The sequence below is a fragment of the Diorhabda carinulata genome, chromosome 7 (genome assembly GCF_026250575.1).
Source record: "Diorhabda carinulata isolate Delta chromosome 7, icDioCari1.1, whole genome shotgun sequence".
NCBI classification, from domain to species: Eukaryota; Metazoa; Arthropoda; class Insecta; order Coleoptera; family Chrysomelidae; genus Diorhabda; species Diorhabda carinulata.
Window position 1 is genome coordinate 4,281,578 of NC_079466.1, and position 70,528 is coordinate 4,352,105.

At 31.9% G+C, this 70,528-nt stretch overlaps 1 long non-coding RNA gene and 1 pseudogene across 1 annotated transcript; both read left to right on the forward strand.

Annotated features, from left to right (window-relative positions):
* Positions 1–18,981: 18,981 nt before the first annotated feature.
* LOC130896202 (uncharacterized) lies at positions 18,982–30,327 on the forward strand. The gene is made up of 2 exons (XR_009059544.1): positions 18,982–19,099; positions 30,236–30,327. It is a non-coding gene; the product is annotated as an uncharacterized LOC130896202 (long non-coding RNA).
* An 11,159-nt stretch (positions 30,328–41,486) lies between these two features.
* On the forward strand, positions 41,487–44,235 carry LOC130896541 (heat shock 70 kDa protein cognate 4-like; annotated as a pseudogene).
* The last annotated feature ends 26,293 nt before the right edge of the window (positions 44,236–70,528 follow it).

Genomic DNA, 70,528 nt, shown 5'->3' on the forward strand with positions numbered 1-70,528 from the left:
ATCACTACCTCACTTTCTGTTTCTAAACTTAAGAAAAATGGCTTAATGAAAAAATATTTCTGAAAATAAAGATGTGATGGTGGAAACAATTAGTAAGTATTCTGGGGAAGGTTATTCTCTGAAGGGCTGAAAAAAATTGGAAAATCGCTGACTGCCAACATCAATGTTGATGCCTTTTCTTCCTCTTCTAGCTATTATTAACATTTTGAATGGATTTTTATTGACTGAGGCCAATTCAGATGTAGATGAATCAATTATTTACTACGAAAGCGAAAATAGTTTTTTAGAATATTTTTTAGTTTTCATACAAATAAAAATCATCTACCATAAAATAGCGGTTTATTAAAATGGCTCGATTTGAGTGACTTTTTGGCTCCCAAGTCGAGATAACTTTCATCAGCTCGAAGTGTGTTTTGCTATGTATGAATTATCAGAATCAAATGTCTCAATCAAATACCAAATACTTACATTGAAACCTGTGCACTACTAAGAATTATTAATTTTACTGGAGTCGATTAATTTCTAAATAGAATTCTCACAGACCCTGTATCAGATTCGAAGTCCTGTTTATTTAGCATACAATTTTTACTAAATCTAAACTATTTTACTGCTAAACATAGTGAATTGCTTTGAAAAAACTTTGGATTTTATATGGGATAAAAAAGATAATATTAACTCTGTGGAAAAGAAAAAAAAGCAAAAGGAATATAAGCACATTTGTTAGTCTATGTTTGCACAAAAGAAAAGTGCAGACGCTTTGTTTGGAAAATCGCAAATAAAAGCTAGGAAAATGAACTGAAAACTGTATATCAGTTGGTTTATAGCTTTGTTTTCGTTCTCACTGCAGTTTGTACAAGTCGCCGGGGCGCCCAGAAAAGCGGCAAAGCCATCATATAATATTCCAGTTAGGAATATTTCGCCCCAATGGGAAGTGAGCTCATTTCATCAGACAGTTATATGTGTGAGTTAGGGCATTTCTTTTCGTTTTACTTCAGCGCTTATCTCGCCACTAAATTTCTGATTTTAATGGAAGCCTGGCTCGTTGAGATGGTATGAGAGTAGCTCGGTGTATGCGCCAAAAGCCCTACTTAACTTTTATATCCCCTTTTTAAATTAGGTCTATTGTTATTGGCCGTTTAAAGCAATCTTGCCAGCCTGAGGAATATTAAGTATTTCGGGATGGATTAGACTTTAAAATGATCTTAAACAACGACGCAGGGGGTGGGTGAAATTTAATTCCGAACTTTCGAGCATCTCCACAAATCTACTACAATTGCTTTTTATGACTTTGGCGGGATTTATTGATTTCAATTACTTTCTGGTTTTTATGCGTTTGAATTTTGGAGTGACTATGCAGCTGGAGAATGGATTATTATGTGCGATAAAACTTTTTTTATGTCCAATTTACTATGTTTCTACCGTTAAACTTTTATTAATTACGATTTTTTTGTTAATTAGTACTTACAACCCTTCCTACCGTAAAATTCACCTCAAAAGAAGAAAATGACAGTAGTAAAATAAAACAGTAACATTTTAAGCGTTTGGAGAATATTGTTACATTGTTATTCAATATACAGAGTGAGAAATAAAAACTTCCAATTAGGAATACTTCACAAATTAGGTAAAATGAATATTATGTATTAAATAATGGAAATCAATTCAAGATACACACATCGTTAGGATATAGCAACTAGTGGAAAGCAATTCCATAAGTTTACTCACTTACTTAATCCTTATATCTATCTACCCTTACGGGTGTAAGAGGTGAGATTGAGTTTCTTTTTTCATCGGAGCTTTTCTTCCATTTCTTTATATTTTTTTTGTGATAGTACCTCATGTAGTTTCTTCCGTCTGTTCTCAATCGCTTTGTTAATTTCGTCCATCCAGGTCTTCCTTGGTCTTTCTCTGTTTCTCTCTTACTGTTCTGGCTCCTAATATTCTTCTTGTAATCCTTACCTCACTCAACTTTTTCATATGTCCGAACCATCTTGTTGCTTTATTTCTATGTACTGTTTTGCAGGTTTTGTGTTTAATATTAGCCTGCATGTTTTTTGCTGTGTTTTAATCAGTCCTGTTTTCAATTGTTCAATTTTTTTCCTTTGTCTTTCCTTCGTTGTCTTGGTTTCGGAACCATATGTTAAAATAGGTATAAATATCCATTTTTATTTCGTTGGGTATTTCAATGTTTCTAGAAAATATATTTTAATCGTGTTCAATAGTTTTTCTACGTTTGATGTTCTTTCTGTTATTTAATTTTCTAATTTTCCATCTCCTGCTCTCATTGAGCCGAGGTTTGAAATGTTCTATTTGTTCTGTGTGTCTATTTCCTATTTTGATGTCGGGTATCTTTTTTTGTACTTATGATCATTGTCTTGGTTTTATCTGTTTATGTTCATACTTTACTTTGGGTTGTACAATTCAAGATTTTTGGCTAGTGTTTCTTCGTCGTCTGCAAATATGACCATGTCATCAACGTACCATATACCTGTTAGTGTAACTTTGTCTATTTTCCAGTGCCCATAGCTTTTTAGACTGATTTTTATCTCTTTTATATCCTCATCAAGGATTAGTATGTATAGCAGTGGACTATACGACCTTGTCTTACTCCATTGTTTGTTTTGAGTATTCTTGATTTTTTATGTTGCTATGACCTCATTTTTCTTGTTACTATACTGACTTCCAATTAATTTTTGGTTTATTCCTCTCTGTTCTAATATCTTCCATAAGTCTTCAATATTTATTGTATTGGAAACTTTTTCAAGATCGATGATATACAAGTGTAAATGCCTCTTGTTTCTCGTATTGCTTTCGCAGCTCTTTGCATCAGTATAAATATCACCTATAGTGTCTCTCTATTTCAGATTCTTCTAGAGTCATTTCTGATTTTTCTCCGAATCTCTTTTTCATGATTCTGACAAATATTTTCGCTACTTTAGTCAATAAAAATCTGTAATTACTACATTCTCGGCTGCCTTTCTTTTTAAATATTGATGATATAATTTCCATTTGCCAGGCTTTGAGAGCTTTCCCCTTACCAGAATGCTTGTATCATTTCACTCGCGTCACATTATTGAGTTTTATTGCCTCGCCTTTGTTGACTTTACGTATTGTCATTTGCATCTCTCTTAGTGTGATTTCTTTTTCCAAATTTATTTCATTTTGTCCGGTTTTATCTTCTCATTTCTCCTCACTTTCGTTTTGACCATTTAGGAAATCCTTGAAGTATTCTCTCCACCTTTCCATAACTTTCTACGTATTTTTCTTTTCCTTCTTAATCGTTTTTTGATTTTTTCTTTTTCTAGTTTGTATTAGTTGTATAGCTTGCGTTGTCTTTCTTGATCAAGCATTCTTTTTATGTTTCTGTTTAGAATTTTTGGTTATCCCTCATCATTTTTCCAAAGTTTCTAAGACGTCTTCTTCAAAATATTTCCATGTATTCTCGGCATCATTTTTGCCTTCTGGAATAAAACAAGGCAACATCTTAAGCTTAAGTACCTATTTTCCGATAAAGGTAGCAAATTTTGATTTATGTCAATTGCAAAAATCTTTTCCCAACAAATTTCACCGAATAAAACGATTCCATTTAGTAAGAAGGTAGAAACAATCGGCCCTTTCACAAATAATGAAAAAACATAAATATTCTATTGTTTTAAATCATTTACAAGAAAATAAAAAAAAATATTTATGTAAAAGTGTGATGACACACCAAATAACATTATTCAAAATATGTCTGTAGTTATTCGCCTTCTTTCAGGAAATGAAAATGTTTATGAAAAGATTTTAGAATCAAATTCTCCATAGTATGAAAATTTTTCATATCAGATCAGGTTAGAGCAGAGATTTAACCCCCGAATTACCTTCTCGTTACTATTACCTAGAGCCATTAAAAGGTTGCAGGGTCAACATTTTTGACCTAACTTTGATGCTGTATAACTTTTTAGGAATGGAACTTGAAGTAAATTAGCCCCAAACCTCATATTCTGGGCTCCCCTATACGCTTCAGCTCTGTTTTGGTTCTTATGAGAAAAACCCTGTATATATCTTGTAAAAGGATGGATGGACCTTTCTCGTGGTATCCTGCAATATGAATTTACAAGACATTGAATGCTTAATTCCTTTTATCTGTAGCTCCAAATTTACTTTGTTTTAACGATTGGTTCAATAAAAATATCTCTTGATATTGAAATCATGAGTTTAAGAACTTTGCCTTCATGCATTACAAAGTCATAGGCATTTTGAAAATTGAGAATTACCTAGACCAAAGGAATACTGAATCTATCAATAATATTATAGGAAACGGTATGATTTGAAGTGTAATGTTATGTCCTTCTCTAATTCTCTGTGGCTCGAATAGTGTCAACATAACTTTTTGTTTCAAGAAATTAGTTATGACCTATTTTAGCTTAATATAGCAATAAGATAAGTATTTTTCCATTAGTGTAGAGTCAAATTAAAAGTTTTCAATGCCAATAGCATTCTCGAAAGCTACGTAATATAATAGAAGACTAGCCGTTTTTTATATTTTACTTCTGCATATGAATCTGAACAAAAATTGATGCTTTTTTTCAAAGGTATGATATATAAAATAGATTATCAAATGAAAGCAATATAGCTTTTTTATTCTGAATATCGAATACAAAAAGAAAAGTAATTTTAAAAATTTATACTATAACAACGCAGTTTTCATCTAGATAACAAGTGTTTCTTATTACATCCGGAAAAAATTAATCAACCAGCAAACGTTTTCTTCGCGCTTCCCGTAGGGGGTCGGTAAAAGATATTATAAGAATTTTTGCAGATGGTCCCGTATGCGAGAAGGGGAGGACGGGAAACGGAAAGGAAGGGAACTGTAAGCTCTAATCCCCACGTGCTTGCGGCAGCTCATAACGGCAGATAAAACTCATATGAATGGCGAACAGTCGAGAACAAATATTACAAGTCGCATGAGTTGAGTTCCTTACGTGCAAGGAATAGGCGGGATGGGACAAGATGGAAAGCGCAATTTCAGATGGCCATTAACCTAACTTTACTTCGCATAGCTGAACACACTATTTTTCTTTCTTTCTTTTTCCTTCAAGCCATCTTACTCGTACAATTTTGATCTCTTTCCTGCACATCCAGGGAAGAACTTTGTATAATTCCATATATATATATATATATATATATATATATATATATATATTCATATTATGAGCGAGAGGTTACAAGTTACTTGATTTATTGTGATTCAGAAATATCAGAACGACAGAAAATGAGGTTATACTACTAGGTACTTCGACATGTTAATACCATCCTCTTCATTGAGTCGCTACATATGTTCTATTTATGTTATAGACAGGTTATGCGACGAAAACGACATCGGTTGCATAAAATTATGGTCGGCAATAATATGACATATAGAAGATCCGTGTAAAAAATAATAAATGGTCTTTAAAAAATAGTCCAAAAATTGTCTTACGATACCAAATAATACGATCGTGTTTTTAAGTTTAAAAATATCTGAAATATTGTTTAGAAATAAATCTGTGAGGTTAACCAGACAAGAGCAATAATGAGTAGTTGTAATTAGATTATCAATCGTAAATGAAACAGTTCAAAATTATTATTAATTTTAGCGTGAAACAAACACTACTCTAAACATACTACAGAAGGAGATTATATATAATTCGCTTTTTTCTGCATTCTGCATTTAAATATTTATTTCTTTTATATACTTTCTACTTCCGCTACTGGAAATATGTAGAATTTACACTAATTGGTTTGGCCCATACTTTTGAAATCAACAACAAAACAATTTTTATGTTATTTGGACGTTTGCCAACTCGTGAACTTCTGTTACAATGTATTAACTCGTGATCGTGATTGTCATGAAGATTAGACAGCTCGGAACGGAAATGGAAAACAAGTATTTAAAAGTGCCATCCATGTAAAATGTTTTCTAAACAATTTAAATTCGTTTCATTCATTCATTTGTTCTATTTATAAAATTGTGAATTTAGGTTAGGTCACCTAGCCTTACCTAACCTAACCTGAAGGATTTAAAAATTATCAGTTTTAATATTTGGATTTTCCCACTTTACAACGTGGATTAGGTACCGAATTCGAGGTAATATTCTGAATGAATCCGTCACGAGCTGTATTAGCTACCTATTCGATTAATTCTAAAAAACTCATTTATTTATATTAAATAATTGAAAAAAAAATAGATTCTAATGTGTTGAGAAAACCTATCAAAAAAGTCCAAGGCTTCTGAACACTATAGAATCAAAACAAATGGAATAGAAAGGATTGGAGGCTAAAGCTACAAACATTGAAAAGCAATAAAAATAGAAAAAAACATTCACTTAAATGAAAACGTTCTACAATATTGATCAGTAAAGTTCTAAATTCAACAAGTCATTTTTTTGTAGAGATACCTGTGATATCAATGAGGAAAATTGTCCAAATAACATCCAACAAAATTTTTAGCATATTCAGTAATGACTAAATCAAGTTAATACTTAAAATCATGGAAATTATGTATATATGAAAAAATTCATCTAAGTTATTAGTTAGCAAAAGAAGTAAGCAAGCAAGGTTCATAATATATTGCGATAAGCATATCAATAAAGAACTAGCTCATTTTAATGAAATTATTCAAGATTGGCCTTTTCCATATCAGTGCCTCAAACATCTACAGAAATCTGGAACAGGCTACGGAGATGTCTAAAAGGGGAAATTATGAATATTCTAGAATCTAAATTTAGTTATCCAGAAATTATTATTGAATCCTGACTCAAGAAACAAAATCTTTCATGGACGAAAGAAAAATATATTGTTAATCCATATTTGATAAAAGAATTATTATAGAAATAATCTATATATCTCCAATATTATATACTTGAACAACATGCAATGGAATACTACTTTCTTTCCAATGTCCAAATTTTCTAGTATAATAAGTTTCATTGGTAAATATGTCCTGTTGAGTACAGGTCCATTGCTCGATTTCATACTTTCTATAATGGAAGTAATCAGACTTATTTTGCAGTTTATTTCCATTTGATATACACATGTGGTAATATTTCTTCAGTATTTTTGCAGACAAAGCATAAATTACAACCCATAGTACCTAGAATATAATTTAATACCACTTTTATAAAATCGACTTAGCGAAATCGTTAGGAATGCATAGTATTTTCGAAAATACACATCTGTGAAATTTGTCCTTATTACAACACTGAATTTTTTCATCGATTTTTTCTTCCTGGAAATAACTGTATTTTAATGGAGAAAGATAAATTCGAATGAATAATGCATTATCTACCCGAATCGATTGATCAGAATTTTCAGTAAAAAGGAACTTGGGAATAAAATATAAAGAAGAATTCTAGAATAGTCTATATAATCTAATGTAGAAATAATTTCACTGACAAAGTGCGTTTTTCATTTCAAAACATTAATTAGGAACGAAATCAGTAATCTTTGAATGGAATAAACCAAAGGATGTTCCCAAGTGACAATAAAATTATTTACACAAATTTGATTACTATAATTAGTAGCGAATAACATTTTCTTGGTACTAATTTTCATCAACTTGAGAATCGAGATTTTTGTTTAATGTAAGTTCCTCAAATAACTTTGATTTCAATAAGCTGTCACTATTCCTTTGATCAACCCTCGACACCCTTAAAATTAACACATTTGCTCCTAGGTTTCTAATGCGTTTCCAAAGAAAGAAGGTTCAACCTCTACAAACCACTGATATGATTATTATTGAAATAGAATCGTTAACCACGCAGAGTACTCGAAGTTTCTGAAACAGCCGTTAATTTCTGGGTGCCTAATCTGGAGAAAATGGCTACAACAGCTGTGACTGGGTGCGTTACGCTAAGGTCACATAACTTTACCTTACTTGCCCGAGTAATATAATTGAATAATGAGTCTTCTCCTTCCAGGTAATTCATCAAAACAGAATCCCAAAATATCTTTCCTGCTGAGAGTTGCGTCTAGAAATTTTTGTGCTTGATTTTCCTACGCCTTATTGCGCATTTTGATTTCTACATGTCCTTTATTATTACTCATTTGGAAGGAAAATTTGTCTCTACTGTGTTAACATACTGCAAATATAATTACGAGTTTGCTTGTGGGCACTTGTTAACATTTGTGATATCCATCATGCCGATATTTTCGTGCCATGTTTTGATATTAATTTCGAAATGAATTAAACCAACAGCAGTGTGCCGAGCAACTCTCTTCGACATTTGGTGAAGAAGAACCATCTCGAACCACCGTGTTTCGCTAGTTTTCCAAATTGAATCGTGATCGCACTTCGCTATAGAATGAATTTCGATCGTCCAAAATCGGCTGTAGTGCCAGAAAACATCGATGCTGTACGATAAACAAGTCATGAGACATACCGTGAGATTTAGGCATAATTGGGCATAAGCTCAAGAGCATTCGGTTGTCAAGAAGATACGTACCCGTTGGATACCGAATAACCTGACAATGGTACAAAGAAATGCGGGAAAAATTTAATCGTGGTGCTACAAAGGATGCCTATAAGATCGTAACAGGTGAAGAATCACGGATCTATGCATATGAACCCAAATCCAAACAACCATCGAGTCTAGGGGTCTTTCAAGGCGATTCAACGGAGCACGAAGCACTTCGAAACAAATGATAATAACTAGACCTGTCGCCACCGTTCCATTAGAGCAAGGTAGAACGGTCAATTCTGAATGGTGCACTAGTATTTGTTTGGCAGAAGTGTGAAAAACAAAAAAAGAAAAACAATCGCAAAAGACGAATCATTCTCAACCATCACAATGGAAGCTCTCACAAATCCGCCGTACAGTACTTGTTTGGCACATAATGATTTCTTCTTATTGTCGCAGATCAAAATAAATTGCGAACTAAATACCTGAATAAGCGTTCAAATCTCATGTTTTAGAGGTACCTCAAGTGGCATGGAAAAAATGCTTCTACAATTGGTTCAAATGCATTCAAAAGTGTTTTGATCTTAATGGAGGATATTGTGAAAAACAATAAAGCCATTTCAAATCGAAGATATTTGTTTTTATTTGCCTATTCCAAAACTTTTAGGTAGCAACCAAAACATGGTATGTGGGACCACTATCGACAACTATTTGACGGGCGTCAGTCTTACTCAGTGCTAGACTTGCTAGACACGATACGTTTTGATACTTAGAGGTGACTCTGTCGAATTCGGGCTGTAGGTGAGTTTCAACAGATACAGATGTTTCACTTTTTTGGCTGTGTGTACATATAATAGGCATCAATGTAGTGCAATGATGAATTATTGTTGTGAATTATAAGTGCGTTTAAGGGTGAACTCTTGTACATAAATACTATACATTCAATTATAAGTGATATATTAATCTGCTTCGCTTTCTTTTGTGTAGTCTATAACAAGGTTTACCGATGAATTGCAGCTGTAACATTCAATTTTGTACATTTGGATCCTTCAACAAAACTTTCGCATTCCAAATTAGTGTGAATAGCCCGCTGAAGAGAATTAAAGCTCAAGCAACAAAACCTTTAAGTGAGAATAAGATGCTATTTTAAACACTCATACAATAGATATCAAAATCAATTGAAATTAAATGTGAAATGAAAATAAAATTCCTTGACCTTTTTCGAGTTCGACCGTACCATAAAAAATAAAAGTTTTACAGAAGAATTCAATTTCAATTTTTATCAAACTGATTTCCGTCACGTTCCAGTTCCTCCCTGGTCTAAAACGACTGAAACCCATCTAACAGGCAGACATCGTCGCTAGCGGCAGTGGAAAGCAGTATCTCTTATCGAATAGCGTTTCGCTTCACTTCCCAATCCCGGGGCATTATCCCAGCGAGGTCGGGAATTGCAACTCCAGCAAAAGGCTTAGGCTGCCGCGAATACACCTTTTCCATATACTTCATTTAACACAGATAATGGGCCAGTCCCCGGCGTCTGTACCCTTGGACCCAAAATCTAACAGCCTCTGAACTGAAATGCCTTCCTTCATTCTTTGTTTTCAGTGTCTGAATTTCTATAAATCAATTAATAGGTATCGCAATTTACAATTTTAATGGAAAAAGTTTTCATTTCTGTACTTCAATGAATAATGTTTTTTGGATCCCTAGGAATATTGAACTGTCAAATTAAATTATAATTTCATGATCATCCAGAGTGATACGATATGTAAATTGATACGAGGGTAGTATATATCTTAACAAACATAATCATTTTTTCAATTTCAATATATAGTAGAGCCAGTGGAAATCTTCCATCACGTGACTCAATCTACTATTTTTCAAATACATATCTTATACAGACTATCTTCTTCTATCAATAGAAATCAAATATAACAACTTAAGATCGATTGTCTTCTTCATAAAACCAACTACACTAGTTCTTCTAGGCGCTAATTTGTCTTTTCATTTACTTTTACATCGGTAAGTACGAATACATCATCAACTCAAACTTTTAACATTTTATAATGCCTAAAATGCTATAGGACGGGAACTTCACAATGCTTACGTTTTACAATGCTTACGTTTTACAATTCATAAATCTCTCTTAGAATTTTTGAAATTATGTCTTCAACTATACTTGTAACGGTATATTAAACAACAACTATTTTCAGAAAATGTCTCGAAAACTACTTAATTGACGAGCACAGGAGTTTGTTATGAATTTCTTTCTGTTCAGGAGGTATTATACTAAAGCTAATATCTATTTGAGGATATTTATATCACATTCACATCCTGGTGAACACAGCTTAGTTTCCGCATCGGATGAACTTTTAAGCAAGATTTTGTGCTGTAATTCTAGAATCTCAGTCACATATTCTGCTATCAACGTAACACGAGTGTGAATCTACCAATTCTCCTAATATAAATCAGTTTATAAAGTGCAATTTTAATTTAGCTAAGGGGATACCCAGTTAATAGGCTAAATATTATTTTCTTTTCGTGAACTACACTAATATGTACCTACTCAGATAAAATACTACGGATCCTGCGAAAAATCAGCTCTCCAGTAATAAACCAGTATAGCAAATACTAATTAAGGATTTTGTAACTTATTCACCCTGTATATCGATATTTTTATATAAAAAGTTGTGCTCAATATGTTGATGCCAGCCAAATAAAATACAAACAATTAAAAAAAATTTTAATTAACAAATCGTGAAAGGCAGATTTTTGGAATATTATTCATAACGATTATTTCTACTCAGTTCACAGAAATTTCAATTTGTTTCATATGAATGTTAATGCTGACGTATTAGTCACGTGGTGGAACACATTCGCCATGCTTACTTCACTTTAGATTTATACACCTAGTCCCGTGATTTCTTTCCAGCAAGTATATCTTTGAGGTTAAGTAAGAGAAAAAAGTTGGAGCATGTTTAAGCTTTGAAATCTGCCGTCTTGATTGTATTTCAATTTTAGAAGTATAGTCGTGTATCTAGATTTTATCTACAGTTACAAATCAATGCAAAAATCTGGATATATTAAACCGCATCAATGAGACCTGTGAAATGTTTATTTGAATGAATGCATAATGCTTAAACCAGCACATGGAAAATGCGTTGCTTTGATATACGAATAGCTTCTTATATGTATTAAATCTGAATATGACGGCCATAAAGTACCATTTAAAGAATTTTTTGATAATGTGATAACGGTGCTTGTTGCAGTTTTTGGCCAGTCAAGCTGGTACGGCTTAAATACTGTTTAAATTCAGCTGTCCACAATTAAACGGTCGTAAATGAGAGTGCAGAATCTCCGAACACAGTGTATAATTACTCTTTAATTTGCGTAAATGTATTTCATGACAACTATATAAACAATTATTGCCATTTTCAGGAAAAACTGCACAATGACCTAATTATATGATTGAGAAACAGAAATTAAATGTCCGAAATTTTGGAGAGAATCTCTCAAAGCATGCGGAAATGTATTTCTAGTTTACATAGTATTTGTAAAGACAAAGTATAATTTTATATTTCATACTATGTACATGACACTTTTTCTGATCCAGTTATGGATAACGGAAACTGAAATAACCTTGTTTCTTGTTCTATGAGTAGTTTGTGATAGCCGGCATATTCCAGTCTGACTCTCCAAATTTTCTTTAAAAATATTCCAATGATTTGCAGTCTCACAAAGAAAATAACTATTCGACTTGAACAGATAGTTGTGTTGAGTGAAAGTATCGTATTCATATCTTTGATGCCATGCAGGAATTTTTGTCACCCTTAATAAAGTTTAGCTTTGGAAACTATTCTCTGCAGAATTTTGGCATATTAGACCACATAACAATTGAAATGGTATTCAGCAATATGATATCTTACATATATATAAAAAGTGGCTAATTTGAAATGCAAAAGAAAAGTTGAAAATCTATTCAATGGTCAGGGAAAGACATAGGAAAAGGATTTACGCTAACAGTGTCAAAATTCGAGGAAAGAAACTTGTGAATCGAGATCAAATCGTTCCAATTGCAAGCTTAGCACTTTTCAATTAACTATAAGCAGTTTCTTGGGGAAATTTATGTCTAGATACTAATCTCCAATCCATAAACTCATTAACCACGTTCAAGCAATACGACCCTCATTCATTTAAGCCATCTGCATAGTGAAATTTAACCGGGAAAATAAAATCCTATGAATAATTTTTGAGCTTCCAGTTTCTAGACAATTGAAAACTTGGTATAAAGTATCTATCTATCTAGATAAAGCCCACTCCTGACATGATAGCTATGCTATAATTGCTTAAGAATAAAATTTATATCCTTTTGAACATAATCGCTGGTTTGATGTTGAAATACAATAAAATATCGAATCTTGTCCCATATCTTTGTAATAGTCATTTTGCTCCTCAAAAATTAGATTATTTCAAAATGACGAATAACAACTTTTAGAGAAGGCGCGTTTCCCGGAAGGGTTCATGATCGGATTAAGAGCGTTACCTACCCTCTTCCAATTTTCGTTTGAGTCCATCTAGTTGGCAATTGCAACGCTAAACGTTAATCGCAGACTGCGTGCGAATTAAGTCGACAATAATGAAGATCAAAATGACACAACAACGGTTCACGTCATTTAAACTTAATGGGTCTTAATGTCTAGCTAGGATTAGAAGCAGTACAATCTGGGATCATATTTTTGTGGGGTTGATATTTTGTGAACATCTATAAACTAGTTAACTGGACTAGGTGGATTTAAATTCTTCACCGGAATGTAAAGTGCGTAATAAATATAATCAACACATTGATATTTCAAAATTATTCCAAAAAATTTGTATTGAAAGGATATCGGTGAAAATTTAGTTATTTAAAACTGATAAAATCAATTATTTACGTGTAAAATTCAAATATGCATCTCCCGTCAAATTCCCGTTTCTAGAAAAATCCTCCAAATATTCTGCTCAAAGATCGGAAGAGAAAAATACATATCACGACCCCATTAGTTAAATTTAAATTATTTATTGTAGTTAGAGTAAATTTCTATTCTGACATTCACGTAGCTACCATTTTCAATTCATATTTTCATGAAGACCTGAATAAATGGAAATATCAATTTTTTACCTGTTTAGCTTTTCTGTGGATACTCACAGTCCTAGAAATTAAAACCGTTCTATCGCGAATAGTTTTCGAGATATGACATTTGTGGGGTTGAAAATTATATACTTGAAGATTTTCTAACATAGAATTTTAGATGTGCCTTTTTCTTTCCTTCACTTTTTTTCTTCTTTCTTATATGGATGACCATATTAGTAGGCCCGTTCATTGCCAGCAAGTTTTCCCCCGAAGACGAAGACCAGCATTATCGCCATCCTTTAGGTGGTCTTTCCAGTGATCTTCTCCCTTCTGGGATGTTTATTTTTGCGTTCTTAATAAGTCTACTGTCTTTTATTCTTTAAATGCTTGTTCCAGAATTTTTGTCTCATTGTCAGTCTCATCTACCTTTCTCACTTGTATTCCACTTTTCTGTTTAATGTATTCATATCGTATTCTGTTGTGTAGAGTATTTCCTTGTGTACTTTTTAGTATTTATATTTCGATTGTTCTCATTGTTTGTAGAGTCCTACTCGTATTTAGTCGTATCTCCGCATGTGGTACCTGCTGGATGGATCGGCTAGCTCAGTAAGAGCCATTGTGGGTCTCAAGCCCGGATAAAGGAGGAGGTTTCACAGGTCTAGCTTCCTGTCTGTAGTGAAACACTCCAAGGCTACATATGGTACATAGAAATTTTGATTCGATTCAGATGAATATGAAAATAATAAATTGTAACGCAGTTCGCAACAATGGAATGTGTCATCCATTCAGTTTGATACTTGCTCTCGTTTTTTCTTATTCGAAATAATCCATAAAATCATACAAAAAATCTGGCCATGATTTTAGTGATCGTAAAAACAAGTTTTGCTTTCTTGGGAGCACATTCTTCGATTGGAATCCATTGCTTCGAGTGTACTTGTATTTCTAGTATATGATGTTACACTTAAGATTCATCTACTCTCACAACTCATCAGCATTAAGCAATCACGGTATCTGCCTTGTTGAAACATCTATTTCAAGAAGGTAAGGATTTTATCAATAAATTTTGCAGCAGTTATTTTCAGTATTATCCGTGTTCATATGACCAATTTTAAACGAGTAGAATCGTTTGAAAATAATATTATAGAACGGAGCACGTTCAAGATCATTTCCACGTACTTCCCTCAAATTTCCTTATTGTTCCTCCACGTACAACATTTTGTTTGATGAAATCCGTTTTTTCATATATTATAATTTAACGACAGCTGCAGATTCTTTAAGCAAAGTTTAGAGACATCGTAACATATTCTGCTCATTTCATCAAAACGCTTAGACACCTCGAAAGAGTAGTGCTAACAACTTGGGAAATGGAGTATATAACCCTAGAAAAATAGTCTACTTCGAGAGAAGTCAACGTCTTTTGTAAGAAGAATCTTGTACAAAATACCTTCTGAGTATAGGTTCGGAGTGGCTGAAAAGACAAAACGATTTCTCAAATAACCTACCACAATATAATTACCAACGAGAAAATGTGGTCAACCTCTGAAAAGCTAATATACCATCACTCCCTCATCTCAGAAACTGCGTGCTAAAAACCAGCTCATAGAAACACGCGTGCATTTGGTACTAAATTTCCAAAATATACTGACGGAAATTATAAAAGTTTTAGCAAAATTTTACAAAATAAAGTTTTAGTGTGATATAAAAGTTGTTGCTCATCCTTAATACTTTTATCTTTCCAAATTGTTCTAATATAGTTATTTTATATAATTATTCACACCTCATTAATTCCCAATTATTAATTCAATCAGACTAAAGCCAATAATTAATTTATTTTTGAGAGAAACTATGAATAATCTTGAGATTATTCGCCCAACTCATTTTCCACTACGTGTCATCCCAATAATTGAATAGAGAAATTTTATATTGTAGATTGTGGGTTTTTATAAGATATACCATGCAAATTGGGTTGATGCTCAAGGCTCGTTTTTATTGGTGATTCGAATTCCACGCATAAAATCATTCGGTACTATATCACACCCCCAATATTCCAGTAAAATCCACGATAATAAATCATAATATAACCCTTTCAGATACAAAAATAACTGTCAAGTAACCCACCATTGAGAAAATACAGCAGAACGGTAAAAACTCCCCCATGACGTCAATACATTATCTCGATAATTTGATTATAAAACTCTCCCATCCCCTGATTAACTTTACATGCTCTCCAAACTTTAATACGCAGTTCGAATATGATAGTACAGAGCCGTTTCGTAAATTCTACTGAATATGAAGTTGATGACATGAAGAAAACTTTTGTTATTTTACTTTTCACTAGAAAAATATTGCTACATCATTTTTTTCGGTATACCTCACGACTATACATATGTGGCAATATCCTGGTACCTTGAAAAGCAAAATATTCGAAAAGTTTCCAAGAAAATTTGTCTTTTAATATTATATCATGTCATGTAATGGAATCGTTTAGTTTAAGTGACTTAACTTGTCCTATTGTTCTTATCTTGTCCTATTCTTAAAGTCAAAAAGACTAGCAAACACCAGAACTAGAGAGGAGCTGACTGAGCCCATTGAGGTAGAGGCAAGTGTATAGAAGTTTTATATAGTCATTGGATGCATATGATGGAGAGAATATTACGGTTTATGAAGAAATAAACGAAAACCGACCTACATATTGTACATGATAGCTTTTGTGAGCGGAAATTTTGATTTGATACATGAAACCCACTTGGACGAGTCAATAGAGGAATTAAAAGGGATCATATGAGACACTTGTCTATGGCTTTTATAGAGAAATGGATTTACGATCAGTGAGTGCAAAATTTAAGTTACAGTATGGGGATACACTGCAGGAAGGTGATATTGGTTATTAATTAATATTTGATTTCTGATAATGATAATCATTTCACATTTCTGACAGGCAAATTGGAAAATTTTAAAAAGAAAGACTTGTTCATTACAAAAATTTTTTAGCTAGTTAATCTTCTCTTCATAAAGTGTATAAGTATTTTATTGTAATTGTCTTTTACTCAATTTTTTCCAACCAATTAACTATTTTTTGCCAACTTTTTCTTCTTATCTATATAGTTTTTTACTTTTTTTGTTTACGTTCGATTTTTTTCGACCCTCCTGCTTCTACTACTATAACTAAAGTCACTTCCAAATATTCCTTTCTCTTTACAATTTGATTGATGTGCCGGATTACACATTTTCCTTGTTTGCATCTTCATTATCACTAGCGCTACAACCTAGTGCCTACACATTTCGGCCTATCGCAAAGACCATCCTGTTCGTTACAGCATCTTCAAAGACCTCGTGTCCCCTCTTAGCCTTGATGTCCCTACTGCCCGTTGATATGGTCTTAAAGCTCTTTTTTATAGGTACACTATTATCGATGCGTGCTACACGTTCTGCACATCTAAGCTTGTCAATATTGACTTTTATTATTATGACGTACAAAAAATCCTTTTTTTTTCTTATGATTCTAAAGGTCAGGTCTATGTCGCCTGCGTAGGTAGGCACCTACGATGATTTATTAAAGATGGCGTCAAATTCCTCATCTTGTACTACTTTATCCAGTGCTATGCTGACCAGGAGGCACGCCAGCGCGTCACCCTGCTTGACATAATACTTTACACTTTCATTTTTGTCGATTAAATTCAAAGTTTTTGGTTTGTTCGGTTCGTTCATGGCCTGGTAGAGTTTTGGTCTTAGAATACTCTCATATGGCGTCCTAAAATCGATGGAATTGTTAAGGTGTCGATGTTGTACTCGTAGTAATTCTCAAGCATCTGACGCAGTATGAAAATCTGATCTGTTGTCGATCGACTAGCTTATAATCGTTCTTATGCTAGATGAGGAGGAGGTACGCCAAAATTTTATAGGCAGTATTTAATAGTTTGATCACTCATTAATTTCTACTTTATAACTGATGACGTTTTTTATGCAAAGGACATACTACAACGAGATTCCACTGGTCCGACATTTGTTTACTATTTGCGTAGCTTGGAGGATGATTTCTTCAAGCATTTGTCCAACAGCTCTAATGGTTTCTGCCGTAATAATATCCTTTATAGGAACCTTTTTTGTACTCCAGCTTGATATCCTCCCAAATTTTTGATACATTGGGCGGTTCGACCATTTAGTATTTCTAACTCTTCTAAATCTTGGTTATCATAGCCTAGAAGTTCGGTGAAATGCTCCACCCATATGTTCCAAATATTGACTTTTGTTTTGTAATCGTTTTTATGGTATTAACCTTCTGGAAGGACTTTCTTGATCCTGACTGGTTTCTGAGCTGTACAATTTCATCCAGGATTCTCTCTTCAGACTCATTTTCCTTTCTTTTATGTATCTCCTTTTCTTCTCTTCAAATATTCCTTAGTTTTCTTCTGCCTCTCTTGTTTTTTGCTGCTGTCTTCTCTGAAATGTTTTGTTTTTCCTATATTACACTTTTTGGCATTCTTCGTCGAACCAATAATTTCTTGGTGATCTACGGTCATTGCTCAGTGTGCTTTAGGTCATTTTATGACATCACTGACGTGTTACCACATGGCGTTCAATGATGCATCACCATAGATGTACAAATTCTCTCTGACATAGTTCTTATATTCTCTAAGTGTTTCCTCTTCCTTTAATATACCTGTATGTCCTTATGCCTCACTTGCCTTGGCTGTCAATTACATGGTTTATTTGGTTTTCCTTTTCTCCGTCAGGAGATATCAATATAACTTCGTATCCATGTAATTTGGTTGCCATTATTTTCATATTTCCTCTTTCCCAATCTTAGCATTCACATCAGCAATGAATATCTTAATATCATTTGTTGGAGTCGCACAGTCTCTCATTAATTGTTTCAAAACCTATTTCTTACTAGCTGCTTAATCACCACAAAGTCAGTGCCAAATTGATGTTGGATGAGACAGCAACTATAATAAATGTTAGTACATTATACAGTATATATTTTCAGTGTACTGTCCTTGTGTTCCTCATATTATAAACATAAATGCAAGGAATTATTATCGGTAAACAAATTTTCTTCGAAATCTATTGCCACATATCAAAATTGTTGACTATATGTTGTGATATATCTATAGTGTTATAAATTTTACTATTCAATGTATAAAAGTTGAAATATTGGTTATTTATGTACTTGTTAAAAAGGTTTTTATAACTTTGGATTTTAGAAAGAACATAAGCTCTAAATCGGTCCTGTATCGAGCCATGAAAATTCAACTGTTTAATTTTCAGGGACCGATGATAAAACAATAGAAATAGGGTTTGGTCATCCTCCCAGACAACTAGATGGTCCGAAAGCATTTATGAGAGGAGGGTTGTATTTGTTCAGACGATAAAATGTGATGGACGAGTATGTCCGCACATAACCACATATCCGCACGCCCGTACAACATCTCTCTAGCCGGATCAAAGAGAGATAGAGGGAGAAAGAGATATCGACCGGAACCTCACTAGACATAATCATATATCGTCCAAGATTGGACTTTGAATTGCCGAACGGGGAGGACTCAACCCAATTTGAATTTTAATTTACAGGGTGAGTAAACTGTTCCAATTTATTGGAGTAATTTCAACAAAGGAGAGTGACATAGTTACACAATATCTTTTTTATAAAACTACAACGAAAATTGAGTCATATATAAAGGGTAACTTTTAGTCCTTCGAATTGTGATATATTCTTTAATGCTTGCTACGATCTGATTTATCGTCTATTTTTATGTACGACAGAGTAATAAAATCTACTTATTAATCCAAAACTTGATACCATCACTATAAATATTATTGCAGAAAAATCTAAATATTTCCTAAAATTTTCATACATGTTTTTTAGTTGATGCAAATTTTCGGCCTTTCTTTGATCTTTAATAAAATGGTTTGGATTGATGAAAAACCATGTGTATTAAATATTAAATAGTCGTATCATAAAATGTATAAGTATAGTATGAGTAAAGCTCCAAGAAGACCAAAATTTTAAATGAAAAATCATTTGAAAGAAAAACTTCAAGGAAAAGAAATTCTAGTGTGAAAAATAAGTTTGTCAACAGTTAATTAAAAATCATGGAATTTAATTGTTTTCAATTATTTACAAACATTATTAGTATTGGGAAATCTACGAATTACAGAGTTTTTAAACAAAAGAAATGTAACGGGCTGCAAACAGCACACATAAAGCTCCAGGAACACCAACATTTCGAACAAAAAGAAAGACTTCGAGGGAAAGTACAAGTGTTCTTCTTTAGAAGGTAATTTCCGACAGTAGAGAAAGCTCTTGTCACGGTTCGAAATAAAAAAGATTATCCTAAACTGAGCATATTATGGAATAATAGGTTGTCGCAGGAAAAGGAATTCCAGAAACTTCTATTTTAATAGAAAGAAGCGATATCGTATTATGAAGAAGAAAGTACTTAGGGGTTATAGAAGATATGACAAACTAAAGAAGAAATATATTTCACTTAAACGAAACATGGATCGGGAAGAGACCTACACCAAATACATTTTGGTAAGTCGAAACTGTTACATAGTCAAAGATAGGTTTTTCAAATAATTTATTCATATGGTTAAAGAAAATCACAGAATATTAAGTACCGTCTGAGTTCAGTGAGCACTGATTTCTTTGTGTTTCCTTCATAAAGAGTAATTCCAAATATATGAAACTGATGAAAAATAAATCTAAATCCAATTGATAATTTTATTACTCTCTTTTCCATAAAAATAGGCTATATTAGTAGTTTATTTAACCAGTGAGTTTTTAACTACAGAACCTTATTTTTTCTTTACATTTTTGTATAGGATAATATAGCTTTCCTATATGAATACATTACCAATGAATATTAATTAAATAATTATGACAATAACTTAATATTGTTCAGGATATTAGACTCTACGTTCAAGATTTTAGGTTTTTCTCTCTTTTTTATTTAATAATCTGAAGCCCCCAATTTAGGGATAGGACGCTTTTCTTTTTTTATCTTTTTTTACATTGTTGTTGCCTGTGAGTATGATACTCCTCTCTCTTCAACTTCATCTTAGTTATTATTTGTATTTTTCCAACTGGTTTTATCTGCCATAAATTTTTAACTAATCTACAATATTTTACATTCTATCCATAAAATCTGTGATTATCTCTATTCCCATCATGTTTTTATTTATGCTTTTTAGTCGTTTTTTTAACTCCTCAAACTTTTCTTATGTATTTCATTTGATGCTGACACTTTTTCTAGCTCTAGGAATTCTAGAGATTTCTTCTTTATGAGAAAATTTTAGAGGTATGAATGCATCCAATTATCTCTCCTATTCTTTTATTTATTTCTATACCTTGATTCCCTCTTCATCACTTGTATCTATTGTATTTCAATATTAAACTGTTTCCTATTACCACCTTAACTTCAGCTCTTTTTTTACTGATCTTCATACCATATAACTTCAGTGTTGTGTTCATGTCTCTATATTTTTTTTGTTTAATAATACGAATATGCAATCTGAAAAATTAAATTTTTGGTTTCCCACAGTTTCCATATTTTGATATCTTATGTATATCTGTCTCATTATTTCAGAGTTTCTCTTTCATTATCTGTTGATCGGTTCCATTATCACGGAGACTTTCCTACACAAGAGTCAACTGATGGAATATAAAATAATGAAGGAAGTTGGGGACGTTGACAGATATTTGGTTTACATTTTCCACCACCCAGAAATTGGTTGTTGCAAATTATTTTACGGTTCATTTTTAGTGTACCTACTCTTTGGATGAAACAAGTGAAAGGGAATGTACACTTGTCTCTATGGATTATACCTCCAAGAATAACTACAAAATCGTTCATAAGATATTTATACTCATTCGAGTCTTTGGAATATTTATTTGTATTATAAATTAGTGAAACTCCTTTTGCATTTTCATTATAATTTCTATTCCACAAGGACTAGATAAACCATATTCTAGCTGCTTACTTCTTTTTAGGACTTCCATTAGCTGATTTATCTAATTTTATAAAGTGTATAAGTGACCAGAGTTTTTATTCGGAGTAGTTCCAATGCCTTTTATGTAATACTGATTATTACATAAATATAAAATATTTTTGACTTGTTACAAATATACCATTTGATTTGTATTAAAATTCTCACACAATTATAATTATTGAATATGAATATGAATGACTTAATAAAATTATATTTGAATATCAAATAGACGGTAAGTATATCAAAATGATAATTGAGTCAGCAATCAATGCGGTTGGGATTTCTTTGAAGAAAACTCATAGATATATAATAAGTTAAATCAAAAAAGAAGACCGACCGTGTGACCCTAGACAAGAATTTGCCCAAGAAATACTATTCCTTCTCTTGTTTAAATTAACACACATTATTTCTGAGATTCAGGTATATAAAAAAGACACCAGGTAACTAATATAAACATTAATAAAGCCTCTTGGTCAATAACACTGAATTCATTCCACCAAAATTCTCCAAATTACGCTAAATATAATCTGGCAACTGAGAAAAATACGTTAATTAATTGTATATCTATTTACAATTCGTAAATTATTGAGTATTACCACTTATTTTAAAAAACATTAAAAAAGAAACATCATGGATTTTTTCTCCGAAACTAGAAAATATCATTCACACTTTTCCTGGTTGAGGTCTAAGGTCGAGGAGTGGAAAATACTATTTCTCTGGTTCTTCCGAAGCAATGTCATTACCAATACATTTGATAATAATAACGTTGATAATAACTTTTTCAATGGTCAATTCAATCTGATAGACTATGTTTCGCATACTTATAATAATTTTAACAGAAAATATGTTGGGTGGACTAGAACATAACTTGATATCAGGTTTAAGGAGAACTTAGTTCATTCAAAAGATGGGAGGATAGAAAAATCGTGTATTGCTGAGTACGCTGTCAGTGATATTCATTCAATAAGTAACGTAAAATTCTTCCTAAGAGTAGTATATCAACTTTTAAAAAGGGATAAAATTTAGTAGAAATAAAATTTCAGCTATTATATTTATTTATTTATTATATTAACAAAAAGCAATGCTGTAAACGATCAATTCCTTATGGTTTGTAAATACCTTTCCAATTTTTCGTAGATCCTTCTGTGCGTGATTTATAAAATAAACAAAGTTATCACAAATCTCAAAATGAATATGGATATAAACATCAAAATACGTAACTTCTATGTATCTAGATGTATGTCGAAATTTTTGGTGGAATATTTGAGACGGAAGAAATAGAAACATAAATCTGTGAAACCAGTTTACAGCACGGCCATTACTGAATGTCTTAATCACATTGTGGAAAAGATCATTTATCATTTTAGGGAGTCGTTCTACTAAAAAAAATAATCTAACTAGTATGGAGGTTCTTGGTCCATCCATTATAAATATCTGAAACATTTCTTGTATACCGGACACCCCAGGTGAGAAAAATTCGTTGAAGGACATACATATACAATGGATACCAACGTGTGAAATTAAATTGGAAAGTGGTTCTATGCTAATCTAAATAAATGAATATATAAAATTCTACTACTTGAAAAATTTGATGTTCTACTAAATTGTAGTAATGAAATTATTGTCATCATCCATTGATATAATACAAAAAGAATACAAAAACTGAACGTGTTTATTTGAATACATCAACATTAATAATTACTTAGGCAGTGGGTATTATAAAAAGAAAAATATGAATTACCTATCACCGCCGAGGTCTTTACCATACTTTACCACTCAAGGTATGCATGTATACTCAATTAGAGTTGCATCGAATTTAACTGAAAATTCTAAGTCTGACAAATATGCCATTCGGAAGAATTGCTTTCGTCATGTCCGCGAAGAACCAAATCAAATGCCCCACAAAATTTTTAATCCAACTAATCATTTATGGCAATAGGTGTTTACCTATTCTTCGACTCATTTTTATTATTCCTTTTTCTGTGTAAAAGGCAAGCACAAGAGGGTAAACCCTATTACACTCGAGTAGTTCGAGTGATGTAGGCTGTGTGGAGATGCCTGTGGATGTTGATCTTGAGCTTGTTTATGTTGTTGTGGTTGGGAATGATGTACCTTAGTAGCTCAATCCACATTAATGACTCTATATCCGTCCAAGATTCATCGTTAGCAAAAAAATTAACAAGTAAAGCAATACAATGCACTATTTTAGCTCCAGCCATAAATCCAAACATTTTTGGCACAAATATCTCTAGTAAAGATTTTATATAGATTTTCTCCCAATTTTTTTCTTTAATAATCCTTTCAAATTATAATTTTTCTTCGAATGAATATGGCAAAACCTCTTGGTATTAACTAAGTTCAAAACCACTTCCTACTTATACAAATTTTATTGAACTCAAATCGTTCTAAAGACCTTGCTAGGTCGGAAATAAAATCTATTGATTATTATTTACTAAATACGCCACTGTTTTAGACCACCGGGACTATAACGTAGGTCATCGTAGGTGATGGAAAGAGTGTGTAGAACACGATCGTGTATAGGTGGATTATTCAACTGGTTGACTTTACTGAGTTGTTTAATAAGGTACTGCAAGATGACTGCGAAGAACAGAAAATGTTGTGTCAGGTTAGATAATAATTATTTAATTTATGTCATTATTTGATAGCTCTGCATAACTGCATTGCTAGTGCATTAGCTGCCTCTGGTATGTAATCAATTTTTTCATGATAATTTTCTACCTCACAACATATTAAAAGCGAATCTAGTTGGCTTATTCGTATATGTCGTTTTAAGAAAATATTCAAATTCAAAAATCAGATAACATGAAGTTAATAATTGAATGATTACTGAAATATCTGAATAAATAGAAATTTGACGTATGCGTTCTTACTTTTATATCATCTTTAAATATGAAAACTTATTCTTGGAAATTCTTAAATATGGTTTATTTGAAAATAAACTCAAATATTGCGTTATAAATCAATCAATTTAAGTTGCTGCCAACTTTCTGAGAGTATTTCTAATCGGCAAAATATATTATACATTTCAATAAACATTCAGATTTCTGTTTGCATAGTCATGTAATTGGGAAAGTACGGATTTGTTAAAATTTATAACATTCTACGAAATTACCAAATCCTAAATTGAAATAGAAACAACTCAATAGATGGACAGCTTAAAATGGAACTTTTGCATTTGAATTCCTAGATATTCGTCGATTATTAAGTGACAACAAATTCGAAATTTTACTGACAATTTGATATTTCGTTGGTAAGTTTGTAAACTGATGATGTTGACTCCTTATTGTTTAATACCCGCGAAAAAAATAAGGACCAACAAAGCTTCTCTGATTATTCCTACTCAAACATTCATTTTTTGGATTCTCTGGATATGTTTTGTATGAGTTCAGTGGGGATTTTATCGAGCCCAAAAACGATAATTGTGACTATTAGCTATACCACATAAAATGTTCCCTCGGTTGAAAATACTAAAACAAAATTTTAATCACAATGCTACATAAACGTTTCCAAAAATTTCAAATTTCTGTTGGGATCATATCCTCAAAACTCGTGAACAAATTGAACTTTGTATGGGTGCAGTTTCTATGTTTTAATAAACTTAACTACAGACGTCTGACTAGCGTTTTTTTGCAAAGCAATTTCTGTTGTAATTTCATGAGGGTTACATTCTAAAGAAATCTAAGTAGCTAACTTAGCATCTTTGCAAATTCCTAGTCTTTCAGATTATGGAGCATTCTTTACGCTTACCGTTTCATTAAATTTTACTATTCTGCTTACTGTGCTTGTACCAATTAGAGGTCTTCCATAATGTGTGCTATTTCATGATTTCGAAAGTCTATTGCCGTAACCTACAAATATTAGAATTTCTATCCTTTCTCTTTAAATTATAGGAGCCATATTACAAAATTAATATGACGCTAATTCTAAAACTGACACTGAAAAATAATTGTTTCATCAAAACAATTGAAAAACTTTATGAAAACAGATGTTCTTATCAGTTATTAATGTCGACAAACACCAAATGCGTCGGGGAAAGATTGAATATTTCGTTACATTCTTTGGACCTTCACCGGTATAGGTCAAAAAGAGAGGAGGCGATTCGCTGTTTCCTGCCAAATCCTTTGTTGTGCTTGCAGTCAGTCAGCTTTATCAATCTTATGCAAGGTTTTTTTTTCGGAATGCACACTGCAGTAAACCATGATCTTATTTTTGGCAAATTAAATGCACTAACTGCTGATAAACGAGAGGACAATTATAAATTAAAATAATTTATTAACTGGTTTCTGCTAACACTAAGTGTAACACGCCTTTGAATTATAGATGACGTTTTAAAAATTAATAATGGAGAGAAGATAATTGCTCAGTATAATATTTGCAACTCATACCAGACTGTGCCATTCACACATATGCTTAAAAAGATGGAAAATAAATACAAAAATATTACATATGAAGGAAGTTGTATTATTGTATTTAAATTTAAGTAAACAGTGCCAAATGAAACACAGTGGAAAGAAAGAAGGATATTGTTGTGAAACTATTGATCAGTTCTGAGTTAAACTCAAGATGTCAAGTTGATCTCATATCAAACAGAGAGAGAGAATATAAGTTCATAATGATATATCAAGTTGGTTAAACTACAAACTTTGAAAACTAAGAAGGTGCTCCAGTAATATTCCAATCATATAATGGTAGAGAATTTAGTAATCAAATCATATCCGAAAAATGCGCTATGTCGAAAGATGTTAAGATAGTTCGTGTTAAGCCTTATTACAGTCAAACACAAGGTTCACTTGAAAGGGCCACCAGAATATACAGAATATTCTAACTGCGTGAATAACGATAGCAATACAAAAAAATGGTCAGAAGGCTTATCTTTTATCCAATTTGCTAAGAATACTACATACAACGAAGGAATACTCCAAAGTTTTTTTAAAGCTACGTTTGGGATTAAAGGGAAAAAAACTGAATAAAAACTTGAAGGAACTGCTCATACTTTTGAAACAGAAGAACAGCTTGAGTAAACTGGTAATACTGCTGAAAAAAATTGAGTGAGTCATACCGAAAACCATATTCCGAAGAAAAATATTCCAGAAGACTTGTAATCTACTACGTCTTCAAATCAAGTTCAATAATACGAATACCCTCAAGCAGCTTCACCCAAACTCGTAATTTGTAGAGAAAAGTTACTTTCCGTAAATGAGATTTATTTTCAAAAAATATCGCTCACAAAGGTAGCTGCAGCTAAGAAGCGGTTGGAAAGGCTATACAAGTTGTCATTGCATAAGGAAGTATTCATGCAATAGTAAAATCAAGTGCTCTTGTGCCATTCAAAGTGTAAAAATAGTTAATTTAGGTTGTTGCAATAAATAATCACATAATTTAGTAAGCTGTGATTACTATTATTCGATTTTCTTATTTAGAGCGTACTGTCTAATTGAGTTTTTAACTTCTATTCTTTTCCTTTCTCATTTTGATGTAGGTACTGTTCCAAATTTTTAGTCATTCCTCTTGAAAAGAGAGAAATTTATCGGGACTGAGTTACGGAGAAGAAAATATTAATCTCGGACATGTTTAACATTCACCATGTAGACTTAATCCTATCATTTCCTTACAAATTAACTTGGATGGATGTTAAAACCTCTAGAAATGTAAGTTGTGTTTTCTGTGTATTTTTTTAATATTATCACACAATACCGAAATATCTTCTTTCTGATATTAACTATGAAATAATATTTGCTAAAGAATTATTAAAAACGATTCGTAAACATAGACCTTTTCAGAGAAATACAATATATTCAGCAAATATCTCATATTTCTCATATGGCTTTTATACTAATCAATATTTGGAGTCGATTTTGTGTGATTCTACTCCTTCCTACAAACAATCAGTCTGAAGAAAATACCGATATTGGGTCTTAATTTATAATCTTCTAAAAATTTTTATAATCATGTTTATTTACACATTTCGGTGTTAAAAAACTACGTAAACAGTAATCAGTTTTACGACGAATGCTTATTAATAGCTACTGTCATTTTACGATCTATAAACTTTCGAGGATTTGTCGCTTTCTTCTTTACGACTTCCAAGCTGTTTATACTGCTATCTTATTACTACATTTTCTTATTCTATCTGACTTTTATGATCTATTCCTTAAGAGTACTGATAGTTTTATAGTTTGTATTCTTTTTATTGACTTTTAAACAATTGGACAGTTAACTCGTTTGTGTTTGATATTGAGATTGGTATAATAAAATATATGGTTTAAGTGTTGTGACACTTCTGAAAATGATCTGTTGAAATCTTTTAACTCCAAAGAAATGAACTGTTTTATTAACTACAAAATGGGTCAATAAGAATCTTTTTTATATTTTTGTCTTTTATTTTGTGTCGTTGTTGTTTGTTTGTGATTAAATCCGCAGTCGCCAACACGATTTCAATTTGAATTTATACAAAATAATTTTTCACACTAGCACACAATTTTGATGCTTGATATTAAACCTTTTAGATTTAATATTTAAATATTTCATATATTCAATCACTTCTTGAGGTGTAGAAAAAAGTTGAGTTGGAATTTGTTTTTGATCTTTGGGAATAAGAAGAAATCATTGGGTACCAAAGATGACCATAAAACCGAAGTATTGACTGTTCAAAGACGTTTTTGTTTGAATTGATGGGTGAGAGTTCGCATCGTCGTCGTATAGAATGATTCGTCTTCTGCGATTGGTTTCCCTGATTTACTCGAACACCTGTGGCAAACAAATTCTGGTGTACCATTTAGAACTGACGGTTCTGACATGTCCAGTTATTACTAAAAAACACCATTTGCTTCGAAGTGCTTCGGGTGCGAACATTTTTTATTGGATTTGGCTCGACCTGAAAGAACCATACAGTCGTTTGTTGTTTAGTTTCGAGCTCATATGCAAAGATCCAAGATTTGTCGTACCAATCGATACGAACTTTTTTTGAGCAAATGTGCAAATTTTTATAAGTTTACGCACAGCATCGATATTTTCTGACACAACAGCTGATTTTGAACGACCTTTACGAAATTCATTCAAATTTAAAGTGAGTTGATCGGCTCACTGATGTTGGTTAAGTCCACGTCGAAAGTTATGGCATGAAAATGTTCACGATTTAGTTCCATTTTATGACCAAGATGAATGTTTCAAGTATCAATAATTCAAATAGCATTCGTATAATAACATGTTCTAAGTACGTTCACCATTAAAAATGACTAACTTTATTATGGCAAAATAGCCATATTTTAAAACTTAAGTAGCAACCATTCAAACAATACATTCACAGTAATAAAAATTATGCCTAATATATTAAAGTATGTATTGTTAGAGGAAAATTCCCCTCAAGTAGTTTAATTCTTGCTGATTATGACTAATACTAATGCACATGCATTCTGATCCATTTAATCATTCTGTCCTCCTCTATTCTTCGCAATTACCTGATGAACTAGCTAATTTTAATATCTTTTCAATCTTTTTCTAGATATTCCTCAGATATTAGTCTAAGCCAGATCAAATTCCACCCTCCAATTGACCTTATCTGATGGTTCTCTTCATACAAAGTTTGTTCCAAAAGTATCAAGCCAACCTCCATATTTCAATATTCCGCATTAATATTCATTAGCCGGTAAATAACATCCTACGATGTAGTCCCCATTAGATTGAATAATACCCAGTGAAGCATTCCTGAAAGTCTGTTTTTGTCGTTCATTTTTACTTTTAGTATTTCATAACACTTTTAGCTCGGAAGCCATCGCTTTGTTTTTGATTATAACAATAACCAACAACCATCTTGTTTGTTTTTCCAAGATTAAGTCGAAGCTTGATATAAATTCATTGATTTTATAGAAGGTGTCTCATAAATAACCCTCGTTTCCAATGTACACTTTGTTCATTAAATGATCATAAAAAATCTCAATATTCGGAGGATATCCCATCGTATTCCATGGTTTTAAGCATGCTCTTTGAGACCTTGGTAAAACCATTCTCTAGACTTAGACGCAAAAAATTATCGCACCTCATTTTCAACATCTTTCTATTCAAATTTTTTCCGACGCAAGTTTTTTATCATGGATCTTCATAAATAGTAATCTGATGGTACTAGGTACGGACTTAATACTGGATATCTTTGTCTTGTTGTAAGAGAATCCACGTTCGGTTAACTAAACCTGGTTATTTCTTCAATAAAACCTTATACAATTGAATAAGCTTTTCACTATATATACATGCATCTGGAGTGACTTCGAAGTATACCAAACGGACAACAAAACAATCCGTGAAAATCAACCTCTCTTTGTGACGGGTTCTGGTAATTGTCCTTTATCTAATTAGTGATTTTCCATTTTCGCTACTGACAATGTTAATTGTAGAATATCAAAATATATGTATGAAGTTTGAGTGAAGTTTTTTATTTACTTATATTCGATAAAAAGGCAAGATTTACGCATACCTAGTTTTGAAAAAATATTGTGATGTTTGAACAAGTTGTTTGAATCACAATATGAAAAAATAAAATGAAATGTTTATACCGCATAAATTTCTCGTAAAAAATTTAAGAGATACTTCTATCTACAGCAATATTACTTCTCTTTTTCTACATTTTATTTACTGATGTTTAAAAAAAGTTCTATTTTCGTTTCCATATAAAAGTTAATGCATAACTTGAAAATTCTTTCAGAATGGTTTTCCATCGAGCAATTTGTTAGGAAAGCTAGTCGCAACGGGCCAATACGTCAGTGTCCGAAAAACCCATTAAAGAAACAAGAACAATATCTGGAAGAAAGAAAAGATGCATCGCTGGGGATTCCACACTGAATGGAAACATTGGAAATAAGAAGTATGCTCCACAGGCAAAGGCGGATTCGACAATGGGGCGGAAGAGTAATAATATTCTAGAGAAGATATAGTTAATGTACGGTAAGAATTTTTCATTAATATATTATTATTCTGAATTTATTCATCTATATATGTTCACAAAAGTATACAGATTATAGTAACTGAAAAAATAGGAACACCATTCCTCACGTTATAGTGTACTACTACTGTTTCACGTAATTGAATCAATAATTCGAGCTTTGGAAAATTATGAAAAATTATATTTGAATCATTTAAAGACGTATTGGAAAATGCCCAAGTACGATAAATAGAATCCTAAATATACCAACTTAATTCTATTTGGAGCGATTGAATATGTAAAAAGTTGAATTTGATCTCTACTACATGTTGTTAGTTAACGTAAACTATACTCCTTTCAATATGCTACTTTGGCCCATCTCTTCTATATCATAAATCTCTTCTAGCTATTGCTATAACTTCCATGAACTCAAACTTCTGCCAAGAAAGGGATCTGATATCGATTATTATTTGTCATTTATTTATATAATCAAGTAAAGGCGATCTGAAGAATTAATATGAGTTATTTAATATTTCAGAGACATAATAAAAATTGATATTTTTGCCAATACGAAAAAACATTCAAGTTACAACTACAAATATTCCAAGCAAGATAGAGAGGTCATCTTGGTAAAGATGAAAATATTTTTTAAGCAGGTGAAGGAGTTTTATCGAACCATCAATAATTATAAGGAATATAGTTATCGTATTCAATAGCTGGCAAATTTTAAATATCATGTTCTTTTTGCACAAAGTAGTTAAAAAATTCTCCAAAATTTTTGGTGAAGATTGTATCTTGAATATCCAATATAAGATAAATAAGCAAACTCTCGTTTACATACTTTCGTTATTATGAAAATCAAACTTTTGAAATACGTTAAGGCAGAAGATGAGAAGTCAAAGTTGGGAGAACATGGAAGATCGACGTTATCCAAGACAAATTACTTAGGTACATAAGGGAATCTATCAAAATATAATTAATAATTTTTAAAGGGAAGAAATTATTCCAGCGAAGTATTTTCCTCATTTTCATGTAATACGAGGTTTGTGTGGAAAATGACAATAATAATTAAAAAATAAAAAATTTTTGACATATGTCTAAATGATGACCTCTTCGAGAGATAACACGGTCCGACAATTTTTCCCGTAAAAAGTCGATGGTTTCGTTGCTTGTGTGGCACGTAGCGCCGTCTTGTTGAAAGTAAACGTTGTCTAAATCAATACCATCCAATTCCGGCCATAAAAAATCAATCATCTCTCGATAGCGCAATTCATTCACCGTAACTGTTGGCTCGAGCCTCATTTTCGAAAAAGTAAGGTCCAATGACACCGCCAGACCATAAACCGCACCAAACAGTCACGCGTTGAGAATGGAGAGGATTTTCAACAATAACTCTTGGGTTTTCCGAGCCCCAGATTCGACAATTTTGTTTATTGACGTAACCACCAAGGTGGAAATGGGCCTCATCAGTTAAGATGATTTTTCGATGAAATTACTTTTCATTTCATTTCAAGGACCCAATCAGCAAAGACACAACGTTGTTGATGATCGGCCGGCTTGAGTTTTTGTATTAACTGAACTTTATAGGCCTTAAGACCCAAGTCTTTATGCAAAATACGGTGTAATGACGTTTGTGGAATGGCTAATTCCAAAGAACGACGAGAAATGGACAAACCTGGGTTTTCTTGTTGTTCTTGAGCGACGTGCACGGGTTTTATTCTTCACATCACTAACTTGTCCCAACAGCTCAAATTTTTCCACCAATTTCTGTATTGCGGTCCGAGAAGGTGCTTCACGTCGACCCAAAAATGTTTTAGTTTTACGAACCGTCTCTGCCAAACTTTCACCATTTTTAAAGTGAATTTTAATAATTTCAATGCGTTGTTGAAGCGTGCATCGTTCCATTTTCATTAATGGCGTAGTTTCTACTTGTCAAATGTCAAAAAATGACAGCTTCAAAAGTGACATTTACGGAAATAGCGGGCTGTTCAAAATAACACCTCTTATTGGAAAACCTTTTAAAATTTGAAAATTCGGGAATTGAATTTTATCGTTAAATAGTAATCATCTTTTAATTTACTTCCTCGTATTGAAATACATCGATACCATTTGAAATAATATGAATGTTAAAGGTTGTTACCTTCTCATACTCGTTCTAATAAATCAACATTTGGTTTAGGTATAGATTATACCGATAATTATTCAAATGGTTGAACGCAAGAGTAACTGTTTTAGAAGCTGAGAACTCTTCTGCTACGGACATTATTTTCTTTGCTTCAGCCATATAAAGAAAACAGTTTCTTTTTCAAGCGAATATGGATTATTTATGTACGTGTAAAAATTTTTATTTATGTGTAAAAAGAATTAATGTAATCGGGTAAAAGTTAGGAAGAGATTATCCTAAAAGTTCTCCGTTCCATGGGATGGTTTTGAAGTTATTCTTTGCTTTTTAAAATGAACCCAGATGATTATAAATGTCCGCATCATCGATCACTGTATCTCCTGAAATGGTTAATAAAATTCATGCCCTTTCCATATGTATCGTTAAAAATAAGTACTTGAGGTAGGTAATTGAATAAATATTAATAAGTGCCAATATTGCTTCATTCGCATTAAAAATTCAAATTTTTCCGTCAAAATTTCGTAAAAGTGAAAGTAAAAGAAGCATGGATGCATCTTTATTCCATAAAAACAAAAATACAGTTGAAATAATGGATTTTATATGAGAAACAAACTCCCAATATAGCAAAAATCGTTTATTAGGCCAATAAGGTCAAGGCCGCGGTATTTTGGGATTCCTAAGGCATGATTTTCATGGATTGTTCATAAAACAGTAAAGAGATAACTGTTAATAACAACCGTATATGTTCCATCAAGCTCTTACAGCAGAAAAAATTAAGTTAAAGTTCGTTAAGATTCATTACTTCCATCCGTAATATTCAACTGATTTAGCTCGCTCGATTTTGTGTCTGTTGACAAACAAAAAAACGAATTCAGACAAACCAACAGGTGATCTCGAAAAATTGAATGATTTCATATAACTTCATAACTCGAAAAGTTTATTTTAAAAAAATTGGATTAATTTAGAGTGAAAAGGAGATTATATTATTTTTGCAGTAATTAAAGTTTTCATTGGAAAGCCATTGTTGCATCAAATCACCCTTGTTTATACAAAAAAACCTCATCAAGGCGTTTATTCCATTTTGATATCAATTTAATATTGGTACATGTTTTAATTTCTCACTAATTTGTTTGTATGTGGTTCAAATTTCCTTATAATTAAAAATATAATATTCTTAGAACCATAATCTAATCTCAATAATCTAAATTGATTACTCAATTTACTTTTCGATAAAAAATTAACGATATTTTTTTATAGGAATCGAGAGAATATTATAACTACGTCTTTGATGAAAACGCTGGAAAGAAGAGGAATTCCTAACCGGGTCCTAAACCATCCGTAGTTGCCGCCCGTTCGCTACCATTGGTAGAGAAATTCCGTTTCCAAGGAAACGAGGAGGAACAAATGAAAACCTTCGTCTGCATCGAGCGAAGATTCATCGCCACCTTGAGATGTTTTAATGTTGCCTTTATTCAAATTAATGCTTTCGAATATTTTATAATATTAAAGTGTGCTCGGATCGTATCTTTCTTTAAATTGGTCTGCATGCCCGTTGAGATTCTTTCGAGGAACATAGTGACATTCGCAAAGATTCATTATAATGATGCTGCGTTCAGTTAAAAAACTGGTTTTCATGTTTTAAACCATATATAGAAACGTTATGTTATGTTAGACTAGATTCAACTTTACTATATAGTTTGAATAGATATCTTATATAAGCATATATACATTTTACAATTTATGAAACCACTATTAATTTTATATTATTCTTCGACTCGTTTTGTATTATCCATATTATTCCGTACTCTAAAAAAATTTGATTACTTAGATCTTGTGATAAAAACATTGTATTTGCACATGTCCATACCTTGATAATAAGTGAAATCTACAAGTTAACAGATTTGAACTTTTAAAAATCAATATTGAATAAATACCTACATTATACCTACATTATCAAATCAAATTAGATTTAAATGGATTATATGAGATAACATAAGCTTTAATTTTCTACCATTATTATAAATTACAATATTGTCGTATGTACTTACTACTAGTTTACTAATTTTTATACCAAAAAAACCTTTTCGACGTAAATTGCCTCGCCCTAATCCATAGAATTGGCAGAATCCTTCCAGTGTCCTTGACTCTATAGCAAGGTTGTTCTACTAGATCAAATTCTAGGATTCACTTTCGTCCGTTAATTAGAGCTTGACAGTTGCAAAGAATATGTATCATAATTTTCTACTCTGTTCCAAAAAACCGCTAGACTTCGTCTGCAAGCATAGCTGTGTTGTATCTATAAACCCGAGACCATCCAGCTATTTATGAACGAGAGAAACCACACGACGGGAATCGCACCATCTAACCCCCTGGAACCATTCTACAGAACCTCCTGGCGTCTATCCACCCATATGAGTCGTGTTTGACATTACATCCTGGTAGCCTATCGAAAATGGAGGAAAACGTGATTAGTTCAGATTTTGAAAGAAAAAGTTTACTTGAATAGTGAGTCTAATTCCTCAACTGACATTTCGGCGTCGATTACTTTTATATTATTCTACTCTTGATCTGTACCACCAACACTATTATTTTATTTGTACCTTTACCATAAACTACTATAAATTATTTCAGTTCAACTCTAGTTGCAAAACGATTTTACCTCTCTCAATTAATCATTACGGTCATTTATGGAACTATTGACAATGACTTAGGCAACGTTCAATAAGGTGAAGCTAACATTCAGTATAATGAAAATTAATTATATTTTTATGTTAGAGTTGGTCAATAACCACGAAAAAGATAGAGAATAGATATGACTTAAGAGTTAATTAAGCATGAAGAAATAACTAATCATAATTACATTAGTTATGGTATACCAAGCGAATACTCTTTTCCCGAAATTTTCCAATGCCATGTTTCTTCGTGTTAATTTTCCAATTGAGTGAATCAATATCTAGTCTATTTACCTTTTCGTTAATCATTAATGTTTTGATATAAGTAATGAAGTGTGCCTAGATACATAAGTCGCATAAATGGGTTGATATCGAAGCATAAGAACTCTGACAATGAAGTTGAGTCGAGAGTAGGCTTGGTTTTGTGCAAACCCTTTTTTTAAGAAACCATTGAGATCTGTAAATAGAGTTAACAGTGGGTAGATATGGTTAGGAAACATCCAAATCGCGACTGAAAATAATGTTTATCATCTTTTTTAATACATAGGGTATTAACCACCCATGATATATTTCTTCCTAATCTAACCTAACCTAACGTAACCTAACCTAACCTAACCCTAACCTAACTTAACCTAACCCTAACCTAAACAAAATGACTTAATAGTGACTGGTCAATTTGTTATCGCCCTGGAGCGCCCTAACGCTACGTGTTTGCTCCGATTGGGCCTTGCACTAGGACAATTCATTCTTTTAGTGAATTTTTGAAGCCACAGAAGCTGTAATCATTTTTCTACTGGGGTTAATTTAAGACGATAATATAAAATCGTGAGTAACGCTGAAACCTTTTAATAGCAAAGCAAAGCTCCTGAATAGAATTTTGTGTGAAACTTGGTGGCTTTTTTTGATAAATTCCCAGAATTCAATCGACACACGTGAACTATTGAAAAATATATAGCTCCTCTCATAGTTTTTAATCCATGTAATATTAAGGGAAAGATTTATTGATAATATTTGATATATTGAACTTAAAAAAGGAGGAGAAGTTATGATTATGCAAAACGTTGTTAAATCGTTATAAAATTCTTGATTAATAAAATTGAATTCCCGCCGAATTCATTACGTTGATGGAAATAAGAAGTAGTATTGGAAAACTCTATATTAGTTATTCAGAAGCTGAACACAATAGTACAATGTGATATTCAGTATTGTGTTCGGCTTACAAATATTTACTTATACTATACTAGGTATAAATATAAAAATTAGACTTTGAATATAAATAATCTCTCAATTTCGTTTATTATTTAATAAATATAAATAAACCTTCAGTAGTACCTATAATAAATAGGATAATTAGTAGGTTATCATTTCTTGTAGATCATTAATAATATGTGAATTAACCGGTACTTAAGACTATTCATGGAATTAATCAAGTTATATTTTGCGGGAGTTTCCATGCGATATGACAAAGAGAAGTAATATTTCCTTGTTTGCTGTGGTCTATCTTTAATAATATATTTTATAGTTTCTATAATTGCTTCTTCTAAAGATTTTGATAAAATACTTTTCCACTTCTGTTCTGCGTACATCTATCGTTTGCATCTTTATATCTTGTTGGTCGTTTGGCATACAGCTTTTGTATCTAGCACCTAAACTGGTGATTCTTGGTTATTCTCAGTGATCTTGTGAACATGATTCAGACGTCTTTTTGCTCTATCGCCGTTGTTGTATTCAATTAGTCGTGATATTTGGCTTCTTGTGATTTAATTACTATTTTCCATACTCATCTGACAATCGTGCTTTTTGTATGCTATGTGGCTGTAGTTTGGAGTGAGAGCAGAAGCCAGTAACCTAACCAGAATAGATAAGGGGGTGGAGGTCTTCTAATATGCTTACGGTTTCTGTTATTTGTTTTACTAATACTTGTATGAGTTTTGTGCGATATTTATCCAGTTTTTTAGGTTTGCTTGCATTCCATTGAGTGAGTGTTTGAGTTTTACCATTCCTGATCGAGGGATTTTGTCTTGTATTAAGTCTTAAATCTTGATGATCGGTTTTGCGCGTTGTTATTAAGTTCTTTTGATACTTCTTGTTCAATAAATTGTAAATTTTTATTTTTAAACAATAAGTTCCTTATTATCGTTCATTTTTAGTCTAGTGCTAGTCTAAGTTCATGAAATTCCTGGTATCTGGTATCATATGACCTAACAGTTGATGTCTGTATTTCATGTCATGCGCTTTCTTGGTTTCTCGGCTTCCGTGATTATCGGTTTTGCTAATATTATCATCACTTTTCTCTTATCATGCATTCTCAACCATTGGAACAGAAACATCTAACATAGTACATTGTCATATTATCTTGTTCTTTACTACAATGTCAGGTCTGTTAGTACTTATAATACTGTCTTTGTGTATTTGATTTTCATAAAGTAAGTATATTGTTATTTCTTTGTTATCCTTGATTAGGCTAGTATTATGTTTGTATTTATGTATCATTTGCTTAATATTGTGAAGTTATATTTTCAATAAATATAAGTGCAATATCTTATGGTCAGGTGCGAGAAGCGCACGTGCATCGAGCGCACAGGCACATTTAGAAAATATTTCGTGTATCTAGCGCATATTACTTGTATCAAATCCGGAAGATCGTTCGACGAGCGCACAAGAAGTGAGTCCTAGAAAACGAAAAACCATCAGCAACATCTAAGTTTTTCCAAAATGAGCAAATGTTCAATATTGTATAGAATATTGAACAAAAATTGATAGAAAAAATTATTTTTTCTAGGAATGAGTGCATTTTTAACATTAGGTTCAAAATAATTAAAAAATTATATATTTTATTGTGAAATAAAACTTATGTATATTATGAGAAAGTATTAATTCTTTGTTCTAGCACGCAATTGTATCTTATCATTTATCTTATCCTGTGCTGCGGTGTTAGAAGTGCTTCAGTTTCTTGTTTGGCTTGTCTATTCGCTATGTACTTGCTTTGTGACTATAGATGTTTCTATTTAGCGTGGAAATTATATATGCATCTCTTTTTGCGCTATTTTCATTTTGTTTTGTGATACATGTTTGTTTTGATTTCGGTTGTGTTAGTTCCGTCATTAGTTTTGTTACCTAATTTTTGTCCGATTGATCTTTTACGCTAATTTTCTTATTTCTTTTAAACTATGGGATATGTGTCACAATTTGATTACTTTTGTTGTTACTTAAGTAATTATACAGCGTTAGTATCTGTTTGATTTGGCCCACCATCTGTCCTCTTTACATATAGCCTATTCTACGTCAGCTTTTGGATGAAGTAATTTGTATCTTGTTAATAGTTTTCTTTTCTTATGATCTAGTTTTTTCATTTCTCAATTGGTCCAATTAATAATTCCAAACTTATATTTTTAGGATGAGAAGTGCAACGGTTCTATTTGCCAATTTTTTTTCCTCCAAAGTCACTATGTTGGTCAAATTTTCGAGGTACCTAACCAATTTTTATTGCGTCATATTTCAGCGAATTAACATATTGTCATCGAAAAGTATAAATTTGAGGTCATTATAATAATAATAAATTAAATTAATTGTATCATTATCGATGGAGAGATGTGGGAAGGTAGAAATATTTCGGCATACTGGATTTTGTCGGCAAAATTTTTTTTAAAATATCTTCCACTGATCCTTTTTTACATTTTAATTAATAAAATATCACGTAGATACCAAACAAACAAATTACGAGGGTCATTCCTCGAATTTACATAAAACGTGTTTGTGAGATTTTGAATGCGATATAAGTTACCTACAAATAAGAGTAAAAACGAAACTAGCTTTGTTATTTATAAAATTCATATAATTTATGTACGAGGGTTATTAGTTCGCTACTTGTAGTAAATCAAAATACGCCTCTCAATTGACAAAATTCAACTACATATACTGATATTAAATTTATACCCAGAAAAACGAAATGAGAATTTTATTAACATGTACTTATAAAAAACAATATACTTTAGTACATTTTTAGTTTGATAGAATTTAAATCTGGTAATTGGGTGTCAAAACATTAACGCTACCTCCTTAGTACTCCATAATTAGGTGCATTGTCTTTCTGAAAAAGGTTTCGTGGACGCCTATTGAGAAGAGGTGATGGTTTGTAGGACACCATAATTGTGATGATTGGCTACCATAAGCAGTAGCTCACCATAACATTACTTCAACAGTCCTGCGCACGTGTTTTTCCTTGACTTCTCTTATGAGTACCTATACAGATGTGCAATTCGTCGCTGTATACGATCATCTACCATTTTGATCACCAATACTGTCATTCTGTGCACAAGCTCCAACGTTGTTGCAGTCAGGAGAAACTCTCATCGTGAATAAAGAAATGAGTCGATATAGTAATACACCGTCGTCAGAGCTAGTCACCCGAAGTTCCATTCTTGACAATCGTTGATACGCCAATAGGCTGTTATCGTGTTTCTTTTTCTTTCTTGGACGAGTATGACTGTTATGACATTTCACGGTATTGCATCAACTCGTTAGCGACACACAAATACAAAATGGACCATAGAGATCATTTAAATTTCCAATATAAACTTATGTTTTCAGCAACATTCTGCGTAATTCTAATTTTTACATCTAAATACACAATGTGTCGCTCGATAGGTACTGCAGTCTTAGTGAAATGACACACATCTCAAGTTTAAATGATGAATCCGTCTCTTCCGCTAGAATAGTATTAATGAAGTGGCAAAGACCGTGTCTAAATGAGTGAATACTTGTCTAAACAAAAGCTAAAGTTTCTCAATATTAGCGTTTAGAGCAAATCACTATAATTACAATCATGCAACTACTTGGAAAGAATTGCAAATTTAGTAAAGGGATCATTTATTCACTACACAATCACTACTGTGGTTAGAACCAAGATATGAAGACCAAAGTAGCTTACATAGAACTTGAAGTATTCTATGAAATTATTTCTACAAAGAAAAATATCATCTTCATATAGCTTCCAGTGGAGCAAAGAGCACCTTTGTTGTAATAAAACGATGAAGTCGCTATCATCAAGCCTCTTTTAATGGGTTTCGCCTAATTTTGTTGACGAGGGCTCTCCATTTTTGCTTTTTTTTTAGCTATTAGCAGTTATTTCTCAACAGCTCTACTCCATGTTCGAACAAAGCTGTCCCTTTTCTTCTGCCAGTTGTATTATAATTAAATGCTTGTCTGGTTGTGTTTGTTGCTGGTTCTAGTGGTGTATGACCGGTCCTTCTCCATTTTAACTCCGTAATCGCTAGAGCCATTTGATATAAGATTCGTTTCAACCCATCAAAAAAAAGTTATTGGTAAGGTGAGGATTCTGCTCAATAGAGATAACGTGTTCGAACTCCTCAATTACTGTTAATCTAACGATTCTGTTTTGTATTCCAACCGACTTTTTTTCCGGGACGATCTTTCCGATATTTGGTTGATAGCAAGAACTGTTACCAGAGGTGTGCATAGCGGGAGGTTGTGCAGAAAATATTACTTAAACTCTTCCAATAACTGTTCCAGGAACGGTCCAGATGAGCAGGTTGGAACAAACCTAATATGTTACGTTATCTACAGTGTCTAAAAAAATATTAGAAAATTTATGTGAATAAATAGTAAATCAAATCTCTGTAGATCAAAAAGTTTTTCCTATTCAACAAAGTTTTATAATATGAAGCAATATATCCTTATAGATTATACTGTTATTATTTTGTTTTTTATATACCAAAAGTAGTAAATTCTACTTGTGATTAGACGTTCCACGGCATTGCCTAAAAATTTACCAAACAAAATAATTCAAAGCAATTTGGGAAAATCCCAAAACATTTCATAAATTTTAGTGAGCGATAATAGAGTTTGATTACTAATTTTATGAAATAATATTTAATTTTAATTAAAGATTCATCATGTGCAATGAAAAATGATCTCTTAATTAACTTGAACTCAGTTTGACAAACTTAAGAAATATTATTGTTTTATTTACTATACAACAAACTATCTTTTCTCACTCGTATGTTTGCAAATTTCCTCTCTTTCTAAGTCAAAAACTTACTAAATTTATTTAAAAGAAGAGGCTTAAGTGTTCTAGACTTAAATATAAATGCAAATCGAGTAGCAAGCGCCATCTCAAAACATTTTCATTGAAATTTTCTCAACCGTCTAATAGAATTACTCACATTTGAATTTGTACACACTGATTAGTAATTTTAGCCATCATATAATTAGCGAAACAATGGTAATTTTACCAAAAATTTTTACAGTGTGGGAACTACATGCGGCATTATGTAATGTAATTGAACAGCTTTATCTTCAAAATTTAATCACTTCATTATCTGAAAACTGAAGTGCTGCATCTCAAAAGAGTAAAACCTTATGACATAACAAATAGACTCATGTAGTTATAAGTAAAATGCATATCAAGTCATAGCTTATTGCCTAAGAGTCGATTGCTAAGTAAAGATTTTTAAAAAAAGGACATTTTATATAAGTATACATATTTCAATAGAAACTTTATCAATTTCAACTATGCTGCAATAAAATTTCATGATCGAAACTATGTTTTTTCTTACACTTCCTTTTTTGGACATATTACTCACTGTAGAAGTAAGTTTTTGATTTCAGGTTCTTCGACTAATCCCAAAAATGAGTGTATACTTAATTTGCAAAAATGTATTAGATATTGGTGCGATAATAGGACTAGGAGATCAATACAAATTGATAAGTGGAATATCTTATGATTTCAATCGGAAAAACAATTATTTGAGCACTTTTTAAAGTCCACTCGTATAAGTGACGACTTATTATTAAAATTCCTTACGAACACATAATGTAGAATTTTTAAGTTTCTACCGTCCCACCTTGAAAGCTTCCTGTTATTTATGGGTTGAGATAATGAAATTTTACCAAGCGACTATCTCTCCAGGTTTCTAGTGATTCATCATGTCTTGTCGGGTCAACCGTTTTAAGTAGTAAATTTCATTTTTCATTTTCTTGTTCTTATGCTTTTATATTTTTCTTTTTATTGAAGCTTTTAACTGAGGATTGAATTTAAATTAATTACACACCAACATTAAGAAATTAATTCGGAACTTTTATTCGAATTGTATCATGGAATCATCTAAATATTCATATAAAAACGTCAACAACAACGAACTATCTATAAATAATAGTTATTCTAAAAAATAGTGAATTTTTACAGTACGCGAACCAGATGTGCGGTCTTGGAAACCTGTTAAAAATAAAACAAATTTTTCAAAATCACTTTTTACGCAATTTTATTATTGCTATACTAAAAAATGAAATTGCAAACTTGAATCAAAAATTCAATTTTTATCATAAAAATCGAGCAAAATAATAAAATTCATTTTCTTGATGTTACGTTATCTATATAAAATTAATAATAACACAATTCTATAAAAAACCAGCTTGATATTTAAGAAATTTGTATCACCCTTTATCACAAAAAACATCAGTTATAATAAAATTTGCGGATAGATCTATCAGATCCTGAATCTAGATACTTAGCTATTCAAAAAGCCAAAACATTGTATTGCATTCAAAGAAAATAATTATCCTGAAAAAATTATAAACAACATAATTAACAAAAGGATAGATAGATACAAAGACGTTCCCAATAACTATCGAATCCTTTCAATATATAAATATGATATTAGTATAAGTCATGAAGGACTTAATATATTGTCCAAATATTTCACAAAATTAAAATCAAAAAAAGTAATATTATACATCAAGTACCTTGTAATGATTGTGACACAAAAAAAATTAAACTGCATAATGAACCACGCAAAATGCGCAAATTGTCTGTGTTAAATTGTATTTTAATGAAGATTGAAAGTAGTCGAAACGTCAATATCTAAAAAGAACCGTTTCTATCTTTCGTATTAAACTTCTCCTTTGTCTTCTCAACTTTAATGGCACTAGATCTCTTAAGAATAGCGGCTACTTCAATCCCGATGCATGTTAATGTTGCGTTAGTTATGGAAAAACATCGATAAACCTGCGTGATGTTTGCTATTCCTGAATACCTAAGTAAAAAACTATAATTTTTTCATTGGTTTTGTTCATATCAAAAAATAAACAATAATTATTATATGAGTGCAAGTTTTCAACTAGATGCACTGACTTTCGTGCGATAAGTTAGATGAGAGACTACAAGACGTTTAGAAAAGAATAGACAAGGCAACAGAAATCTTTTGATCTTCAATTTAATGTATCGATTTTAACAATTGAAGACCGTATTTTCGAAATAAAATCTACTGCTGGAGACACCCAGTGGGAAGTGAGGGCTTTCATAACAGAATGGTTATCGACTGGGTTCAAGAAATATTAGAAAGATCTTGCAATAAACTTGCCTTACATCGTTCTTGTGAATCACTCTTGTCATTCAAGTTAGTATTGAATTCGATCCACATCTAGAGGAAATCGATTTCTACACTTCGATCCGAAGAATCGATTTATTCATTATTTCTACAATAGAAAAAGTTGAAAGGGTCATCAGATTTGCCAAGTTACTATAATCGCTTTAGTCGGAGAATATACCTGTATAAAAAGGGTCCAAAAACTTTTCTTCGACGGTAAAGAATTGAGTAAATCTATCAATCCCGATGAAGGCGTTCCTGAACGCATCACCGTTAAAGCCGCCATCTTACGAGGAGATAAATCGAAATAAAATAAGTTATTGGTCGAGGTCATACCTTTATCTTTGGACATTGAGACAGCTTTGATCAAACGTCCCACCAAGCAAACCAAAAACTTTTACTATCTATTTCGAAAATCAACCGGAAGTACTTATTCAGGTATACGAAGAAGAACGTGACCAAAGATACCAATCTATTAAGTAAATCCGAACTTATTAGTATCCCTCTTGACCTACGTTGCCTTCCTCAAATTGAAGTCACCTTCAATATCGACACCTTAACGGTATATTGAACGTAACTGCTATCGAAAAATCGACCTATTAACAAAGGAATCACGTAGGAATCACCACTTATGGGCGCGCGAGTATTAGAATAAATAGATGAAAAGATAATACAATCAAAGTACGATTAAGTACCTAAAAGTCATAGATATCAAAGTAATATGAAAATTTCATAATGTGGCGAAACACGCCGTGAAACTTGAGTTAATACAGAGTCTAAAATTAACCTTATCTGTTATCCCCGCGCGTGCCTCGCCTCTAGTAGCAACGTTGTTCGACTAGAGGCAACTTAGGTATTGTTAGAGACGTAAGAAGGCGAAGGTAAGTTGCTTTTCTCTGTGCTACAAGGTATATTGGAAAGGATTAGCTTAATTTCATGCTGTTAGATAATTAAGTAGGTTATAGAAGGAAGGTAATTTAGAATTCCCATAAAAAGGCAATTTGGAATTACCTGGGCTAGGCGTCCCATAGTCGCCAAGAAATATTTTTTTATTGACCAAGTTGTTCGAGGAAAAAGTCGAAGGATAAAAAATGTCGTAATGAAAGTGTATGTGTATTATGTTAGGTATTCTTAAAAAATTCTTGTTTCATTCGACTCAATTAATGTGCTAACAAATTTATGGTAACAAGGGAATACTTTGTTTGTGTTCTCATCATAGGAAATATGCATTTTGCTAATTGTGTAACTACTAGATTGTGGTCTGAAAAGATTACGGAAATGAGAAAATCATGAGAAAAATGTCGAAAAGTACTTTTTCTATACTTTTGAATATATTCGTTTAAGAAAAATTCTTTAGGGAGGGGGACACGAATTAGAATAAAAAAAGAAAAGTAAAACAAGTTTTCCTGACAAGCAGCAAATTCATATAAAGAATTAAAATAAATATGAATCCTATATTAAATAGGTTTTATCGACATCCAATATTTATTGTTTCAACATCAATATCTCGATGAATATTTAAAAAGGGCGAGTCCTATGAGTCGTTCTTCTCCCATGGATACTCCAAGCAAATTCTTTAACCACGGTAAAGTTGAAAAGTCTCGTTCACATGAAGCGGACGTGCGTCAACTCCTGATTTCAATACTTGCCATAAAATTTTAACTTCTTTTACAATGTGCCAACTCGTGATCGTGGTTTTCATGAAGTTAAGACAACTCGTGACGGAAGATCATGTAAAGCGGGATTTAAATCATGAAATGAAACACGGAAATAGAATAAATATTTACAGTTTATTTCAGTAAAAAATATTTTACATTCCAAACACATAACGAAAAGTAGTTTGGACAATATTTGAAAGTGCCATGAGTTTTTTAAGCAACTTATACTTATTTTCAGATCCAAATGTGATTATGTTATTAGTTATATCATTATTCAATAACAAATATTCTCCTCGGTCAGTTTATGAGAGATCTGAATTATTTATAAAATTGTGAAATCTAACCAAACCTAAAGAAAAATAGAAATTCAAGGTTTCAATTTTTGGATTTTCCAGCTTTACTGAATAAATTAGGTACTAAATCCCAGGTAATATTCCTAATGAATCCGTCACGAGTTGTATTATGTACTCGTACTACCTTTTCGTTTACCTGAAATATTCTTGTCCCCTGATAAGGCACACCCCTTGAAGCGACATTTACTGATAAAGTGGCAAAGATATGAATTAGAATGTTAGTTGATGGGTACATATATTTATTACATTCTTCTATGTATTTTATTGCGAAAACAATGAAAAATATCTGTTCCATGCGTTTCTCTGGCTTTTCTTTACTACTTAGGGATCAACACATTTTATTTGGTCATTTGCATATTTTTCACAAAAGCTTTGATACTCCCATAAACTTTTTTTCTGAAAGTAAGACACTTTGTGGGAGTGTCATGATATACATGACCCCCCTTGAAACCGCATCTGTAGAGTTCATGCTTATTGAAGTTGACAATGATAATAAGTATAAATGTAGAGCAGGAAATCGAGAATTTTGACACTTCAATAAATTTCAGTAACTTAGTATTTGATGTGTATTATATGTTTTATTGCTTTTAATATGTTACATCGTAATGTACCTAGATTTTATTTGGCTACCTAAGATTCATTTATAGTTTCTAGTGACTAAAAATACTTTTATAGAATTTTTTACCATACCATACCAAAAAAACTTTGAACATTGAAGAAAAGTAGTAAAACGATTTCTCTTCTCACAACACTCACAAAAAAAGGGGTTTATTGCGCCGTAAAGGGTTGTAAAAAAAAGAAAGTTACAGGTATTTTTTTCAGCTTTCTCCTGATTTTGTAAGATACATTGTAATATCTATCTTTAGTTGGATTTTGAAAATTTGATAATCAACACGTAGTATGAATATCGTTCTAAAAAACCTTGTGTTAATTCAAAAGTACTCGCTATAATTTTCATTTGTGTGACTTCAGTTCTAGTTTATCTATTAAGTGGTGATTATAATGTATCTAAAAATGAAGTGTATATAGTTTGTGTGAAACATTGAGAAGATCATCATTGTAAAGAAAATGTCATCAAATCATACAGAAAGAAAATTCAAAAACGGTAGGTTGAATGCTTTATTGGAAAATAAGATATGGTATATATTTTGATTACTTCATGAAAACTATTCCAGCTCAAAAAATATTTGAAGGTTCTCTTTATCAAATATGGAAATCACATTTATATCCAATATACAGTTTGTTCCCCTAAAATGAAATCAAATCATTTTTATTCGAAAACAAAGTCCTACCTCAATATTTTACAATTCATAACAAAAGTCATTAATGTATATGAATGTATATGCATTTAACATAAATTTAATTTTTACTCAAATCATTAAAGTTGATATTTACACCCTTTCTTTTAATATATTTTATCGTTATATAGGGAAATTATGTTTTTCAAGTAATTTCTTGATATGATGCTAAAATTTTTCTTTTCGGTTGATTAACATCTTGGAACTTTTCTTTCTGATGAGCTTATGTCTGAATAAACTAGTCAAAAAAAGTGGACTTGGTCAGGGGATATATCAGGCAAAAACAATTTATCAGGGCAATTTGTTCATATTAATTAATGTGAAACTGTGAAATTCTGCATTCGTTTAACGAGAAAAATGTTATATTAATTTGATATTATATGTGCCACACCACATCTATAACGAATATTGTTCATGAGAATTTATAACAAAATTGGAATTTTTTTTGTAGTGTACACTTTGATTACACTAAAATTTCTCCTCATCGGGAAGAAGCATATTGCAAAGAGTCCTACACTAACAGCAAAAATCAAAGTACCTGTCACGCTCCATCTTTTGAAATATATCAACACTTTTGATTCAAAATTCTAGTCCTTGTGTTTTCACTTACATTTTTTTAAATAGGAAATTTTCAAATTTTCAGACAGCATTAATTTAAACTGCGCAATCTCATCAGAAAAAATATCCATCGTTAAAAATATTTTCAGTACTTCTAGAACTGAAATGATTTTCGTTGAATGAGTAGTATACGTATACGTATAAGGGGCGTATATGAATTGGGTCTCGAAAACCTTCTAAAAAATATAGTACTAGTTACTTCTTTACTAATTATACCTTCCAGTATTACCTATATCTAATTATTGAACTCTGATTAACCATTTTCTTACCCGGAGCTTAAGTAAAATACATATTCCTAACTTATTAATCAAAACTTCTTCTTCTTCTTCCTGCTGTGTAAAGGCATCATTGCCTGTTTTTCTTCAAATCATTGCCTCTTCTCAGTCACCTGGGAGGTTGTCACTCCATCTTTTCCTAGGTCTTCCAAGGCTTCTTTGTCCTGCTGATGATTTGTCTCTTGATATTTTCACAATTTGTTCTTCCGTCATGCGGTCAATGTGCTCATTCCTTTTCCTTTCTCTATCCATTGGTGTTCTTCCCGCTATTTTTCTAAATATTTTCATTTCTGTAGTCTCCAATATTCGTTCCGTTTTAGAGGTCTCAGGTCGGGTCTCTGCTGCATAGGATAATATAGGTCTGATTGCGGTCTTGTATATGCGGGCTTTTGCCTCAGTTCGAATGTATTTATTTCGTCAGATTGTGTCATTTAGTTATGCTGCTGCTCTTGAGGCTCTTGTAGCTTGGTTTCTTACTTCCGTCTCCACGTCCCCGTGTCCAGATATTTCGATTTCCAGATATTTAAATTTCATTTCCTGGTGTATTATTTTGTTATCCACCACAAGCTTACATCTGATCGGTGTCTTGGAAGTAACCATTGATTTTATCTTTGCCGCTGATATTATCATATTGAACTTTTTTGCTGTTTTGTTAAATTAGTACAGTAACCTTTGCAGATCGTCCTCATTCTCCGCCAAATTAATCAAAACATGGGAATAAATTCAAAGTTATTGTTTGGAATTTTATGATCAAAAACATAACCTAACATAACCTAGTACTGTGAATTTAACCTATAAATAAGAAAACTTTTCACGTCTCACGTCGAACTGAGCGCTAGACGCATCTAGTGTGCAGCGGTATTGGTATGTCTAGTAAGTATTGGTTATACGGATTACTGTCAAAACAAGTTGTATGTTCATTTCACTAATTAATAGCGCTACCAGTTTTTATGTGTCTTATGAATTCTATCGTCAAACATTCCTTGTAATAAAGATCTACGTCTCTTTGTTTATTTCAAATGTTCATTATAGAGGCTATATTTCTGATTTATTAAAGAGTATATTTACTTTACTCTTGTCGAGGAGAAGACAGCACCAAAACAATATCTGTTATGCTGTTCATCATTGTTTTAGAATAAAAGATAAAACCAATAAAATTTACACAAGGGCTACACAATTACGGTGATACGCGTACGATGTATTACTGCTGAGGAAAATGAAGTACACACTTTTGAAAACAACAAAACAACAGTGGAAATGTTATTTTCCGAGGTATTTACTAGTAGCGTTTGAAAGACACACACAACTAAACAATCTAAAATTATAGTGTAATAGTAAATATAGTTGGAACCCAGACAAGGATAACGGCCGATTCATAAACTTGACTTTCCGTTTGCTGATGCCGTTGACGTTTGTAGTTACAAAATTAAAAACATTGAAATGTATAAGACTATTCATAGTCGCCGTCTGCCGTTGGTGACTTTCAACCTAAACGAATTTTATCTTTTCTCGTCGGCTGTTCGTAGCAACTTTCGTAGCAAAAGAATTCTCCGTTATTTTTCACAAACAAAAACACAAAAATATCACGAAAACAGAAAGCCCTACGAACGTCAAAAAGAATAACAAAATTTTTAGGTTAACGGCAGTAACGTCAAGTTTATGAATTTGCTACGAACGATAAATGACAAACGTCATCCGTGAACGGCAACGTCAAACAGAAAGTCAAGTTTTCGCCTCAAGTACAGAAACTAAGACGCACGCAGTCGATGATAAGTTCTTACATGTTTTCCCTTTTAACAATTGATATTAAACCTTTCATAATTTATATCAAAGAGCTATAAAAATTGAAAAGCCAATTACGTCTTTACCGGGCCCCGAAGACCAGTATCGCACCATGTCTGCGTCAAACCAGTAGTCCCAGGGGACCGCTGATGCACAGTTGCGGGGCTAATATATTTCAGTAACGCAGTCAACGTATTAAAAAATAATTTTCTCAGTTATAATCCACCAAACGCTTAAATTGAATTTATTCCACACATATCCGCATTGTATAGCTGTTCAGCTTTCACACAGAACCGAATAGACAAAGTTCTAAGTTATTTAAAAGACATTAATAATAACTTGAACATCTATATTCAAAATTGACTTATTTTTTCAGTTCCATTCTATCCTACTTCTGTCCATGGAAATTCACTGTTTTATATCTTTTGTCAGCTATCTATTATACAATTGCAATATAATTCCTGAACTTAAAACAATATATTTTAAGATCCATCGTGTGTCTCCACACCATAGTAAATTATCTAACGATTTAATCAAAATATTCACTGAAATATTAGGATTACAATGCAGTTAACTACTATATTAAAGGAAACCTTAAACCGTTTAAAGAGACTGCAATAAAAGTTAAAGAAATCTGCTCGTTGCTTGAAATACATCCATCCGATCGGTTGGATTTGCGGGTACTGACTCGTGCGGATAGATGGCGAACTATTGCATTATATATCAGTTAATTTTTGATTTATGGAATTATAACAAAAGTTATATATCTAGAATAAATGTTTTATGTATTAAAAACATAAATATCTGTAGCAACAAAAAACGAAAAGCTAGATCTTGTATCTCTTTTAAAAAAATTCATGGAAAATATAAATAGGTGTATAAAAAGTCCTAGAAATATTGGAATTTATGTATTAAACAAAACTTGATTATCAAAATTATTTGAAAATAGCCGTATTGTGTATTACACAAATATTACTTCAAGTGGAATGAACCCAGGAAATATAATTACTCATAACTTATATTCAAAGATTGAAATTGATAAATTGACGTTGAAACCAGTAACGTACGTATTTTTTTAAGCATTGATATATCAAAATGTATACGAGTATATCAAGAAATTAAACAGACAACTAACGCATTTTTCTAGTAAGTAACTCTCGTAAATTACGTATTAAGATGATCTTGAGTCGACTTGAGCCAAATAACAAAGCAAATATATTGTTTGGCCGAATCTTGACTCGATGAAGACAAGATAATGAGTTTGCTTTACAGGCGTAAAATCTCTTTTTGATACATGTTGCTATCTAATCGTTTTGCATATTAGAATCGGAAAATTGTTGTTGAAGACTAGTACATATTTGAATCGAAATAATAGGAAGCCTTACAAGAAGAAATACATTCTACGTTAGGTATTTCCAATACCTAACCTAAGCTCACCTAGCCACGAATTGATTTATTCATAAATTACCAGCAAGTACCTAGAGAAAAGATGTAGAGAAAGAACACCCAGTTCGACTCAGATGGTAAAAGGAAAAGATATACTTAATCTAGTATCTCGTTACTTGAATGTCATTGAACTTATTTGAGAAAATCGGTACTTAGTAGCTAGGCTTGAAGATAATATGGTTATATTAAAAATAATATATCTATTTCTTTGAAATCCTTGAGTTCTAGATAAAGACGAAAGGAATTGCTTTCGTCAATTTAACACCCCCCAATATATTAATTGGGTTTTAAATTGACAAAGTTATCTTATTTCTCTGATTAAACTGTATGATATATTCGATTTTTCTTAAATAATTATATTAGAGCAACATAATAGGAATTATCTCACTCTACTCGCTAGTGTAATAGTTATGGTTGGTGTTGTCAGGATGCATTATAATTGTTTTAATTAATTAAACCAATACTGGTGGTAAAGTGAATCAAACAAGGGTTTAGAAAAGCACGTTGCTTTTCAATATTATCATAGTCGAAATTATATAAAAATACGTTAACTGGAAGGATTCAGAAATAGTTATAAGATCCTTTTTCAGCCAATGATCCGAAACTGGAAACAAAAAACTACAATGGCTCTAAAACCATGATAAGGTGTTATCAAAATCTAAAACTAAATACATGACAACGACCAAAACATCCACAAATTGCAAGCTGGATGATGACGATAAATTAATAGGATATGTGATGGAGTTCAGATCTTTGGGTGGCATCAGGAGATGCGGGCATCGAAACCGAGGCTCAATAATAGATCAACAAAGCCAGTAGAACAGAAATAAATATGACAATAATCGGTAGATAACAACGTACACTGTCCATATAAGACAAATATTTCTTGTAACAACAAAGATGTGGGTGTTGAGGAGGAGAATCACTTTGAATATATTCATGGAGAATATGAACCCATGGATATTTGTCATTTTTAGATGGTAAAATGAAAATAACTATTCTAATACTGATACGATAAGGAGTTTCTAAGCCCTTTTCATTCCAGTAATATAATAGATGAAATTATGAAATAAAGACTTGAACCGAAATTGCAAGTTGGATGTTGATAACAATATTATCGAAAAAATAATGGAGTTTAAGTATCTGGTATCTATCAGAACATGATGGCCTTCAACAAAGCTAGTAAAAGAGTAGAGATGGATGATATGCACATACCCTTTGCTGATAAAGAACTGGATACCTGATTAGGAATGAATAAGTAGCAGGAAACATTGGCTGAATTGAAAAATGAAGAATAAGAAAAAATAACGGTTGAATCATAACTTCTATTTATTCCTAAGCCACATTAGCCTGAGGTGTATAGCTGTTTAATTAGATGTTCTGACATATACATTTTCCCAATGCCGTTATATCTTTCGTTTGATCTTTTATTCTTTCGTATTTTAGCCTTTTTCTTTCCGTTGTTTCCTTCACATTTCCCCAACCAGTAACTTCAATGAAACAAGGAGTCTGAACATACTGGGTTCTAAGTAAGTGTGAGCACGAAGTGATTCCGTGAACCAGACGATAGTTTACATATTCAATACAGTATTTAATACAAATAATAGTTGTTTGAATGCCAAATATTCCCTATTAAATATCCTTTGTTATTTAAAGAGTTTTTTTATGATGCGGCTGTAATAGAGCCATTAGAGAAATAAACACGGTACTTCAAAAAGCCGACAGAGTAACGACTCAAATCGAACCATAAAACACCGACAAGTATAAAATTGGCGTTTATATGACTCTAAATTTAACGATCGCTTTAATCTGGGCCTTTTATTATTATTATCATCTCATAAACAGTGGTTTTGACGATGGTGGCGCGTGCCTAGAAGACTTCGGCTTTTACTCGGCTATTTTTACAGTTTAAGTGTAGTAAAAGTCTTTTTAATGACCGTTTTATTGCAACTACCATGACTTACAAATGTCACATAAAATTTTTTGTTTTCCTTTTCGGACAAACAATACAGATCGTAAACAAGAAATGTATATCGTTTTTTTAGGATAGGTACAGGTAGAAATTATGTGCGAACTTACGAGAATGGTTAATAAACAATGTTCAATGCAATCTCGAACATACTTACACAAAACTTTTTCATAAGAATTTACTCGCTCATCAAGATATTTATAAATTCATGGACATTCATTCACCCATTGTGAATGACAACATGGTTTTACTTTTTCATTTGTTTGACTATTATCAACTTGATTATTCAGGGATAACACAAATATAATTTTGATCTTTCGTTTAAGAATATGATTCCTTACAGTATTTATACAACGTTAGAACAAAATTGTCTCCATTGTCATTTGAAATTTTGAAATTTGAAGGCTAATTTTCTTGGCTTTATGTTTTTATGGGGGAAACAATTCATTTCATCTTATTACTCCAGTGAACAACGTTGAAAATAAGGTATCACCTCCTATCATGGATTTGCATAAAATTTTGGAATTAAGTTCTATCTATCCTCCACTTCAATTGTATAAATTATTATAAGGGATGAAAACTAAGCCCCATTGTCAAAAATCAAAAAATTGAAAGCACTTAGAAAGTTGTTAAAACATCTGTAGGGCTGCAATAGAGATCGCATGATGGTTTAAAATACTATATACGTCCTTCAACCCTTAATCAATTTATTTCAACCCTTAAAAATCAAAACACTCTGATAAAATTGAAAAAAAAACAAATATTGTACTCTATCTCACTTAAATTGTATTAAAAGTGTTTTTTTATTGTATTCAACTCAAATGTTTCTTCACAAATTTTTCATCCTTAAAAATTGCAAAAAAATCATTTATGATCTTATTCAAAGAATTAAAAATATTACTTATGTTCAATTGATATTTTTTGTAGTGCTTGATTGGAGCAGGTAGTCGAATAAGAAACCATTTTGTACAAAAATTTATGATCTTTTAGGCTGAGAATGTACGGAAAATATTGAACCCTCGATTTTTTAAAGGGCAACGTTCAAAGCACTCCAAAACGGTATCAGTCACACGGTACTGTGAACTTTGAGAGGTTATAAATTTCTCGATTAATTCTGAAGTTAAGAATAAAATAAAAAAACAAAATTCCCATCTAATAAATGACCTAAGCTTTTTATTCTCTAGCAGTTTTCACATAACTCAAAGTTATTTTTTAGAAATTTTAAAAAGTAACCATATTTTTTTCAGAATCAAGGATTCAAACTTCGTGATTCTACTATTTGTATTCAATTAAAGTGATTTGCAGATATATATAACATTTTATTTCAATTAGGATGGCAATATCAATGGTAGAAATGAAGTTTTTTCCATGAAATGAAGGGATTCTATCTTATTATCGTCACAACTCTCTTATTTTATGTTTTACAAAGTCTTATGAAGTCGCAATTTAAAGAGTTTTTTAAAGTTCTTTACAAAATATCCAATACATTTTTTCCGTAAAATTCAATTTTTCACTCATTCATAAATTATAACTCGTTTTGTATTGGGTCTATAACCAAAAAAAAAATTTTTTCTAAAGCTACATTTAACATACTAACAATTTTTGAGTTATTTGAAATGAATCATTTAAAAATATACTTTTTTGTAACAAGAATTTAAAATTCCAATCGTAAATAAGACAAAAAGTATTGATTTTTCGAAAAAATTCCATGGAGTAATTTGTGCTTAGAAGGCTTTTTTCCATCGATCTCTACGGTTAGTTTCAACAAAAAAATTACCACCCTCTAGTTGGTGTGGTATTCACCCCGAAAGTAAAAGCACAAATCGGCATAGAGCAGACTGCTTTTAAAGCAGTCTTTTCTTAGATCTTTATTGCGTTCATACCACTTGGCGTTTACTACCCAAATTCTTCAGTATTCAACTTTGGACTCTTTGAAGGCAAGCATAATTACTTTCACTAGTACAGAAACATAGTTGTAAATCTTAAGTGTATACGGGTATGAGTGCACTAGCAATTTATTTTTAATATTATGTTCCTAATAACCAATTTAATTCTTTATATTCATTTGTTCTTGATAACTGATGAAGGTCTGAGTTTTTTTAACGATTTCTTCTAATCTACTTATTCGAATGTAAGAAGACTGTATTTCTATAGATAATTTCTTTTTGTATTTTTAACTCTAATGTCTTTACTTAATTCTTCTTTGTCTGAAAAGTATTTTGAGTTTTGTGGGACTATTTGCTTTATGTTGTTGATCTAGTTATTTTCGTTTGTAGTGAATCTATCTGAAATTTCATTCGCTGTATGATGATAAGTATCTAGTTTTTGTCTATGAGGTTTCTCGTGTACCTACGCCTGTTCTTTTTTACTTCTGAACTGATTTCCATTAAAAAGTGCTTGATATCGCAGGGAAAGTATTGCCTTACTTGGTGGTGATAGCTCTACAATAGTACGACACATAATACTTGGAAACTTATGAAATATTAATCAATTAATATGAGTTTTATAAAAGTTAAATCTCTGGAATTTATTCTATTCCTGAAAAATCTTCTTGAATTACTTAATAATTTGGTTGTCCTTTGTTTTTCGGTAGATCCCACTGTGTCTTATCACTTTTTTATCATCATCTGACTGATATAATAATAATATTTCTGACAATTGTGAAGATTATCCTGCAAAGAACATGTCGAATGGAAAAGACATACTTTTGAAAAAGGGTATTCTACAAAAAAAGCAAGGAGGGAACTCGAAAATTGATTTATACGAGTTGTAATTTTATCTGTCTACACAGTATTCCAAAGAAAATCTCAGAAATTTCTATAGGGAGTGACGAATTTTCATAATACAATCTTCATATCCAAATATTTTACCCTCGAAAGCTCCGCGTCAACACCCTTCTTCAAATGGTAAACGGTCGTGTAACACACTATTAGAAAGGTGTCTAATTTATCTACATAATACTAAAATTTTTGTTTCGATTTGTGAAAAAAAAGTGAAAGTATTTTGGATGTTACTAAATCATTTATTGATTATAAGTAATAACACAAAAAACAACCCATTTTCAATGGCATTGGTAAATACTCGCGGTGTCAGTTACCTAAGCGACATTCTGTCAAAATTTTCTGTCACAACTGTGCCACAGGCGTAGGACGAATATATTTTTGATTTTAGGTGTCCCCACTTCAGGACATCAAGTTCTCTTTTTAAACACTGTATGGTACGAGAAAAAATTTATGAAATAAAAAGTAGCAGACTTTTTTAGAGATTTACGTTCATTTCATTTACATTGAATCTTTGATATTTTTTGCATTAACAAACTTGAGTGAAGAAAAATTCTTTAATATTGTTTATTATTATATCTTACTGCAAAAGTAATGCAGTATTTGAAAATTTAGCAGATCGAAGACAATTTCATTCTTCAAAATGTCTCTTTTCCTACAAAAGATAGATAATAGAACTTTATTGAAATGAGTTCTACGTTCTTGCAAACTGCAAAGTAATGAGCGACAAAGTTTAGTCATGGGAAACATCATCTACACAGGTTTGTGACGTAAAAAAGTGATTTGTTTACTTTTTGTGCAGCTGTTTGGAATCCTTTGTTGTTTCCTACAACGTAAACAAACATTCAAAGAAGAAATAGGGTGGAAATTGAGGCAAAGCAATGGAGACGGTCTAACAGCACATTCGATAGAACATTTTCAACCCTTGCGGTTATGTTATACTCGTTTGACAATATTCATAGGCGTGGAAGACCTAGTGTAACGAAAAAGAAATCGTAAAGGTCATACAGGCATTTTGAATATAGGAATTCGAGACAATATTTTTTACAAATGCGTCTGAAAATATGAATCTATCAATATGATAAAGTAAAGTAATATAATCTATTTTATTCGAAGTACTTTGAACGAATATCTATTGAATGATAAATTATGATAAAAAATTTCATATAATCTAATGGGATTTGCAGCTGATCTATCTATCTATTAGAATGTTTGGGATGTGGGATAGCTCTAGATATCAAAGATCTGCATTTTATATGTCCCAAGGAGGATGGTTAGAGGTTTCGGCTTCTAGAGTAGCAGAATCTGCACGTTGCATCCTTTCAAACCATATAATATACATTTAAGTTAAGTTGAGAGCTTTATTCTCCATATTTTTCAAACTAGTAGTTGAGAATACTAAGCAAATTAAATCTGACAATTGATATTACGTGGAGTATAATACATTTTCACCTATCTTCCATTATTATTAAGTATTCGATCGAATACAATAAATTTGAGGAGTGAAATTTGTTTTTGGCTGTTTTTATCGAGAAAGATATCGGAAAAATATTTAACATGAAAGCGCGTGCAGATGCACAAATTTGTTTGTTTTTTATTTTCAACAAAAATTGATACTATGAAAATTGATGATACTTTTTTATTGCTTTTTTGAATTGATCAGAAAATATGAAAGAAAAAATTAGTACTAATACAAAAATAAAAACGTACAAAGCAGCGACACGATCAGTGGTGATTTATGGTGTTGAAATAGCGAATCTATCAAAAAATTAAAAAGATAATATTTTGGTAAAGTTGCTAATGGAAGAGACATAGTGAAACTCATAGAAACACTCTGATTGTGATGGCACAGTCACGTATACAAAAGAGGTATTGTGGATACACTGAGAAAAATAACAGTGGTATACACAGCAAGGGAAATATTAAAAACAAAACTACAAGGGTTAATCTATAATTAAGACACCACCTGGGGATTGTACAGTCATGTTTTAAACATATTTATGTGATTATACCTGGACGTTTGATTCATTTTTGAAAATGTTATTCAACGCTATTGAAACAAATATCAGGCCATACCTACACAAAGTAATCTTTTTTGTTATTGAAGATATTTGAACGGATCACAAACGTATATATCTATGAACTGAGCAAGGAATTCTATTTCTCTTAGAAAAACTCAAAACTAAGGGTATTAGCTTACAAATGGTATGAAATCTTGTAATTTTTCTTGCTCTTACTGTCCAACAATGGACAGTAACTAACCTGTTTATGTTTGTTTACAATAGCGCTGATTAGGAGTAACTACTTGTCCACCACTATCAGTTCGCGATCAAACGGCAACCGATATTCATCTCCGTTAATGGCAAGCAAGAATTTTACCTGTAAATGGACACAATAGTAAATAAAGGTATTTAAGCGATCACCCTATTTTGACAAGACCAGAGTCAGCGTGAAGCTAGCAGTGCGCTGATCGTGATTCAGAGTCTGCTGTTTCCAGAGTTATCTTAGTTACCAAGAAAATGGTAACCCTCATCGAAGACGCGGCTCCGGAAAAAAGGTGCACATGCAGGAGAGATAACCGATTCATTGTCAGCACATCAGATAAGCGCGAGGAATGGCTGGACAGTCAGAAGAAGACTTGAGGCAGCTTACCTTGAGCTAAAAAGATCAGGTTTACGATTTGCTAGGATTGTACTGACAAACAATGAGGCACTCTTCTCAGAGTGTGCCTGTACGGTAGCGATGGAATAGGACGTGTCTACCGGAGACCTGGAGAAAGATTCATGTTTCATGAAAGAAAACATGTCTTTTGGAGAATGTTCCTGTGTGGAATCTAATTTTATATTCCATTATTGAACCGCCAGCTTTGTTTTGCTTTTGTTAGTTTGTAACTTCAATTGAAAACGATAACAAGTATGAACTTTAAATAGTTGTTTCAGAATATTCATATTGAAATAATCATAGAGCATGAAAATATTACCAAAAATGTCTATAATATATATAATAATATAATCAAAAAATGAAATTTTCATGCTAGTTATAGAATAACATCATTATTCTCCAATTACCATTTAACTTTTTATCGAAAATGAAGAAATACTATTTTATTTTTATTCAAGAAATTCCTCTGAAAATATCAACTTGAAACTCCTTTGGACTATTCAACTGTCTGGGAAGTAGAGGGAAGCACTAGTCCAATGAGCTTTGCTTTATCGATTCACGGGAGATTCAGACTCATAGCAGTATATAGAGAGTTTGAAACACGTGGCGCATTAAATTCAAAAACTTTCGAATTGAATGATTTTCTAGTAAAAATATAATTATTCTAATTTCCAAATAACATTTGGAAACTAGAATGTTTGGCACATTACGGAGCAGTAGTACGAGCAAATCTCGTTTTTTTATCGTTGGATTTGATGCGGGACGAAAATCAATAGCCATTCACATGCGAAATGTTTCTATTGGTTTTTTTGTTGGGCCATTTATATTAAAAATTCTACAATGTTAACCTATCAATAGATATTGATGATTCAAACACCGAAAAAGGCAGAAAATTGAGCAAATCATTAAAGAGATTATAACTATGAGTTATGTACCTACGTTCATTAAATTAAAAAGATTATGATAAGCTGGATAAAGTTTCTTTAGAAATCGCTAAACCACGGAATGTTTTGGAAGACGCATTTTAAATCCTTTTCTACTAAAATTTGTTATCACTATACTTCTGATAATCCAGAAATAAGCAAAATCTCCCCACGTTCTCATTTCTACCTATAAAAACATTCATAGAATAACATATTTTCCAAGGAGCAAGGCCCAGAGCTTAACCTGAATGGTTATAATATCTTAAATATCCCGCGAAATATCCTATCAAGAATATAAATCGAATCAACAAACTATTTCATTCTCTATCATCTTTCTCACTGTGTCATAAAACGGCTTAGAAAGCTATCCGGTAGTCCTAACTTTCACCAGATAAGTGATTCCTAATCGATTATTCCAGTCGACGCCGACAAACCTAATATTATTTGTCTCTCTTTGCATTACGTTGTATGATCAGATTGAGATTTGAGAGTTTGTCGTAGCTGTTTAGTAACCAATAGGAGAGCTGTAATGGCCTCCGCATGCTTCGTTACACTGCCGGCAGATAGCACTTAAATAGCACGTTGTAAATTTTGTTTATTTCCCGCCCATATCGCCTCTAAAGGCGGTACTAGTTTTACGATCTCGGCCCCACGTTCCCCTCCAAATTTAGCTGGAATTTTCAGTTGTTCTCTTTCTAACTACGTTGGTTGCTTTCATGCAAGGGATGTCAAAATGTGCGTTCGTTGAATAAAAGAAAGTATCAAGGCGAGCAATTTATAAAACAGAAAATTCATATTTTTTCATGTAGGCATATTTAATTTTGTAATAGTATATTTATGAAAATGAATGAAATGAAAATTACATCTTGATCGGTTGTGGAATCATTTACAATATACATTTAATTCGAATGTTTTCCAACTTATATATGTAGGAATCTGTTTTGGTTGATAAAATACAATAACTATTTACATACCAAGGGAGGAAAATGATGCGTTTCCATGTGTGGATAATTTGTTAACCGACGCGAAACTGTATTTTCCTCTTGAGACATGAATATAGTTTTTCCTAATATATTTTGTGCTTTGAGAAACTGATTATGATACCTGCAAGTCAAAAAAGTTTATGCTTGCTATAATTAATAACGCATCACCTATAATCAGAACGATGGAGGAAGTAGTTTTAACTGTTTTGAAAATTTCGAACAAGAAAGCTTAGAAATAAGATCGAGCGAAGCTAATGATGATTTATTAAAGGGTCGTCAGGAGAGGCGAATTTATTGAAAAAATTTCTTCTGAAATATCTCCTTTAATCGAAATATTGATTATTTCATCTCATTGAAGATGAAGTGGTTTCACTTTTCCTCCCTCAAACAATTATAGTAGATAAATTATATTGTTCTGAAAACCATCTAAATTGAATAACTATCTCATTGAAGATGAGTTCATGAGGAGCACAATACATATCATAATAAAATATGAATGGTATAGAAATATGAATGAAAATTGCCCCTTTAAAACTTTATCTAACAGATGCAGTCTACAGATACAGATTAAATCTTTGCTGAATTTCTTGTCTAAGAAACTCTCCGTCGGAAAACGAGTTTAATATTTCGAAAGCCAACTCCTGAAATTTTGATTGGAAATAAGATTCACTTACTATATATTTATTAAATTTGCTTTTTAAGAACTATTTACGAGTGTGTAGCTTTTAAAAATATAATCATTGCCAGGATTTTAACCTTCATCTGAACAGTGAATATTTTCACGTCTGTTGTAGAACGAAAATTTTTAAAAGCTTTCAATAGTTGGAATGGATTTTCTATCTTGTGAAAATAGCAAAAAATATCACATTATTTAAAGATAAACGTATTAAACAGAGGTTTTAGCTAGTAGAACAATTACTTTAGTGTTATTTTTGTTGTTCTATTAATTAAGGGGGAATTGACAGAATGGACGCGGTTTGTTATCATTTGGGCGGAAAATAATTAACTTCCTTACCTTTCTATTTCTAGACTATGTCTAGTACAATAAAATCTAGCAAAGGAATAACGGAATTAATTCACATGAACTATCCAGTAATATCCAGTAAATAGGAAAAAAATATAAAGTATACATGTTGGTAAATTTTTGATAAGAAAGTGTTTTGCAAGTGGCAAAAATAATGGGAACAGTATTGATCAAAAACGAGGAAGCGAGGTAATGACCGAGAAGAGATGAAATATTAGAATTATGTAGGACAACAGTGTAAGAAAGAAACTCAATATTTTATAAACGTTGTTGATGAAATTTGACTAACATTAATGCAATGAAATAAAATAAAACTAGGTGTGATTGGAAAAAAATTAGTAATAATAACAGGCTGGAGAGAAATATTTGAAAAAAAATACGGACTACTTAATCTAAGACACAGTGAATGCCAGAAATGATAATAACAACAGACAAGGAAGAAGAAGTAGATTGATTATATGGTTTAAATAAATATTGAACTATCAAAACATAATAAAGAGGTGTCAAAGAATGGGCTTTAATAAAATAACTCATAAAAGAGAGATCAAAACTGGAAATCAATACTAAATTGTATTGTGTGATGTAACAAAATTTTTATATGGCAGGTAATTTTACAAAAAAAGTAAAGATCAAATGAATTTTGATTTTGAAAAAGATAATTCTTAAAGTATGTATGATCACAAATAACTACTGAAACATGTCTTGCAAAACGAGAAGTCTCATAAAATGAATATGATTGATATCGGATATACGATCTAACAAAGGAACAAGATATTTTTCAATATTTTCCTTAATCCATACACTTAGTCTAGCGGAGCTTTAGCCTATCCAAACAAGCTTCTTAAAATAGTCGTTTACGTGTGCAACTATGTCCTCGTCTGATGAAAACCTCTCTTCTGCAAGTGAAACTTCAAGATTAGTAAGTAGGAAAAATCTCAGGAGGCAGATTTGGTCAACCAATTTTTGCAATTTCTATCTTTACCTTAACAAGCAATGATACAAAATACTTTCTCTTCTGTTATTGCTTCACAGTTTGGAAAATAGTGGATAGACACAATCCTAAAAATCTGTCGCTATCACTTTTGTGATTGATGAAACCGTTTTTGCATTTTTAGCTCTTTTTAATCCATTGTTTGTTTGTTTTTTTCATCTTAGAAGTATAGTGCTGGACCCAGGCTTCAATTATGAATCGACGCAAATAATCCAAGTAATTTTGCTTAAATGTCAATAATGCTTTGGAAATGTTCTTTCGAATGAGCTAACTCAGCAAACGCGGCACTCGATAGGAGAATAGTTTTTTGATATTGCCAATAGCCTCTTTTATCTCTCTTACCTAAATGGTAAACGGTTATCTACTGCCATTTGGTGCACTTTTTCGATGTTATCGCTAGTTGTATACCATACCAGGTTTTCGCTGACATCCTCTGAGGTAACCCTTGTATATAACGAAAGCTCATTCAAACAGAAATATAATAATTTTTTTTCCTCCCTTTTTATTATAACAATAATAAGATCCGTTGATTCTTTAGCTTATAGTTGAATGAACTTTTTCTAAATTACAACAAAAATTAAGTGGGTCCAAGCCCGAAGTGACTCTAGTCTAACTGGTATGAGAATCCATAAAGATCAACGGCCGATTACTAGCACTTCCTAGCAAACAATTTGGAAAATAACTAAAACTATGAAAAGTCAAAAGTTGTTTGAGCCTCTCATTTTAATGTCTCTCTAGTTATATTTACATAAATTTGATATTAACAAGAAGACACTCACTTCTGAACTAACTAGTTTATGGAGACATTTATTTGGTAAATCGGTAGAAAAGTAATAAAAAATATTAACAGCGAAACCAATATCGCCATGAACTTTTAAAATCACAGAGATAAATTGAGGTGTACAATAAAGGCTCACCTATTGAAATAAATTGATAATAAAGGCATTTCAAAAATCATTTTGAAGTACAACTATAAGGTATGAATCGAATGTTTTTTCAAAACATTTAGGTAATCAACGATAAGGTAACAGACCTGTACTTTGAAACTGAGCTGAAGGTTTTCTAGTTTTAGAATCGCTGATAACTTTAAACCAATATAAGGTAGGTACGGTGAAGACATACAAAAAATTCAGTTTAGCAAGACTCTGATATGGAATGAAGTATATGAAAAGTGCAAGTAATGAATAGATCATTGAATTTTCTATTTCTTTGTGTGGTCTATAATTACGAGTAAGTAATATACAGAAACTTCTCAAAGATATGTTATTTTCTTAAAACAAAACCTCTTTCATATTTTTCATATAAAAAATACATGTTAATAACATTTGTTTAATAATAAAGTGATTGTGATGATACAACGATCAGACACAATGCAATCAATTATTTTGTATGTGTCATATTTTTAGGATATAATATATTTATCAGTTTTGATTAAGGTTATCAGTTTTGTAGTTTAGTATAAGCTCGCTTATCAATATTAAGTTACAGTATATAGATAATTATTTGGACTAATAAACTAAAAATGGAATTAATCAACTATATTATCGGTATATCCGATCGGCAGTAGTGGAGGTATGAATTATCTATAATATTCTAATCTAATTATAAATTAACTTATTGGTTGTGTTTTCCACTGTTAAAAGTATTGGTGAAATCACAATATTTCTACAAAATTATGGTTAAGTAAAATTACAAACCAATTGATAGCAATGCAAAATTAAGTTATAAGCTACACACATATCAATATTTTACAGAATGTTTGTTAATGGAAAACGTTTTACATTTATAAGCATTATTAGCAATTATATTGAGAAATAACATAAACTTCATACTAAATCACAAAATAAATTCCAGGAATTATTTATTAATCGATTTATTTAAATCTAAATTTAATATTTCTTTCATAACTTAAATTACGAAATTACTCAATGTCATAGTGAAGAAAAATTATTGGAAAAATTCACAAACCTTTATTATTTGTTCAACCTTATTTCAAAATAAGAAAATTTAAAAATGTTTTGTACATCATCTAGCTTAATTAATTATAAAACTGTTTTCCCAATAGGTATGCCTCCTACGTTTCTGTTGTAAAAATATCATAGAAATTTTTAACAGTATACTCGTATCTATTTCACTGCCATGTTCGATATTTTAGGAATTTTTGGTAAAGTAATGATTTAAAGTATCTTATCAGGTTGATATAGTCTGCATTTGTCGATATGAGAGTGCCGCAATATTGCTACTACTAGCAAATGATTGGAACATGATTGATTCTACAAGAAAACCTAATTCTCATGTGTGGTTTTCAAATTTTCAAACTTGTCTGTATTTCTAAATGTTACATTGTGGTGCTCCACGTAATAAAATTGTAATCAACTTTGATAATGCATAGAATAATATTAACACGATGTAATTGCCATTAACTTCACTCTTACTGCATCCTATTCAACCTTATTTCCATTTAGTCATTATCGAATTTTAACTTTTTTATTAATCGTATACGGTGCACGTTTAGAAACGTTACGCATTATTAAAATAAAGTGATCTTTGATACGACTAATTTTTTCTCTAGGAATCCACTTCCACAAGAGTAAAAATCAAGTAAGGAAAGCCCACAGTTGCCATACCCTTTACAATATTCTTCTCTTCGATGTGGCTTCTTCGTGATATATAAGAATGATTTCTACAAATTGCATGTCCTGTCACATATTGCATTTCATAGTTCAAGTTGAAATGCGAAGTGATTCTTGTTTCTAACCACTTCAAGTAATTGTTCTATGCTATGTATATCTGTCGATTCCTAGATGTTCCTCAACCAGGAGATTCGCCACTGCGGTCCTCTATTATGTCCTCCATTATAATTTGGAGTATCCTACAATGACTGCTCCATTTCCTCGCATAGCCATCTATGATATTCTTAGCATTCGTCTATGAACTTATTGTTATTGTATTACAACTGACTGACCGTTAAACCAGTTAGTAAAAGTCTTTTTTACCTTCTTACTAAGTTTTAGAAGCTCATAAATGATGCATGATACTAGATGGTCTTGATCGTTCTTCTTTATGGAAGTTTATTTCTTTTTTCCTACTTCTTCAGCTGTTATCTCACACTCAACCAAGGCATTTAAGAGTTTATGGAGACGATAGATTCTCTGGAGGACGCGATATTGAGTACGCCTGACCATGGCCTAGTGACTAGGGACATCAACGATCGAGTTGTAGAATACGGAATGCTTCATTTAAATTCTCGAATCAGGTTTGGAATGGACATGATTTCCAGAAGATGTCTATCAGTCCCCAATGTTGAGAATAACACATTTTCACACAATTTCACATGATCGAGGATTACACCATTGGCAACCACCAATTCATAATGTTAAACAGAATGCTGCACTTATAAGAAAATGAGGAAAAAGTTTCCGAAGATGGAATGTGAATAGGATGGGAGCAAATAGATTTGTAGTTAGAATAAGGAAAGATATTGCAACGCTATATGCGATGCGACCATGGTGGGAAATAAGCGGAAGCACTTATTGAGATAATGATAACGCATTTTGTGTCAGCTTGTAAAGCTTACATGCTGAATTCGAAACCTTTATACATCAAGAGAACGACAATGGCAAAGGCAAATACTAGGTCGAAAGAATATAGGGCAGCTAGACAAGAGTTTCGCAAAACTATATCTAGAAACAAGATTTCTCACTGGAAAAAGTTATGTGAGGATAACAGCATCTCTGAAAGCTATGTTGCGAGATTGTAACTCAACAAAAGGAGGCCTTGAAGAAACTGAACAGAATGGATGAACCCACCATGGAGAGATATAGCTCCCGGGATGAAAAACCACAGGAACAATGTACTAGCACGATAACCTAATGAAAAAATTCTTGGGAGCAAGGTCAAAGAGAGGGGTGAACGAAGCCATTGGTACCTCGTGTGCAACGTGGTAAGAAAGGCACCATGGTGAAGTTGGGTATTATCTTATACAACTATGTTCGCACATGAGTATTTTGCACGCAACTTGTACACGATGGGCAAGAGGGATCCGAATGCTCCTACTGCGATGGAATGCAGGATTATACTTTGCACACGTTTTCCTACTGCGAACGATGGAAAAATATACATTTTCGTCATCCATTATTCGTTTACTAATTGAAATGACAATAAACGACCATCATTGACAGATACGTGAAATGTAATGGCTACAACAAGATGGTACTCCATCTCACTATGCGTGTGTGGTGAGGTCAAAAGATGGATTGGAAGGCGCCGTTTTATCGAATGGCCCTCGCTATCACCCGACATGAATCTTTTAGAATCTTTCCTGTGGGGTCAGTTTGAAACAAATCCTGCCAATATTCAGGAATTAAAAAAAAAGGATTACCACAGAGATAAGACGAATTGAGTAGTCAGGAACGCTGCTGAATGTATTGCAAAGTTTTGAAAATCGCATGGTTTCTTGTATTGAAGTGAATGGACAACATTTTGAGCTTACTTACTGACACTAGACCTTGTTAAGAGATTTGTATTAGCAATTAGCAAGAGTTTATTCGATCGTAGCCACCTAAATGTACAATATTTTTTAGAACTTTGGTGGATATACTTTAAATGAAAGATCTGACATCAATACCATCATAATACACACAAAAATTTATAAAAATTGTACAAGTCGTTTCAGAGATAATTGAGGCGTTCAATACATAAAACTCACTCTGTACATTCAATAACAAATTCATAGGATAGCTTGCATAAAATTTAATTACAATGTGCCAGTAGTTTCGGCAAAATAAAAAAAATGTGTACAAATTTTTTTACGCAACGAATTCTATCATTAAATCGTTGACGTTACGACCATTTTTTACCAAACAATTTCCAAACTTTTTTTTAATTTTCTATCTGTCCTCGAGATGTTTTTCGAAACACCCACATAAACTTTTTTTTCATTTTAAAATAAACTACAGGTAGATTCCGCTTTTTATTTCTCCTGCATACCTTTCTATGAATATTCAGCTTCGTCAATAGTTCAAATTAAAAACTTTCACCTACCTTCACTATTTTTAATCATCAGATGTGATGAAAATATAGTTTTCTTATGTTCAAACATTTTTCAGCTTGACAACTCATTTGTTCCATTCTATTTTAAACTCCCCTCTGAGTACATGAAGCATTCTACTAATTAAAAGGCATCGGGGTCACGACGCGACGTAAACAAAAACGACTCTACGACGAATATATTCTAGAACATCAAAGAATAAGCGTTAGTTATAATTAATTCACATTGTGATGATATTACGATAATAAATTTATTGTAATCTGACAATTTGTTAGGGAGATTCAATAAACACATGAAAACTTCAACAAACAACCTAATCGTTTGATCTCTACAGGGCGAGCCATATGTAATGATCTGACTATTTATTTGTTTTAGATTGGGTTAGAATGTGCAATAAGCTCGTTTTCGCAATGCACGCAAGTTTAAATGATGAAATCTTCTTTGAAAAATTGGCAAGTTCTTGAAATGTTATCCTGATAATTATATAAAATTAGTTTATCGTAAAGTTTGTTGCGAGGTTCCGAAAAGTAATGACTCAATAAATGAAGGATTTACTAATTTCTCAATTCTTGTTGGGTTCGCATGCGCAAGTATTTGTAGTAAAATTTATATGTGATATTATTACTAGCCTGTACAATTCCATAACTAATATATGTAATAATAATTTCTTATTATCGAAATAAACTGAATACAACAATAATGAACATATAATATTTACCTACAGGTACACACCAATTTGGCTTTAGAAATTTTCGATGATAAAAATTTTATCCATTACGCCGACCAATACTATTTTCACTACTTCAATTGGTCAACCCAAAAGTTTTGCATTGTGACAACGACAATCAAGGACAATCGCGGCCTTTGAATGTATACCTACTGATAGTTAACATTATTGCATGTACGATCGTGTGTATTGAATTGTTTTCGATAAAAACATCTTTCGAATGAAAACTGACATGTCAAATTTGGTTCGAGGTAGCATTTATTCCATTCATTTTGGAAATGTATTATATATTATATTTTCCATTATATCCATATTGCTAGAGTTATACTGGACATATATATTATAGCTCTTCGTTCAGTTCGAAAGTATTGATAAATGCTATAATTAGAAATGGCTTTCTCCATTCAATGTTTGATATCAGTTAAATTAATTTTCCCGGTGCCTAATATCTCGGTGCGTGCAGATAACCGTTCTTAATTTATTATTACACTTTCTTCTCCATAGTTTCTGCACTCGCTGCTATTTTTTAATTTCGGTTTCCTATTTTTTCCTCATCATCATCATAATCAGTGAACCGAAGAGCACCTGTCAATTTATGTTGGCGAGCGCCTTCATTTTCTTCTATTTTTGACTTTTTTTGTAAACAGGTTCATCAGACAAATGGGTCACGGTAGGAAGTAATGCAGCCACAGCAGTACCCTCTCGCCTCGACTAAATTTTCTAAAAAAATAAAAAGAAAACATAAAATTTTCAAAAAAAATAACAAAAAATCCCCAAACCTCGAACAACCGATTTTAATTGCTAGAACTCTCTTTTCGTTCTCATCTGACCAATGATCATAGCTTTCCTTCTTTCAGTTCGGACAGCACAACCCCTCGCAACCACCACAACCCCAGCCCTGCAGAGGAGCAGCTCCTATATCAGGGCCAACTCCAACAAACCTTTCTTCTGTAAAAAATTTTCCATATCCTACCTGAAAATCTCTCTCTCTCTTTCTATTTCTAGCCATTTCTGTAGCCTTTTTCCATATTCAGTTTATCTGTAGCATTGTTTCTCGATGGTTCTTCCCCATGTTTCTACAGGTCTGTCACTTTTAGTTTTGTCTGTTATATTATAATGTAATGTTTGGTTGTGTTTTTAGCTTTGTAGTTGTTATGTTTATTTTCGGTTTTTATTATGTTCCAAAGGTCTTCGTTACTTATTTTATTTGGTCGAAATATTTCCTTATATTGATTTCCATTTTTTGTTAGCTGACATATATGTCTATCTACTTTCTTTAGTTTTGATTTATAGTGGTTCCTACATAGGAAATGAAATGTACGTTCTCATGTATTTAACTTATTTATTTAATGTTTCTCAACAATCCATGTTCCACTTAGACGTGATTCTGTTAGTTAATCGCTTTCATGGTTAGTTGACTATCATAGAGGATAGCTTTATCGGTTTTACAGTAGCTCCTGTCCAAATTGAATTCTGTTCATCTTCCAATCTCTATAACTTGATTAAGTATAGCTTTTCCACTTATTTTTTTCACTATACAATTCTTTGGGCTTCTCGTAGTTGCCTGTGTTCACCTTTGATTATCCTGATCGTAGACGCATTATACAAATTTTCATATACTTAGGTAATAGATTTCTTTGAAGTAGGTATCTACGTGCTTTAAAAACATGCTTCTTATCTAATGTCCTGTTATGTTAGTGTTGACGCAAGAAGACATAAGAGTTCTTTTACTTATTTCATGTGACTCGTTTTAGACTATGCAATAGAGCAATATCGTGTTTTTTTCCTTCTATGTACCAATAAAATTGTATTGGAAAATACAGCGGTCTGATAATTGATATGAAGTTAATTAAAGCCTCATTCTGGGATTTAGCTACTTTACAGAGATGTAAAAGATTCATATGAAATTAGAAATAATAAAATAAGTATCAAATATGTAGCTACTATTGCAAGGTTTATCCTCAATTTTGTAATATAAAACTTTATTAGTTGATTCCACAAAAACCTGAAAAATTTTATTATAGTTGCAATATATTACTTTCAATACCTACTTAAAATCCAAATTTGTTGTAACTAAAATTTTACATAAAGGAAACCGTTTTATTTGTCATAACAATTTATTGTCAATAGATTCATATATATATAAACATCAAGTCCACAAATATTTTTGATTGGGTGTCATATATTGAGATAAACTGCTCAATTTAGGAAGGTATCTTACACAATAAATTTGAATAGATTACAATCACCGTACAGATGACTCCTTTTATTTATGAAACGGTATAAATCCCCATTTTCATATTCCCAATTCCCAGTGCTCTTGAGATTGCCCCTCGAACATTAGGGAGTCACAAATTA